Source organism: Salvia hispanica, chromosome 6 (genome assembly GCF_029641045.1).
Source record: "Salvia hispanica isolate PSC_SH4W2 chromosome 6, Shi_PSC_v1, whole genome shotgun sequence".
Lineage (NCBI taxonomy): Eukaryota > Viridiplantae > Streptophyta > Magnoliopsida > Lamiales > Lamiaceae > Salvia > Salvia hispanica.
In genome coordinates, this window is record NC_142697.1 from 18,605,544 (window position 1) to 18,675,261 (window position 69,718).

Below are 69,718 nucleotides of genomic sequence, written 5' to 3' on the forward strand. Positions count from 1 at the left end.
GATACTACGCCATAATATAATATTGATTAATAAGAATCCGTAAGAAGTATGGGTCATTTTCGGTGAGGCGGATGAGTACTTGATAGTATTAATGTGTATAACAAACTACTCCCTCCGTCGTCCCTCTCTAAATATAGCATTATAATTTGACACGAGATTTTATGTAGTGTTGTTTGTGAGTAAACTAGAGAGAATGAAAATATAGAGAAGTGATGAAGGGCGTATATGTAGTACTATAAATTTATAATTAAATATACTAAGTAACCGGAGTGATCAATTGTTAACTCATAATTTAATTGTTAACTACAACTAATTTAAGACCATATGATTTTATAAAACTTCTGGTCTACAATTTGCCACGTGCAATTTTCGTTTTTGTTAATTAAATCGAAAAATATAAAAAAAACTACCAAATTAGAGTTTTGAATGAAAATGTCAGTATAGTGTTTCAAAAATATCAACACAATGCTTTGAGAATGTCAACACTATACTTTGAGAATGTTAACACATTGCTTATATTGACATTCCACATGTATTATATTGACATATTTTACATAATATGTTGACATTTGTGTTGTACGAAAAAATTAAAAAATTTTGAATTTTTTTTCAAATTTTGACGTCGGAACAAATGCAAGTGAGATCTCGTTAGAATCCTTATGAAATTATCTTTAATTTGATATATGTGCGAAAAAATAATTTTAATCGAGAAAGATATATGCGTTTTAAAGTTATGAGATATTTTTCAAAAGTTAGTTACAACTAATTTGTTGTAAATTGACCTTAATACCCTTATTGACGTTTTTTGTTAATCGTATTGACATTTCGAAGTTGATGATCTAGGCCCTTAATTTGAATATCTAATGGCTATTATTTAGTTGTAGTTAACAATTAAGTATTGATTTAGCAATATAACACTCCCCTACTAAGTAATTACATAATACTACATGATATCAAACTATAGCCGTTGTTAATATGAACTCGTGATGCTATATAACAGTCCATAATTTTGATAATCATAACACTAAATGATGTTAGAAATTTATATTACTCATATGATTTAGTATACTTATTTATTTACTATTTATTATTAATATTATTTTTTAGAATCACAATTAGTTTATAATATAACTATAATTATACAGTTAGACTAGATCTATTTTGGAGTGTTACGGTAAATGTTATCATAGCTGAGAGTCTGAGACACTTTTTTTTTGGCACAAAGCTTAAGAAATGGATGTATAATGTGTTAAGGATAGATAATAAAGTAAAAAAAATAGAAAAATAAATCAAATAAAGATTAAAGTAAGAAAAAATTAAATTAAAAATGAAAAATTATTAATTATAATAATATAAAAATTATTTGAGTATAGTGAAACCTTTCTAAATAAAAAGATGACCTAAGAGAAAAAATTTGATATATGTAATAAACTTACATACTTCATTAGTTGAGGGTTAAATTGGTCATTGCTTTTATGGATCCGATAATAATTATGTTTGGGAAATGGAGTTGTAATTAGTATAAAGAGAGACTGATTTTTAATTTTAATTTGAAATTAAATGTGTATTCTCTCTTCAAAATTGGAAGGATAAGGGTGATTATGTAAAAATACTTGAGCACTATCTAACACTATTATTTCATAATATTATTTGTTTCAACTATTTATAAAACTGCCACCGTTTGGCTAGTCACATTGTGGCCGCATAGCATTATTGAAGAGTAGGAGTCCTACTTATCTTGCAAATAAAGCTCAACAAAGAGAAACCATCGCATCAAATTTAGAAATAAGGTCTACCAAGTCACGATGAGAAAATCCGACCATCGGAATTTATACTCCCATAAGAAAAGTACCATTCACAAAACAAAACAAAATAAAATAAAAAATTGACATTTACTAAGTATACAGATGATGAACTATTTTCACAAATTTGCTATGATGATATTAGAAATTGCTATGTCACGTCAGATTTCTTTCCTTCAATAAATTGTTATTGGATCCATAAATTGTTAAGTTAATTTAGATATAAAAGATTGGGTGACATTTATGATAAATACTTGGACTCAAAATCAAATTACTGTGGGCCGTCTTCAAAATTTATCAACAAATGGGCCTATTCGATTAAATTATGACCCATATTCAATCCCAAATAAATACTGGACAGTTGCTTCTTTCAAACCCTAGTTTTCGGCCTCCTCATTTCCAGCCGGTGTTGCAGAACTAGTTCCAGCCATGGTGCGCCGTCGATCTCCGTTTTGAGCTTCATTCCGTGATTCCGCCTTACCAGTTTTCGCTAACTGTTTGATTGTGTTATGTCTAGGGTATTGATTTGGAAGCCGGAGGCAAGAACAAGAAGACCAAGCGCACCGCGCCTAAATCCAATGACATTTACCTTAAACTTCTCGTCAAGGTTTCTCTCTCTTCTTCTCACCAGATGTTTTATGGTGTGATGGATCTGATTGGTGAATTTTGGATGTGATAGTTGTACCGGTTTCTTGTGAGGAGGACCGCCAGCCGTTTCAATGCGGTGATTTTGAAGCGTTTGATCATGAGCAGGGTCAACAAAGCTCCGCTCTCGCTCTCTCGGCTCGCACAGCTCATGAAGACCAAGGTAATCGCCTTTTTACTATGTTCATGTCACAGATTAGCGTTTTAAGTTTTGATGAAGTATTTTATTATTTGTGTTGGTGTCAATTAGTACAACAATTAGGAAACAAAGAATCTTTGGCAATCAATGGAAAATTTGTATTTTTATGCTGTAGTGAAACATGTATCACGGCATTGCCAAATATTTATACTATTGTCGATTGGCTGCTTAATCTTACCTAATGAGTTAATTATGTTTGTATTATTCCAATGAAACGTTATGCACATTATAAGTTCAAAATGATCGTTGCCCAATACTGGGAAATTGTGTTAATATTTGAATTTCAATTAATTTATATGTTGGCACTTGGTTGTATTATTCTATTTGTATGAGATGTATTCTGTTGGATGATGGACGCACTGGTACTACTCATGTATATTTAGTACTCGTAGTGTGATCATATTAACGATTTCAATCACATTTGTTGTCCTTGCTAGTTATATCACAAATGCTAATTATTTTTTTTCATACCTTTGTCAATGGCAGGAAGACAAGATTGCTGTTCTTGTAGGACCTGTGACAGATGATATTCGGGTGCATGACATCCCTGCCATCAAGGTTGCAGCCCTGAGGTTTACAGAAAGAGCCAGAGCTAGGATTGAGAAGGCTGGAGGAGAATGCTTGACCTTTGACCAGCTCGCTCTCAGAGCTCCTCTTGGGCAAAATACGGTAATTTATTCTCCTCTTTTGACTCTTATGAATTGATGACATACCAATGCAACATGTTGAAAACAGTGTACCATGTCAACTCATGTCCTGTTTTTCATTAAGTTGTGAAACTGTTGAATCAAAACTTTGATGTTACTATCTTGTTGTCTTCTTTTTCAACTAATTTTGTATGCCTAATTGAAAGAAAAATTTATAAATGCTTGAAAGCTGTAGTGTAGCAAGTTAACTCATGTGGTTTTTTTCATTAAGTTGAGAAACTGATGAATGAAAATGTTGATGTTACTATCTTGTTGTTTTCTTTTTAAACTAGTTTTGCATGCCTAATTGAAACAAAAACTTATAAATGTTTAAAAGCTATAGTGAGTTCTGCATGCATTTTGGAATGATGGCTTTTGACATCACATATTTTACCTTTGAAATGGAAAGAAATGTCATTAACTTGTCAGTAGTTCTACACAAACTACTTTCTAGAAATATCGTTCCATTGTATCTTTAACATCAAAATGAAAAGAATGTCTGTTATAGAAAGAGACATTATTTTTGGAGATGAAAACCTAGTAGCAAAAGAAAATATCAATGACAATGATGAAACAAATCCTAGATTGTAGCATATATATCTAGAGTTTTCTTGCAGGGAAAGGCAGGTCTTGTGTTCTTTATAGATTCATCCCTATTTGTAACTTTGAAATGTATTTGATCTTTATATCAACTCTGGAATATCAGCTAAACCATGCTTCTGTAATACAGGTACTCCTTAGAGGTTCTCCTAAAGCTCGTGAAGCTGTGAAGCACTTTGGTCCGGCTCCTGGTGTTCCACACAGCCACACTAAGCCTTATGTGCGAGCTAAGGGAAGAAAGTTTGAAAGGGCTAGAGGAAAAAGAAACAGCAGAGGTTTCAGAGTTTGAGTTAATTATTTATGTTGGCAAGACCAAAAAGGGGATTTTGGCCTTCTCTCTTGAGTTCTGTTTTTTTTCAATGTATTATGGATTCAATTATCATCGATTTTTCTCTATTTTCTGGGAACATTTTATTGCTCTAAAATAGAACAAGAAACTCTGCCTCAAAACTTTGACCCTGCCCTAAGCAGAGTACAAAAGCTCAGTTTCACCCAGGAGCATCCGGGGGGTGCCAAACAAGTAGAGAATGAATATGTCAGCCCAGTGATAAAAATAACTGAAACTTGCATTAGCCTATTTGATTGAAAATAATTACATCTTTAAATAAGTATTAGACATATATCCACATCTCTCAAAACACAATATTTGACTTGATCCCTGATACAATGACTTCATATACTTTTGCACAGCTACCTTTTGTCATCCACTAAAAATTGTATGGTTGAAAATCTTTTAACAAATTAAAGAAATGAGCTATTGAAGTTTAGAGAAAAAAAACATATACTTAGGGCGCGATCGGTAGAAATCTTGGGCTTATGCTCAAATCTCAGTTAACTTATATTCCCACAATTGCGGATAGTTTTTGTGGGCTTTGATGGTGTTTGGTAGCACCATTGTTGGGCCTAATCCACCATTTGGTAGACCGCTGCCTGTTTACTGGATCCTAATAGTACAAATTGTGAAGCCCGATTTGCCCATCCTTTTAGAAGACAAACGACCTCCTTCCCTCTGTCGTCCTTCCCTGTCTGCATATTTAGCGCGCAGGTTTTCCCACTTGGAGCCATCTTCTCCGCATGATCTCCTTATAAGGACGTGCATCCTCCCTTTCTCTTTCAAATTCCGTTTCCTTCAATCCCATTCCCACTCGCGATTTCACAGAACCACCTCTTTTAACCTCCAAGTTTCAATCTTTTTTAATGATTTTGTGTTCATAATTTGGAGAGAAAGAGAGAAATTGACAAAAATGAGCGGCTGTTTTAACAAGAAGGAGCACCACAGCCGAGATTTGAAGAGCTACACACCAGAAAAAGCGACCAATTACCAAAAACCACCTACCGATTTCCCAGCCCAATTCGAAAACCGCCCCATCCCTGAGAGGCGGCGCCACCACCCGCCGCCGCCGCCAATTCCAGTTCCCCACACTCCGAATCAGAGATTGGAGCCGAATAACATACTTGGGAAGCCGTTTGAGGACGTGAAGTCGAAGTACTCGATCGGGAAGGAATTGGGGAGGGGCCAATTCGGGGTGACCTACGTACCTGAGGGTTTTCGGATTGGTCGATAATTCGCCGTCTAACACTTGCAAGGCCCGCCTCTGTTGTTCAGATCTTCAACTGTAAAAGAGGGTAATTTGGGGATAAATTGCATAAACCACAAATCGATAAGCGAGGAAACGTAATACCTCAAAATTTCTGGGATAGTGAATTGCAAGGAACGCTGATTTTAGTTTGGATATCCCTGAGATCCGACTGTGTTGTGCCGGGTCGCCTGATTTCGACCGCCTCTACCAAGCAGTCGACAAAGTGATACAGCTCCGCATAGTTTGGGCTTTTATGTGTGTGTATGGGCTTTTACTAGCTACCATTCATGCCCTTAAATGTAATGTTTGAACAGAGTATAACAATTCTATAACAATTCTGAATAAGTAAGAAGTAGCAATAAATGAAATGATAAACAATAAACTGGGAGAATACTCTTAAAAAAAAGAATTCAAAAGTAAATATGTTGGATTTTGTAAATAATAACTCTTGCAGTCAGAAATGAGTTAAAATAACTCCAAAACCGGTTCCAGTTCCGGTTCCGAATCGGAATCGACCTACTACACTTGGCATCACTCTTATCCATATATGAATATTATTGTATTGTTGGTTTGTATGTTTTGTGTATTTATTTGAATTTTTAGGTATTGTTTGTTATATTTCTAGATGTTGGATAATTATTTTTTCGGAACCGATCGGTTCCGGTTCAGAACCAGAACCGATGTGTAATTTTAATCCGAATTTATTTATTGTTTTAAATAGTTCAATACTAAAAAAATAATTATCCAACATCTAGAAATATAATAAACAATACCTAAAAATTCAAATAAATACACAAAAAATACAAACCAACAATACAATAATATTCATATATGGATAAGAGTGATGCCAAGTGTAGTAGGTCGGACTAGTTTATGTTAGCAATTTTTTAATACAAAAATAGGAGTTCTAAACTTTAGCAATTTTTTTTTTAAAAAAATGAGTTTTAAAATTAAATTCCATTTCCCTTTTTTGGCTAAAAAAATATTCATTGAAATTTCCAATACTAATTGATCTTGTTATTACTCTTGGTTTATAACGGAACAGTTAATAAATTATTCACAAATAGGTTAAAATCGCATGTTAAATGAATTGTTACATAAATATAAAGTTAAATTTCTATCATATGAAATGATATTGTATTTGTATAAGTTCTTTTGGAAATTAAAAACAAATTTATGATGTCATGCTCATTGTAGTTGTAAAATGGATTGGGGGAAATAATTGTAGAGTCAAAGTATTACGGTTTAAACATTTTAAATGCTTCAGAAAACAAAGCTCGCAAATCTAATAGTGTTTAAATCTAAAAATCACTCAATGTTTCAAATTATTTTACTTTAATTCAAAATTAATTTAATGATATTAGATTTATTAGTATATTAAATTTAAAAAAATAAAATTGAATTATAATCCGATTCCCGGTTAGGACTCGGTCGATTCCGGTTCGGAACCGGAACTGGAACCGGTTTTATTTCAAAAGTTGGAACCGATACTGGAATCGGAACCGAATTTTTCGGGTCCGGTTACTCAATTAACCGACCGGTTCTGGTTCCGATTCTGGTTAACCGAGAACCGGAGAACCGTTTAAGCACCCCTACGCCAAGGGGTTGATGACCTTCGCGGATCTGCAGACTTGGGCGACCGCCGAGATATAAACTTTGTCTCGACGGTGGGGGAGTTCAACAGCAGTACGATCAGCGCAATAGGGTGTAATCCCGTGGGCAATCCGGAGAGGGATCTGGTGGTGGCAACACTTGGTTTTTGGGTGAATGTTTTTTCCCCATCGGTCGAATTCCTCAATTTAATGAAAAGGAAGAAGGGGAGTGCGGTTGGGGTGGATTTTATGTTTGGTGTAATTTTTCAAGAATATAGTCTTGGAAGATGAAACTAGAAGAGATGTAGTGAATCATAATAATTTCTCTTCTTCTGATTAACTTAGACACTAAAATTTGTTGCATCAGTGTAGCAAAAAACAAGAACATATGCACTTGTCAAATTTTTTGTGACTTTTTGAATATTGAGATACTCATATTTTATTTGAACTTTTGAATAATTGATTTTAAATTTTTTTTTGGCACAATTATCATGATCGTCCCCAATATGATGAAAGTTTGATTGATCAGAATAAGATTTGGGTTTTGTTATAGACTAATATGTCACTGGCTCATGTTTTAGTGTTTGATGTTTTGATTTTATACCTTTCTTCCAAATATGCAGAATTATTAGGTGATATGAATAGTTCATACTATTATAACTGATATTGAAGATTAGGCATGGAATGGATGCTCAGCTTCCAAAAGCAGACTACCTATATCGGCTGGTTGATTACTCCTGATATAAGTGACTAATAATAACTGAATTATTGTTGATGCATAATCATTAAAGAAATCTAATTTTCGTTATAAGTTTCTGATCAAATAAAATAGATCTCAATTTAGTACTCCATTCATTAGCTTTGAAGTTGTTGAAAAATACTGCTAATTATTCAACTGTCTATTCTTTATTATGTGTGTTTTGTTCACAAGTACCTATTTCAGTTCAATTATTGTACATGTTTTGTCCATAAAAATAACACTAAATAAATGACCAATCTCATAAAACCAAATTTAATGCATAAAGAAGATGAAAAATAAATGATTACTCTTATAAAAAATGTAGATGTACTTATTTCGAAAGTTTCGATATACCGAATTTCGGTATACCAAAATTTTGGTATGGAAAAAAACTATACCGTTACCGTTTCAAAATTTCGGTATATCGTACCAAACTTCGGTATACCGTTCTGAACAGTATATCGATATTTCGTACGATATACCAAAATTTTATACCATTTCGAATACTTGTATACCAAAAAATATAATTTCAAAACTGAAAAATAAAACCAAAATTAATATAATTTTAACATAATAAAATAAATATTGTCCACATCTTCATAATCAAAAAATATATAATTAAGTTATATGGATATATTTATGGTTTAAACTTTAAATCTTAAAAAAATAAATTATATTATTATTATTATTATTATTACCATCATCATCATCGGTATAAATGATATGTATCGAATTATCGATACATATTGATTTTCGATATATTTCGGCATACAGATAATATCGATATATATTGTATATTCGAAACAAAACGATATATCGCGGTATAAGAAAATTCATATCGTTATCATACCGAAAACTTTCGATACGGTATTGTATCGTACCGAAAGTTTCGGTATACCGAAAATTCAATATTTTTCGATATTTTTCAATACGATACGATCGATATACCATTTTTTCGATATATTTACCCAGCCCTAGATGTACTCTCATATTATCTTAGCAGCAATACAAAAACAACATAAAAAATAATTTCACTAACTATGGAGATCAGTCATTTTCGTTTGCAAAATCATCGCCACTGTAACTATCGTGTGCCATTAATCTGAAATTTGAAGATAAGAGGAAAATAGTAAAGTTAAATTGATTGAATACTAAAACAACCATAAAATATAAATGATAAAATTCAATAGTTATTCACGTACCAGTCATGCAGTTTTTGGCAATTACGTTTGTCATGTGATACTCCACTTAGCCCACATCCATGACAAGCTCTAGCCTTTAAAGTTGACTTCTCTTTTGACGATAACATTCTCTTACCGCATCCTTTTGTTCTTATATTAGAAGGATCGCCAATATTTATATCTGAGCTCTTCCTTGTTTGACTACTGGGAACAGTTGTTGAACTAGCACCAATGCACCACCCATCTCTTTGATTTTTCCATGCAAGGAATCATGTTGTTCATCCAAAAACTTTATCCCCTCATCAGTCAAGGATGCATAATCAATCTTTGCTTCTTGCCTCCATCTTTTGAGTATATACTTCTCGGGTAGTTCAAATATTTGGCTAATCCGGAAGAAAGCTAGCATGTGTCTGCACGGAATGCCATCAAACTCGAATTTTCCACAACTACAAGATATATGATCTCTTTGTCTATCATGCATGAGTAGCCTTGGTTTTGAGGAAGAACAACGTTGAAAACTTATGATAAGGCTAATTTCATGCATTGGTTATATGGTTAAATTCTGTAATTTCTTGGGTCTAACAAGGTTTTGTAAGCCAAGTGTATAGAGAAAAATGCCAGATCCAGGAAGAAAGAAGAAGATTGCCTGGAGAAGGAATCTGGCAGAGAAAGTGAGCAGAAAGAAGGAAATTCACCAGACGGAGGAGCATCTTAGACAAAGGGCAGAATGGAGAATTCAAGGAAGGATCTAGAAGCTCAACTCCATCCTTATAAATAAGAGCACGCGAAACGCGCTCCATATAGATCTTTTAGCTTTTAGCTCATTCTCTCACACTCTACACACACACATCACGGGGTACCAAATTTGGGGTTCGGTTCATGGTTTGATAATCGGTTTGTGCAACATCGTCTCTAAGCGAGGCGAAGATACAATTTAAAGCTTTCTGTCTTTAATTTCTGTTTCTGAATTTCCCGAGTCTTCGCTGTTCGAAGCTCGGCCTTATTTTGTTGAAAATTTGTTGAAATCGCACTTGTTTAGCTATGGAAATCTCTGTTATGTTTTCGTTTCATGTTTACGTTGCTTCTTGTTTCACTTTGGATGCTTTCCACACTTGATCTGAGTTGTTTGAGTTGAATGGTGTTGAATTGTGGTTGATCGGGTGAAACTTGGTTGGATTGTTGTAATCGGAGATGAGAATGGTTGTTGTCTGTTGTGGATGGCTTGGATCCAGAGCGGATGAAGCGTCCGATGCTTAGATCTGTTATATTTCTGCATGGTTTTGGATGTTTAGTTTTGTTCTCTCTTTTACTTCGTCGATTAGTAGTAGAATTGTTCAATTTCCTTAGTTAATCGTAATCTGATGGTTTAATTCAGCTTGCTCTGTTTCAATTCGTTGTTTGCTCTGTTTTCTGTAATTTGTGATCGAGGATTGTTGGAGAAGATGAAGCTAGTTGTTAGTTGAACCCTTACTTAGTTATTTTGCAGTTTTTCATTCGTACCTTGCTGTTTTGGAAAAATGGTCCCCACGATCTGTTATTCATCTGTCTAGGCGCTTTAGGAAAAGTTACTCACTAGTTCTGGTAAAATTTCATCGCTGGAGTATTATCCTGTTTACGTCTTGTTTTCGTCATGCATGTTTCCGTTATATTTGCCTAGGTTTAGCTGTTAGAATAGATCATTTGCATTTCCCGAGTCTAGTAGTTAAGTCTCAACCCAAAAAAAATGTGTGGCAGCAGCCAAACCCAGTGTCCAAATCTCTTGCATGTTCTCTTACGCGTCCATCTTTGTGGGATTCGATCCCTACTTCCTTATACTAGTTGTTAGTACTTTGGGTTGGGGGTTTTGAAAAGCAGGGGAAGATTGTGTGCCCAACGATTGATGGTTTCAACAGTTCTCTGAGTTCCTAGACCCCGTGATCTATTGGATTCTCTGGATCTGAGAAGTCTGACTATTATTACATACATACATACAGTCACACTCCCTTTAGCTCTTTCAACTTACCACATTGTAAATCGTGATATCATCTCTTGTAGAGGCATGCTCCACAAAGCAACCATGACTTTAACTCATTTCATCTTGAAACTCCGTCCATTTTTTCTTCGTGTACACTTTAACCATTTGTGTTTCCATCGGCCAATGTGTTTTGATTTTGGGATGCTCATTCATGTCAATATGATCAACAACTAACTCATTGTGTCTTTGGTGTCTTAGTGCCCGATTGAATCGAGTGATAAAATCCATCAATGAGTTCTTGTGAGAGACATACTTTTTGAAAAATGAATGCGAACTCTCAGATCTTTGACTACTTGACATCCCAGCAAAAAATGCATGACTAAAGTATGCTAGAACCCACTTATGCCGCAATTCATATATCAACAATATCCAACTATTTTGCTTTAAGTCAGCACATTTAATAACATCCCAGCAAATAACACCATGCTTTCCCCGGCAACGGCGCCATTTTGACAGGTCCTAGAAGTGCAGTGCAGGTTTGTGCTATATGTGATATCACTCGATTTAACCGGTCCAGAGGATTCGACTAGACTTCAGAGGCTAGAAGATCATGAAACTATCAGAAAGGGGTCGTTGGGTGCACTCTATTCCTTCAAAAACCTCAACCCACTATACTACAACTTAGCACAGGGAAGTAAAGGATCGATCCCACGAGGAAGAAGGTGTTACGAAACTGCATTTGAGGATGTTTTGGAAAAAGGGGGGTTGGCTGCTGCCACGCAATTTTTGTGGGTCGAGAACATAAAACTACTTGGTCTAAGAGATAGAAAATTTTAACTTGACCTACTGGGTCTAAGAACTGGGGACGTACGGAACATACATGACTGAGATATTTTAGGACTCTAAAACAGCTGGAGTGAACTTACCTAGACAGACTTTCCTAATTTGGACAGACAATCATAAAGCGAAAAGCAAGACAAGTTTCCTTAAACTACCAGGGTCTGGAAAAGCATGCAGAAAAGTAAAAGAGACAAAACAGATTGTACTGACAAGGTCTGGAGGATATGCAGAAAAAGTAAAGTACATGCAGAAAAGTATTGACATAAAGCAGATCTGGTTCTAACTACCAACAACTTCATCTTCTTCGGGAATCAGACGAGAATAGCAGATAAAACAGAGTATTAAACACCATGAAAACAGAGCAAACTTTAGATCTAAACTTAAAACAAGAAATTAAAGCGTAAACTAACAGATCTACGCTACTGGACCTAAAGGATGCAGAAACAGAAATTAAATAGCCATACTCATGCACAACGTAAACATCAAGTACCAAATATGCGAAACTTCAACTCCAAAACACTAAGATTCAACAAATCCAAACATCTCCATATGCAAATCCCCAACCTCCAACAACAAACCAACAGATCTCAGCTCCAAACATCCAACAACAAACAAAGAACAAAAGTAAATGCAAGAAATAAGATTAACTCAGCGAGATCCAACAAAAGCAAACATAAACTTCCATAATAACTAGAAATGGGTCTGAATCCAGTAGATCAAAGTCAGAAACTAGAGTTACGAACTTAAAAACCACAAAGTACTAAACAAAAGCAAGTAACATTGTTTCTTCGCCTTCACAAGGCGGTGTTACACAGCAAAATAACGATAATAACGATGAGAACCACGGTGGCCAGAATCCTCCATGTCCAAGTGCGCAGCAGAGGAAATAAATTTTTTTAGTGTGGAACTAGAGCTAGAGCTAGGAAAGTGTAGAAGTGGCTGTTCACCGATCTTTTTTTGTTCTTCAAGGTTGAGCTCCTTATATATGTGAGGCTCTGATCTCTAGGGTATCCCTCTGGTGATTTTACCCTCTTGCCCTTGAGTAAGACTCTTTAAAATAATCTACTCTCGCTCCATTCTGCTCCTGTCGCCAACTTTTGATTCTCCCACGTCCGAACGACGACGTCTGATTTTTACTTCAATTCCATCACTTTTGCATCTGCCAGGTCAGGTAACAGCAACTCCTGGGTCCGGCAGATTTACTACGCACCTGAACTCATAAACGCACATTAGCGCCCCAAATGCACAGAATTTTAACCTTAAACCGATGCATGAAACGAGCCTTATCACTTATTAAGCAGCCACAAATATGATTTGTCTTCTCATCACTTAGAAATCCACGACCAAAAACAATTGTTTGATGATGATGATTTACTCCTACGAATGGTGTAAAAATAATTCCGTACTTATTAGTGTTATAGGTTGAATCAAACACAACAACATCACCGAATACACTATAAGCACTCCTTGATTTATGATCAGTCCAAAAACATCTTCTGAACCTATTATCTGAATTTGTCTCGTAATTAAAGAAAAATGATGAATTTTTCTCCTTTTCAGATGTGAAGAATTCTACCAAAGTTTCGGCATCGATCCCCTTTTGTTCATCCCTCATATCTCTCTCGAGATTCATGATATATCTTCCAGTGCAACCTACACTTTCAAGCCCCCATGTTGTATCTCCAGTAGTTGCATTTGCTGACAAGTCGGTATATTAGCTTCTGAAAATTGTTGTGTCAGCACTCTCTTCGCAACAGAGATACTACGGTGCGATCGGAGTAAATGCACCTTTGAGCGAGTAGAAAGTCCATGATTATGGCCTTCAGTGAATATTGTAGTTGATTCACAATTTGTTGATTCACAATGGAAATCTTTGCCTTACAATCAGTTCTAACTTTACCACGAGCTCTTTTCTTGATTGGGCCACCACTCGACTCTCGATTTTTTGAGCGCACTTCATCAGTTTGGCCAACTCTAAAGCATACAAATTGTAGTTATGATTAAATTTTTTAAGTCTAAAATTTAAAATTGTAGTTGGATTAAATCCTGACCCATATTCAATCTCACATAAATATGGACTATAAACCCTAGTTTTGTGCCTCTTCCACAATTTATCCCCATTTCCAACCGGTGTTGCGGAACTAGCTCCAGCCATGGTGTGCCGTCGATCTCCGTTTCAAGCTTCATTTATTACGTGATTCCGCCTTACCAGTTTTCTCTAACTGTTTGTTTATGTTATGTCTAGGGTATTGATTTGGAAGCCGGGGGCAAGAACAAGAAGACCAAGCGCACCGCGCCTAAATCCAATGACATTTACCTCAAACTTCTCGTCAAGGTTTCTCTCTCTCCTTCTCACCAGAGATTTTATTGTATGATGGATCTGATTGGGGAATTTTGGATGTGATAGTTGTACCGGTTTCTTGTGAGGAGGACCGCGAGCCGATTCAATGCGGTGGTATTGAAGCGTTTGATCATGAGCAGGGTCAACAAAGCTCCGCTTTCACTCTCTCGGCTCGCACAGCTCATGAAGACCAAGGTAGTCGCTTTTTTATTATGTTTATGTATTAGCCTTTTAAGTTTTGTTATTTTATTACTTGTGTTGGTGTTTTTAATTTGGTTTGATATTCAGTTAGGAAAAAAGTAATCTTTGAGAATCAGTGGGAAATCTGTACTGTTGGAAAAATCTAATACTACAAAGGACTCTGTAAAATATTACTACTCCGCATTATAAGCTGAAAATGAATTGTTGCCCAATAGTGTGAAATAGTGTTATGGTGACAAAACCAATATGTGGTATTTGAGAGTCAATTTAGTTATCTATTGGCACTAGGTTTCATTATTCTATGTGTATGAGGTGTGGGATGATGTACTAGTACTATTCGTTATGTATATTTGGTTATTGTAGTGTGATCATATTAAAGATTTCGAATGTTTATTTGATTGATTATTCACACTTGTTTTCCCTAATAGTTTTTATATGACAAGTGTTAATTGGTTTTTATGTTTTTGTCTTTGGTAGGAAGGGAAGATTGTTGTTGTTGTAGGGCCTGTGACAGATGATATTCGGGTGCATGACATCCCTGCCATCAAGGTTACTGCACTGAGGTTTACCGAAAGAGCCAGAGCTAGGATTGAGAAGGCTGGAGGTGAATGATTGACCTTTGACCAGCTCGCTCTTAGGGCTCCTCTTGGGCAAAATACGGTAATTTGTTTTCCTCTTTTGACTCTTATGAATTTGATGACGTACCAATGCAACATGTTGAAAACAGTGTACCAAGTTAAATCATGTGCTAGTTTTGTATGCCTAATTGAATTGATAATTTAGAAATGTTTGAAAGCTAAAGAGAGTATTGCATGCATTTTTGGAGTAATGGTTTTTGACATCACATAGTTTATCTCTGAAATGCCAAATAAAAGTACCTACTCCGTATTTAACTTCTCAGTAGTTACAGTAGACAAACTACTTTCTAGAAATTTTGTTCCATTGTATCTTTAACAACCAGATGAGAAGAATCTCTGTTATAGGAGAGCGATATGATTTTGAGATGAACACCTATTAGAAAAAGATAGTTTTAATGCCAATGATTGAATAGAACCCTAGATCGTTCCATAGATGTCTAGGGTTTTGTTTTTCCATGAAAAGCCATGTTTTTTGTTATTTGTTGATTCATCCCTATTTATAAATTTGATATACATGATCTTCATTTCAACTCTGTAATACCAGCTAAATGATGTTTTTGCATTACAGGTACTCCTGAGAGGTTCTCCTAACACTCGTGAAGCTGTGAAGCACTTTGGTCCGGCTCCTGGTGTTCCCCACAGCCACACTAAGCCTTATGTGCGAGCTAAGGGAAGAAAGTTTGAAAGAGCAAGAGGAAAAAGAAACAGCAGGGTTCAGAGTTTGAGTTAATTATTTTTGTTGGCAACCTTCTCTCTTGCATTCTGTTCTTTGTTTCAACGTACTATGGATTCAATTATCATCCATTATCTTGTAACACCTAAAATTGTTTGCTTAGGATCTATACATTTTTCCCTGGATTCTTATGTTTCCATGCCCTACATATACTGTATGTGCAAGTCTTGGTGTTTTTCCCCTAAACCCTTTTAATAGTGTCTTAGCTTCGTAATTATCTATTGTCAGTTCTCTCTAAGGGCCTGTTATGAGTTTGTGCCTTCAAGACTCGAATCAATCTGTTGTTTGTCGCATGTTTTTCCAACGAATTTCAGTTCTTGAACACTGAATTGCCATCGCTATTTTTCTTGTTTGACTCTGCAGCAATTTGCTCTCAGTCTGTGGTTTGCCATCCCCGCTGCTGGTAAGCCGTTGACACCTTCTGCGGTGCCTTCAACGTACCATTCTCATCAAATATCCATCAATCAAACACAACACCTGCTCTTAACCTACTATTATGTGTCACCAATCTATCTGTTAAACTAGAATCTGACTATAGTATTTGAATTTAAATGCTACTAGTACTCTCAGCTCTATTTTTATACTGCCTGAACATTGGAAAACTGTCTAGTTATATCTACAACCATTACAAAATCGTGGCAACCCTTATCCTTTGACAAAATATGACATGAAACGACGATCAACTATTGCCTAATGCAATATACATCAAAGGAAATCTCCATCGGCAGCTATCACGTCGTCATAGAAAGTTGACACTATTGACTAACTTTCAAGTTTCAAGTGTGATTTCGACCATCAATGGTTAAGTGACCTGACCTCTGGTTTCATGAAGATTGAATGTCGTTTCATATACTATAAATTTGACAAAGATCAATGATAGTCACATTTTGCAACGTGATTATGGCAATAATTAAACAAATTTCTCAAAGTTCGAACTATATGAAACATAAGAGAAAATTAGGGCTATAAACTAAATTTATTGAAAATTAGGCTAGAAACTATTTTTTTAGTATGAGTTCTAAACTATAATTAATTAACCCTTAACCAAATAAAATGGAATCAATTAAGTTTTTAGTTGGTGATAGTGAATCACCTCAAAATAGACATGTGGTAGCCAAACATAACTTTGGCGTCAAGCTGCAAACTCAATCATACTAACATATTCAAGTTAATAAATTTGGTATGAAGTAGTATATAAGTAAATAATAATCATCAAATCAGTTTATTTGTTCATGATACAAGCTTGTTACTCTCATGTTTAATATAATCAGTACATGTATCCGAATACAAAAATACATGAATTTAATTGATGGATAGTTATTTAGCGCATAAAAACTACTCCGTACTAAACCAGAAACCTACGCCAACTCTAAGTTCAACAACCCAAAGTTTGTCCCACATCGTTTCTTGCTAGAAAAAGAAGAGAAGACAAGGAATATTAGTATAAAAAATCAAGGCCTAACATGAGATGGTTCATACCTTTCTCGGCCTTATGGGTGTAAGATTAAGTGTAGTATATCGGTTTAATACTTCTCCGTCCCATTTTAGCTTGGCCTTCGTGTGGCCGCCCTTTCCGTTGCACTACTGCATGGGCTTTAACACACCCTATCAATTTTAGTTTAAGAATTTTTCATTGATATTACTCTACTTAAAATTTTATTTTGTTCGTTGATAAAATCTAAAATTTTCCATAATATTGATAGCGATCTCAAAACAACATTATTCTCACTTTTTATTCTGATTTGAAGTACTGTACCAATTAAGAATGTAAATAGGATAAATATAACTTAGTTAGTTATCTCTCAATTTTTGTAGTATTTATTAGTTAGGCCGCAATTTTTCAGGGCGAAAAACTTGAAATAAAATTATTCATTTTAGAAAAAAAAAACACTAAACAATAAATATTACTCCTTCTGTCCCACAATAGAAATCACATTTGGTGTGTGCACGAGTTTTAATAAATATAAAGAATAGTGGGTTAAAAAAGTTAGTGGAATATGAGGTTCACTTTTTTATGTTAATTTTATAATAGAATGACAGTGAAGTGAGTTAGTAGATGTGCGACCTACTTACAATTTATGACAAACCACAATAACAAAACATGACTCTTATTGTGGGACTGAGAGAGAGTACTATCAATTTGGTTCACCTATTTAATTTTTAGGTGTTATTTAGATCTTGCCCCAATTGTCTTTACTTCTAAATAAAGATCACATTTATTTCTAGCTTCTCTTCCATTAAATAAATATGAAAAAGTCTAAGAGAATATGACAACTAGAAAAAGATAAATTCCAATAAGAGCTTCTTGGATAAAAGCTTCAATTATTAGTTTGTTATGCACTGTACACATGAATCCACGATCAATTGTCAGTGAAGTGTACACATCCATCTCTCCTTATATACAATATACTACTAGTAGTATTATTTAGTATTTAATTACAAATACTAAATTAATTAGTTGAAAACTCTGGTATTTCCCATAAGCTATAAAGTTGGTATGGAAAATCATGAACTTTGCTTGTGTTTTTCTTCCATGACTGGTGCCTGGTTGGAAGCGAATCTGACTGGGTAACGTGGCATATTTAATCCTAGTTGTCATAGCTTGTCTTACTTGGCATCTAATATGTATATATGTGAGGTTTTACAAAATTATTCCACAATTTGAGATTTTCTAAAATACTTATTTACATTTCACATATCTTGTGTCTCATAATAATGGTGCATGCAGATTGATGAATTAAAATAGGAATTGTAACTTGATACTAGTATAAGTTAAAGTATAATGAATACTCCTACTTTAGAATAATAGAATGTTGGAATCACCCTTTCTTTCTTATCTTTATACATGTGTCAATCAATTATAGTAGATGTGATCTTTTTTCTGAGAAGAAGACTTCAAAAATTGGTTGCAGTGTTGTCAGCCAATGAAGTCAAGAAAAAACACAACAATAATAATAATAGTATTAATAATGGAATGCTTTATTGCATGTGAAAATAAATCAGAAGAGCACATGGAAAAGGCAGCCAACAAAACATGCTTCTTCTAGCTCGCATTCATTCTATGGTCTTTGCCCAATCCAATCACACACACACACATCAAAAAACAGAGTGACTTTTCGTATTATTTCACATTCTTCAATCTCACACTTTTCAAGGCACATGTTCTCCAAACTCGTTTCATACTACTACTATAAAATTGTGTATAGCTGAATTTTGTATGTGTGATGGATGCAAGCCTGCAATGGCAGTTGCAAGGATAGTGTTAGAGATTTACACAATATGTAATGCACTATGACAGCACATGCCCATGCTGAATATATGATTTAAATATAAAAAATACTTCTCTTTTTTTACGGTTAATTCAGTTGTTATGGAGTACGGAATGTAGTAATAATTTTTTTTGTATAATACCACAATCTATCTTGTGCATTTTCAGTGTGGAATGAAAATTAACAATTTAACATTTAACATATACTCCTAGTAGTAGTATGTAGGAGCAAAATGTGGTATGCCTTAAATGTAGGAAAATAAGGTTTATATATACTTTCCGGTATCAAAAATAAATTTCACCAAAACTTCCGCATTACCTTATTTCTGAGTATTTGATACTACAGCATTTGATTACCGAACGAGAATAGCTTCACTTACACTAAGATTGATTATGATTATGATTATGATTTATGATAAAGTAGAAGTACATAAATCACCGGTTGCTGCAATATGTACTCTTTTTTCAAGCATAAAAACAGAATGGAAACATCAGATTAAAACAACCCTTTGAAGAAGCCTAAAGTTTGAATTATGTCTTCAATTTTAGAATATGTTCTGAAATGTAGTGCTACTTTACCTCTTTTGTAAAATTATCAAATTTTAATTATCGTGCACTTGCATTCGTTTATACTAGTACGTGATACTAGTACTCCATATAATAGACTAATAGAGATACCACATGAAGCTAGTCATGTAGCCTGTGAATCTATTTTATTTGTGATTTTGTTATGAAGGGGAGATGAATGTAAGAGAAAAAAAAAATTGGTGAAGTAGTAATTGATTGGAGAATGGGGGTTCTGATCCAAAATCCAAATAATCCACAAGTTTATTGATTAGAGTGAGAGTGCATATAGATGCACATGGAAATGGGCTTCTTTTGATACTTTTTGACTAACTCACTGAACTCAAAGAATGAAACCACATGCATACAACCCCATACTCTCTCTCTCTTGGGTTTATTGGTCAATTCTCCTGAGAAATGGGATGGTATTTTTCTTAATTACTACTCCCTCCGTCCGACTAAACATGGTCACGTTCTTGAGTGACATGAGATTTTAGCAAGAGTTGTTAGGTGGAACAAAGTAGATAAAAAAAGATAGTTGAATATTTTAATGAGAAGAGAAGAGAGAGGATGTTATTTTCAAAATTGAAAAATGATCATCTTGATTGGAATAAACAAAAAAGGAAAGATGTCATCTTGAATAGGATTAGGGAATGCTTCATTTTATAATATAAAACATGAAATATTATAAGTAGGTTTGTCAGTGACTTGCCCATGTTGATTACCAATAAGAGATATTCGACATTATGATTTATTTCTGGGCTCAATAATGTTCATGCATCCAACATTTTTCCGCAATTCACAAACTATCACTTGTAAATGAATTATATTCGAAAATTCGAAATGTATCATCACATATATAGCAACTACTCTATAATTGTTTTTTTTTAAATAATGCTCAATCACTCAGTTACATGATAAATTACTCATCTTTTTAGTCGCGTCAAAGATTATTTTGTGTATGCGGTCGGCAAATTATCAACACACAATATAATAGTGTTCATTCAAAATTCTTTGTTTGGCAGGATTATGATAAGAAAAAATAATTTAACTCTTAATTTTTAAATTCCAAGATTTATTTGACTTTTTTTCTCAACAAGAAAAATAATACTAGTAAAAAAAAATTAACTAGAATCCTAGTACAACCTTTTGCTAGTAGTATTATTTTTCAAGTTTTAGGATTCTTTTAGATTTTAATACTATTATTTAATCGGAATACTAATAAAATTATAACCATAATAATAAAAGTTATTATAATAACAATAATAGCTAATGTTATTATCATAATAACAATAACAATAATACCTTTTACAGTTTATAACTTGTTATATATATTAATGTGGAGCAATTTTTAAAATTTATGAAATCATATATTATGTTGTAATATTTTGTTATTATTATTTAAACTAATAATTTAATCGCAAATTGTTTATCTAATTAATATGTCTGTTAATTAACTGTCATTCAAATGATAAATATTTATTCAGAATCTCAACAAGTTTCTTTGAAATTTCTAAACACAATTATACTCGGGAAAAATAAACAAACAAAAGTTTTTGTTACAAAGAGGGTGTGAATTATAATAAAAATAACTAGTTAAATCTTACTCCCTCCGCATCAAAATTGTGTTGTTCTTTTAGAGATGGTCTCATCTAATTAAATTGAATAATTGATTCATTTTCTTCTTAGCAAAAAAACAACATTCGTTCACATCCCTAATTTATTCTCTCTATATTTAATTAGCAAAATCATTACAAAATTCCAATTGAAAAAAAGGACAAAAGAATGATTTACGCAATAGTTGCAATCCAATACAATTAAAAGAGGTGATGCTTCTCGTGACCAGTCCTATTCATTCTTACCGTTGATAAAGTCAAATCTCCCGCCCTCCATCAATATTAATTTCGTCACCCCCCATCCAAGTTTTAGTTATTTTTATATGTTAATTAACTTTGTATCTATTATTTTTCATTATATTGCACCAAGTTAGTATATATAATTATGTTTAAAAAAGTATTATCACTTTTATAAGATAAAAATCGATTTAGGATTTGATAAATTTAAAAGGAAGGTACTCGATGTAGTAATATTTTTTCAAATAAATAGCACTCCATCATTTATGTCACGATACATTTTATTATTATAATATACATATTATAAAATTGGAACACTAAATCTCATTGGTTAGTATTCTATTAATAAATTACTTACGCGACACCGTCTTATGAATCGTATACGACAATATATTACGATAATTTATTTGGTATTTTTTGTTTTTGTATCCAAATTTCAAACCATAACTCATCTTATTGAATTTTAAGAAGTTACACCACCCTTTACTTTATGAATAGATGATGTTGAAGAGAAATGTTTCAAAAATTAGTTGATTCAGTGCATATGCTCGTAGTATGCTATTTTCTTATTTTTGATTTTTTTATGTTAGTTTTTTATTACTTCTGTTTAGAAGTTGCTTTTGATTTGTCGATGATCTTCCTTTGTGATTGAGTGAGTAAATTTTTTTCACTAACTTTTCTGACCTGCATGTCCAATTTGCAGTTGATTGTTTTGTAGTATGATGTATCCTTTGAAACTCTATTTTACATTTCGTCTATTTGATAATTTGATCTGGTTTGCAGAGATAGAAGTTAAAGGTTAGACTAGAATTAGAGATTACACTATTTAAAAAGTACTACTCCCTCCGTTCCGCAAATAGGAGTTATTGGTTAATGTGTTTAATTAAAGAGAAAAAAAACAGGTGTAAGTACTAAAATAGAGGGGGAAAAAAGATGAATATTTTAATAGGAGGGAGAAAAAGTGGTTTGGTGTATTATTTGGAGAGAAGAAGTTTCCAACAAATAAGTGTCATCCTAGCTGAAACAAAATAAAAAGGAAAATATGTCATCTTAAATATCTTAAGTGAGATGGATAGAGTACAATTCAAAATTATCATTCTATTATGTTTCAATTTGAGTAAGGAACATGATTATCAATCATATACATTAACATATACATTAACATTTAAGCTTACATTATACATTTAAAATATTTCATCAAAATCTTAAATTGGTATAACATATTTTAAATTTATACAAAATATTTCATTAGTATTTCAAGTTAATACCTTATCATACATTGAGTTAATACAATAAACAAGAAGAAAATGTATTAACTTGAAAGACTATTGAAACTTTATGCATGATTAATATAAACTGAAAATTTTTCGTTCTAGTTTGAAATATTCTAAGAAATTTTTTGTATGTATAATGTAATTACCCTTAAAAGTTATCCTTGTTAACTAGAGAAAGGGGAAAAAATAAGTGTTAGTATACCTTGAATCCGTTATAGTTTGCCACTAGCCGAACGGTTGGGCCTAGCCCATCGTCTGTGTGCCTATTTATATAGAAGTAGGGCGCATAACTCTGTAATCTGAAAACACTCTGAATAATATATGTTCTCCGTTTCCGCCCGTGGACGTAGCCAACGCAACGTTGGTGAACCACGTAAATCTGTGTCTTCCTTACGTTTCTGTTTATCTCGATTACACAATAGCTCTATTCTGACACAACAACAAAAAATAATTTGGCCTAGTTTGAAACATCAGTGAATTCACATCTTATGAACTCACATTAGTATTGGCTGCTTCTTTAATCAGATACTGACAAAATAAAACCAAAGGCAAGACGTGGGCTTTGATTCCCGCAAACCAAAAACCAGTGTGCTTTGTTACAATTAAGAAACACAAAGCATTAAACAAAATCAGAAAGTAGGAAGAAAAAAAAAGATGCAGGCTTTGCCCCTTTAGCTTTTTCTGTCTATAAATACCACAGAGAGAAAGAGAGTGAAGAGTGTCTGTTCTGCTTCTTCCCTTCCCCTGCGGCTTTGCCGGTTAAGAGTGTCTTGTGCTTCCTTCCCAAAATGGCCTCTTTTCCCTCTCTTTTCCTTCTCCTCTCCCTAGCCCTTCTCCTCTCCTCTCACTGCAATGCCAAACGCGGCACCTCCTCCCACCACCGCCACCCCCGCTCCGCCTCCCACAACTACAGAGACGCCCTCACCAAATCCCTCATCTTTTTCGAGGGCCAGAGATCGGGAAAGCTCCCTCCCAATCAGAGAATCACTTGGAGGAAAGATTCTGGCCTCTCAGATGGCGCTGCAATGCACGTATGTTTTTCTTTCTTGCCTCTCTCTCTGTTTTTTTTATCTAAAAATGCAATCTTTGAGCTAGATTTTGCTTGTTTTTGGCTCTGCTATGGTGGGTGGAATGCGCCAAGTTTACATTTTTTTCTTGCATTATGTCTTAAATTGAGAGATTTGAAGTTTGATTTGAAAAGCAACATCTAGAAATTTGTTGCTTCACTTGCCTGATTTTTAAGTAACATACCGTGAGAGTGATTACATCGAAGGTTAAGAGTCTAAATGGGGCAATGTAGGTGAAATTTTTTGCAATAACATATTTGGAATCTTGCACTTTTTCCTTAATTTTGAGGTTTCTAGTAAGTAGTTAGGCTTTGGTTCCCTAGTTGAAGGCTTTAAATGACAATGCAGGTTGATTTGGTGGGAGGATACTACGATGCAGGGGACAATGTTAAGTTCGGATTTCCCATGGCTTTCACTACGACGATGCTCTCGTGGAGTGTGATCGAGTTCGGAGGCCTAATGAAGGGGGAGCTGCAGCACGCCAAGGAGGCCATCAAGTGGGCAACTGACTATCTCCTCAAAGCCACAGTTCATCCTGACACCATCTATGTGCAGGTCCAACATTGTTGCCATCAGTGCTTGATTGTGTGAAATGGGATTCTGATTTCTTGATTTTTTTTCGCAGGTAGGAGATGCTGGCAAGGATCACGCTTGTTGGGAGAGGCCTGAGGATATGGACACACCAAGGAGTGTGGTCAAGATTGACAAGAACACCCCGGGCACTGAGGTTGCTGCTGAGACAGCTGCTGCTCTTGCTGCTGCTTCCTTGGTTTTCCGGAGGAGTGATCCTAATTACTCCAAGGTTCTTGCACGAAGGGCTATTCGGGTATATGTTAAAACCTTGTAGTAATATGCTAAGAGGATTGAGTTTGATCATGAGGATCCTGCTAATGCTGATGCATTTGTGGTTTGTGTCTAGGTTTTCGAGTTTGCTGATAAGCACCGGGGCGCATATAGTAATGGTCTGAGGCGTTACGTGTGCCCTTATTACTGTGATTTCTCCGGCTTTCAGGTAGAAAGAAACACTGGTTCTTGAAAGCTCCCTAGTTCTTGGAATCTGTATTTAGGTTGTGTTTGTTGATTTGTTGAAGGATGAGCTGCTGTGGGGTGCTGCTTGGCTGCACAGAGCCACGAGAAACCCGACTTATCTCAGCTACATTAAGGCGAACGGACAGACGCTTGGAGCCGATGAAACCGACAACACATTTGGTTGGGACAACAAGCATGTTGGAGCTAGAATCCTTATCTCCAAGGTTGTTTTTTGAGGTTTAAATTTTAACTTTTTCTGAGAATACAGAGTCTGATTGTTGTTTTTTCGCAGGCTTATCTCGTCCAAAATGTCCAGCCTCTCCATGACTACAAAAGCCATGCCGATAACTTCATTTGCTCTCTGCTCCCAGGAACACCCTACTCTTCTGCTCAATACACCCGTGGTTCGTTCCAAATCCAGCAAAAACACATTGTGCTCGAATTTGCTAGGCTTATTAACCTTGGCTTTGAAACAGGTGGTCTGTTGTTCAAGATGAATGATAGCAATATGCAGTATGTGACATCCACTTCCTTCCTTCTCGTGACGTACGCCAAGTACTTGACCACGTCGCATAGGGTTGTGAACTGTGGTGGCGCCACCATCACTCCGAAGAGGCTCCGTGCATTCGCCAAGAAACAGGCATGAAATTAAATGATCTTTCCATCAGTTCCTCATATTTAGTCTATGCATATGTTGTTCTAGTGTCTAAAGATGTTGCAATTTTTAAAATTGGGCAGGTGGACTACTTGCTAGGAGACAATCCAATGAAAATGTCGTTCATGGTGGGGTACGGTTCGAGATATCCTATGCGCATCCACCATAGGGGTTCGTCCCTCCCTTCCGTTAATGTTCATCCATCGAAGATCCAATGCTCCTCCGGCTTCTCGGTCATGAGCTCACAATCTCCGAACCCTAACATCCTAACTGGGGCAGTCGTTGGAGGGCCGGATCAGAATGATCGCTTCCCGGATCAACGCGACGATTACGAGCAATCGGAACCCGCTACCTACATCAATGCACCCCTAGTTGGAGCATTGGCTTATCTTGCTCACTCATTTGGCCAACTATAGACAATGCCAAATTCACTAGTCTAAGGCTTCTTTTCAATTTTAAGGTTTCATCTCAAATTAGTAGTACTAACTAGTAGTAGTATCTGTGTAAGTTAAGGTTTTAGTGGGCTGCAAGAAATGTACTACTGTGTGTTCTATTTGTGCACGGTGGGGCCCATGTCTGAAGTTATTAAGATTTTAATTACGAGTGTGAATTGAATAGAAGCATGGAATGAAGGTTTTGATTAAGAGTGTGAATTAAATGCAAGCATGGAATGAATGTGAGTTTCGTGTCCTAGACGGCGAACGACTGTGATTGGTCAAGAAATGGAGTGATGGCATTGGTCATTGAGCCCTGCATTTTCTTTGGGTATGTTATGCCTCATATTAATTTTTTCATTCCTTGGGACTTTAAATTCGTCCACTAGTAATTTAACTAAATTATCCATTATTTTACACAATAATTATCACAAATTGTTTAAAGACATTACATATCCGTACAATTCGTTGTGTAGCAAATAAATTGTGTAAAATAAGATACTGATTTCTTGAGTTGAGTAAAATTCTCTTGAGAATTATCGTTTTGTAAAATTCTCTTAGCTCATAAAACGCTTCTTCTTCACATCAATAAGCATAAGATTCAAATTATCGTGAGATTAATGAGAAACTATGATAACTTTTTTTCAATTGAAAAGGATTACAGAAATAGTTCATAGTCAAACAAATACTAGCTAGAAGTATAATCTTAAACTTCACAGCTACTATTATATTGTGGAGTATGCATATTATGTGTAGTGCGTATTTTATGCGTACAGAATATTGAAAAAAGACTTATAATTATTGATAATGGGAAATCTTGTACAAATATTTTTTGGTGAATTATGAAAAATCCATCCCCATAATTACTACAGATCAAAGAATGGAAATTAGGCAACGATTTTGATTGTATCAAAATCATGAAATACTAGTACTATATCAGAAGTAATGATATGGAGTGTATATATAAACTATTCAACTGACCCTTTACATGCTACCACATTAACTAACTAAACTTGGAAATAAAATTACTACTATATATAGGTTTTAGCAGTTTTGCATCTCTTGAAAAAGAATACCCATTTCATCACAAATTCTCAATAGCAGCGGTTTGCATTCGTAATAGTAGTATTTTTTAAAATTATATAGGATTATAAAAATGATAATGCGACGATGAAGTTATTAATTTGACCACAATTTTGTGGCCCCACCTAAATTTGGAATATAATTGTATTATTACGAAAAAGAAAATAGTGGCGTAACTATATTTAATCCTACCGTTAGGTTTTTCGGGGCCCAATAATTTGACCGTTGAATAGCAAAAGCGGGAAGAAAATATTTGGCGGGTAAGTGTCACGTGATGTAGTGGGGTCCGCTTATTGATATGTCACATGGTCAAAAGCTGTAACCTTCTGCAATGTTGTCAGACACTGCCCACATTTGGTAAATTGGATACCAAGGTAACTGGGCATCCATTTTTGTTTAGTTAGTCGGGCTTTGGCCCAATATTTGGGCCCACGCCCGGTCTCCCAGCACTCCCCCAGACCCAACCCGGTGCACACATCTCTCCCATGTTACCGATGATCTTAGTTATATAATCTTAATTATTAGAACAAAATGATAAATTTGTGAGTAAATTATATTTTTTAGAAGAAATCAATTTTCTTGGGATAACAATATCAATATTTAAATCATAACTACATTTCAAATAAAAATCTTTAACATTTACTCATTTATGCTCAAGTCTGAATAAAAATTTGACCAAATTTTATGAATGTTTAGGCAATTTGCCATTACCAGAAACATATACCGAAATACTCTCTCCGGCCCACCGAAAATGACTCTCTTTCTTTTTAGTTTGTCCCAACTAAAATGACTCATTACTAAAAATGAAAACCTATTTATCTTTAATTGATTCCGTCTCTTTTATTCTCTTCACCTAACACACAAAATAAAACTGTATAAAATCATGTGTCTGATATTATATTAATTTGTACAGATAATTACGCTTTGTTTATATAGTTAGTTATATTATTTTATTCGACAGGTGGAGCCAAGTCCCTGACAATTTATATACTCCATACAATACAATGAGAAGTGTTATATTGCTAACTCAATACTTAATTGCTAACTACAATTAAATAATAGTCATTAGATATTTAAATTAAGGGCCTAGATCATTAGCCTCGGAATGTCAATACGATCAACAAAAAACGTCAATAAGGGTATTAAGGTCAATTAACAACAAATTAGTTGTAACTAACTTTTGAAAAATATCCCAAAACTTTAAAACGCATATAACTTTCTCGATTAAAATTATTTTTTCGCACAATATATATCAAATCAAAGATAATTTCATAAAGATTCTAACGAGATCTCACTTGCATATGTTTCGATGTCAAAATTTGAAAAAAAATTCAAAAATTTTCAATTTTTTCGTACAGCAACAAATGTCAACGTGATATATACAATATGTCAATATAATACATGAAGAATGTCAATATAAACAATGTGTTAACATTCTCAAAGCATTGGGTTGACATTCTCAAAGCATTTGTTGATATTTTCGAAACACTATATTCACATTTTCATCTAAACCCCTAATTTGGTAGTTTTTTTTTTATCTTTTCCGATTTAATTAATAAAAACGAAAACTACACGTGTCAAATTGTAGACCACAAGTTTTCTAAAATCCTATGGTTTTAAATTAGTTGTAGTTAGCAATTAAATGATGAGTTAACAATTGATCACTCCCCGTACAATTTATTTCGTATATCGTTTCTTGTTTACGTACATATGTATTTTTCAAATCCTAACTATGCTGAATGTCCAAATCTAACAAAAATATTATCAATTCACAATTTTATACGCGCGAGTTTTTTTGGGGGGAACTATATGACAAATTTAATTTGAATATATAAATCCAGTCATTTTGGCGAATTAAACCCATTACAAATTTAACACACAATTTACAAATTATTTCTGAAACTATGTAAACTTGGGGCAAGGGCTGTGCACGCACATAGTACACAGTGCTTGTTTTCTTCATTTACAAATAATCAGAATTAAACGAATATGAAATTAGTGTCGAGATAAAAGGTATGGAGATGGCATTCAAGTGCATCGGTTAGGCATGGATGGAATGATTTGGCCTTGAGTGATGATTTGTGCATTTGAACATGCAGAAGTTAATTGCTGAATAGTTGAATCAAATGGTTTTAAATTAATATCAGCTAATTCAACCTTTTCACATGGTACTAACGAACTGCAGTTCAAATTTATGGCTATTGGAGAAGTCGACGTGCCGCTTATTTCTCTGAAGTGAATATCGATCAGCCTAACGCTTGATTGCTACAACACATGAAAAGAAAAGAAAAGAAAAGAAAAGCATCACAAAAAATAGCTAGGGTTTTGGAACATATCACATATGATAATAATTTTGATTATTACCTGTGAATTATCCTTGGAGTTGTAATGCTGATCGATTAAAATAGGGTTTTGGACTCCCTCCATCACTAGATGTTCAAAAACTATGTTTGTAGCTTCGATCTTCGGAGAGTCGTGGTAGCTTCTGATTCGTGCTCCATTTTTCGTCTTAACCAGCGTGCAGTTTGTCACTGTGATTCCGTTCACGTTTGTTTCGTCTACGAGTTTCCCCAAGCTCCCAACGCTGCCATTAAATGTGGATCAAGTTTCAATAGATCAGAATCGATACAACAAAAATAAGGACATTTTCAGTCAATTAAGGACGTTCCTTTGTGTTTCCAAATACATCATCTAGCTACATTTCAAAAAATGTGTTCAATCTTGGTGTCCCAATTAAAATTAAAGTTGCAAACTAAATGACTTTGTTTTGCCCCCTCAATTTTGATCATTTTTTAAAATTTTCAACGCAAGTAATTGCATCTAGTTTGTGTTATAAGAAAAGTTTCATGTAGTGCAATTCTGCTAATAAAATACTACTAACAAGCTAGGGTTACCTGAGGCCGTGACCAGGGCCACATGTAACCCCGGCCACCAGAACGCTTTGCGTGCTGTAGCCAATGGAAACACAGTCGTCTCCAGTTCCGATGACGGAGTCGGTTATCTTAACATTTGTAGAATTGGTGAGGTGGATTCCGTGGGTGAAGGGGCTGTCACCAGGTGCAGTGATACCCACTTTGCTTATATCTATGTTTTTGCTATCTCTAACCTCTAAATGGAAACCCATGCTGTTTACGAATTTCAAATCACCAACCTTCGCATTTTCCACCGATTTTAACGAGAGAGCCTGTTATTAATGAATAACATTAGTAAAGAGGATAAAATGATACTCCATATGCCTTATTTTTATGAACAGACCAAAATGAAAAAAACATGACTATTGGCTTACGACGGGGAGAAGAGGGAGGTCGCTGTCGGCGCCGTATTTCCAAACGGATTTTCCACGGCCATCGATGGTTCCGGGGCCAGTGAGGAGGAGGCCGTCGACTCTCTCGATCGAGATCCAAGCACCTTGTGAATAGGAGCTGAGATCAGTATTGGCGAGGAGAGTGCCTTGGATTTCAACTATGATGGGCTTTGTAGCGGTGCAAGGACCCGCAAACACAACTTCCGACGCCATGAAATTGCCAGGAGGAATCAAAACCTTTGCCGCTGCACCTGACCGACATGCTGCTACCCATGCTCGTATCAAAGCCTATCAACCAAAGCCTTTGATTTTTCAAATTAATGCATGCTTATAAAATAGTATCAATGTCATAGAATGTTAGTATATTTTATAACTCTATTTTATAGGTAAAAAATGCAAGATTCATAGGTAGGACGATGATAAAATATTAAATACTCCCCTCAATTTTGGGGTAGTGAATTAATTAATTATTCAATCGAGTAATTAAGTGCTCGCCGAGTTATCTAATAATCATACAAACCAAACATCTGATTAGGCTAAAATCACCTAATTATCTATCACGGTCCCAATCATATAAACCAAACATTTGATTAAACTTGACCATCTTTAAACTAGGACTAACTATCACTCAAACATTTCATTTATTTGTCACGCTCCTAATCACACAAATCAAACATGTGATACCTGTAATTGTCAGTTAGATCAGAGTTTTAGTGTGTGTATACATGAATTGATAGAAAATTAATTTCCCGAGTATAGCCAACATATTTTTGTTTAAATATATAGGAGTTGACACATGTAAGCAAAATGCATAAATTAATTATAAGGATGGAAAAGTGACCATTGCATCATCTTCGGTTCCATCACCAACAGCATTAAAGTTTTTAACATCAAAAACTTTGTGGTCGGTAGGTTGGGGCTGGCATCCAACCTCATGCATCATAAGTAGAAGCACGATACATGCACTAATGAAAATCCTGCCTCTTCCATAAGGCATGTTTCGGTAGTTTTCTGTTTAATTATTAAAATTCTTTTAATGCTTGTTGCTACAAGAATGCCAATTATTTTTATTTTTTTTTGGACGAGTCGATGGGTATTTGTAGATCAACTCCATATTTCACGCCACATCTATCTCTACTTGTTTTAGTGGTCTTTTATTACATTTTTTGTGTTTGTGATAAGAATTTGCCTAATTATTAGGGTACTTGATCCACTTATTGAGGACTTATAATTCTCCCATTGTTTATAAAAATTATACTCCATTTTGCATGTTTTTCTATACATCTAATTATCCTGAGGTGTTAGTGCACTGTGGTCTGTGTACATATGTTGCAGTAAATCTATTTAGTGTAATTAAAAAGTATATTGGGGTGAGAGAGGCTCGAACTCTCGACCTCAGGATATCTCTATAGCTATGAGACCTACGCGCTAGCCAACTGCGCCACCACCCCAATGTTGATTTTCTTCTAAATACAATTTAAATATACTCTTAGTCTTAATACTCCACTTTACTTCAGAGATATAACATCACTAAGTGATAGCTTCGCGTGGAATATTTTTCAGAGCATGAATGATCTCTGAAAATTGTAATCTACATAGTACTTATAATTTATATGGACATGTGTTATGTGTAGTATGATGTCGACTCGTCGACTTAAAAAAAAAAACAAACTACTCCTAGTTATTATATTCAATTTCAGATTCGTGTTCAGCAATATATTTGTATTTTATTTGAAATGTATTACATGTACACTTTGACTTATAACTTTATAAGACATTTTACAAAGTGCAAAACAGACTTCTTATTACTTTGAAATTTTGTATGCACTTGCGATATTTTTATAAGTAGTATACGAATACAATACAATTTTACACTGTACACGCTTGTTTAGCACCAAAAAACGAGGTAATATAATATTGTTCGTTAATTTTTATTTAGTATACACTTAATAATAAACACATGCCTTGTTCAATTAGTATTTTGCCAATGTCATAATTTAAAATAAAAATAGAGATTTTGGATACGTAAACTAAATATAACACGTATGTGATGCATAAGTCTTAATTTGTTTTATATTAATCTGAATATATATAAAGCAATATCTACACCACACAAATAAAAATAATATACATACTGCTATGTATATTTATTATTACCCACCCCCTACTTTTAACAACTAAAATTAAATAAAATTATGCTTGCAAAAGTACTTCTGCAACATAATTCAGCCATAATGCGACCATGTGTCATATACCAGTATATGTATACCTGAATAATTTTTTCGATCCATATTTTTATGTGCATATATATGTATATATTCTTAAAACAGCGTATTAATTATATTTAAAGTATATCTTTTTTTCTGATAAATTGAAAAAAAGCTCGAGTTGACAAACAGCGAGCAAAGGTTCAAGATAAGCGGCTAAATGACAACATGCAAAAACCGGAAACAGAAGAGTATAAAGTATACCTAATCAATTAGAAAAGAAATAGTATGAAGACAATGCGAGATATAGAAAATTCTTCATGAGCATACAGAATGCATTTTCCTACTAGAGGAGGTATATCCTTTGGCGGACTGAAATTGGGAGAATATAATTCAACCTCACTTTGTATTATTCTTAGTAATGCTTTTCAACAAGATATGAAATAAGGAATATACCCTAGTGTTAAATGTTGAACGCACACTTTTTGTTTTTTCCTCTTCCACTTTTTAAACCATAATTAAATGTTAGTAGATAATTATATATAGTTCTGGGGTATTGTTTTTGTGCATAGAAAATCAGAAGTATAAGAATGAATTTATCGCATGTAAAAGTAATTTGTCACGCGTACATGACTACATTAATTTAGTACATTTAAATCTAATCACGGTGGTTGTGACTACTAGTATATATGCACAGTGGCGACGCAAGATTTTAATATTGGGAGTCAAAATTAACGTAAACAATTGTTGCGTATTTTGAGTATCAATAACGCCAGAAACAATCACGACATGAACAATACAAATAATTATGTGAGATAAATAAATTGAAAATGAGCAATATAAGATGACAGTGTCAACGTCGAAATAATTGAAGAATATATTTTTAAATAAAAAGCATAACCTTAAAATTAAATTTTCTAATATGATATATATGCATATTAATGTAACTAAATAATTATTTTTATTCTTAGATTATAAAAATAGTACTTATGTGATGTTACAATAACAAAGTTTGCACAAATAAAATAATAAACAAAAAGTATATAGAATTACTAGTGAAAAAATATAAATGAATTAACTATAATAGGTGGGACAAATAAATTAATTATTTGACAAATAAAAAACCATGAATTAATTTATTGATAAATAAATTTATTTAGTTGTTTTGCTTTCAAAAATTCGATTCAAGAACCTATGACGTCTAGGTTCCTTGGTCAATTGGTAGACCAACTGAGCTATAAATTAATGTGACAACTGTTGTAAGAATGTATATGGAGTATATAAAACACGAAAATCAACGGGGATTCCAAGGCCCCCCCATGCTCCTTAATTAGTGGGTCCGCCTTTGCATATGCATATAAGTATATTAACAGTTAAAAGTGAGTTTATACGTAGTTTAATTTTAAGGTTTTTTTATAGCAGCATTAGTTTTCATGACATTCAAGTCAAAACAGTAACTTTTTTACATGCTTTTTCATCACACTTCTCTTCAATTAATCTTTACTTAGCAAAACAAACAACACATTTGATTTGACCATAACATGATTTTATTATCAACCAGCAAAACCAACCAACCACTACAAATCAATCAACCTTTGAATATAAATATCATCCACAGTTTAATCAAAAGTCAAAATTAATCAAGCTCTCAATAACAAGAACTAAACTCAAAATTAATCAAGCTCTCAAGAACAAGAATTAAACTCAAAATTAATCAAGCTCTCAAGAACAAGAATCGCCTTTATCCATCTAAACATGTGAACCCGAATTTAAAGAAAACCAAACACAATTTTAGTTTTTATTTATTTATTTTTAAATATCATGAAAATGTGCGAATTCCACGAAGGTGATGGGCAGAAGATCCATACAAAAACCCAACAACCTATTTAAGTGCAGTAATAAAGAATGAATGTTAAATTAGGTATAGATGTTGGTTGGCCTTGTAAGACACCATATTGAAACACATATCATCAGAGAAGAAGAAAGAAGATGGTCACTTATCATTTCAGCAATATTTAATTTTGACTCTACATGTCCACTCTAACAAACACAGAAAGCACCAAATGTTGCTGCTTTCTTTAAGAGACACCTCCACTAAAGTCACCATAGTACTATATCATAACACTAGTACCACTATATCGAAATACAATCTTAAATTCAATAATTGACCCCAAATTTGAAGGCAAAAAATGAAAATACAAAAGTAAAAAAACATCATTGATTAGTCAATTATAAAAACCTGAAAAAAAATTAATAGAAGAAAATCTAAATTAAATATAATCTGAAGTGATAATAATATGAAGCATAAATATTACCCTCTTCTTTCTTGAAAAGTATTTAACATTAAATTCAACACGAATTTTAATGTATAACTGATAAAGTAGAGAAATCGAGATAGAGGGGTAGTGTAAGTAGTGTTAGTGAATAGTAGACTCCACGCTATTAATAATGTAGTGTAATAATATAAGCGGTTGATAAAATAACATTTATTTAACTATTTCAAAATTAAAAAGTCTATAGTAATTTTCAAAAATAAATTAATAAGAAAATAGTTTATATTTTTTAAAACAAAAGTTATAAACATTAGAGTCTTAGATGTACCTCATTAATGATTATTTGAATCTTAGCGGATCTTGCGCTCACATAGGGTTATTATTTGGTTTGCGGAATTTAATTTAGTTTGAAATTTAATTATAAAGTGAAATGATAAATAATGAGGAGAAAAATCCAACTGGAGAAAATAAATTGAAGACAAATATCTTTATGATACGGCATTTGTGTGGCCTCGACTAAATCTCCATTCTATCCCTCTCTCTCCCCTTCGCAATTTTTCTCGCTTGATTATCTCACTATTTGTTATACTACTACCTTATTTCCATCTAATTCCTCTCCAACTCTATCTTAAATTCGATAATTTGCTAGGTTTTTGGAAGGGAAATCATATTTGTGTTTTTGGTGTGCTGATGAAAACTCAGTTTATGTGTTCTATTAATTCAGCTTTCATGGTTTCTCTCAAGGAATTGTGGTCGGCTTTCTGTTTCAATGCCTAGTTTCATCGTCGATGCTTCGGATTAGATATGATGTCGCCTTCGTCAATGTCAGGTATTTTCTTGATTATTGGGTTATTTTTATGCTGGTTTTGGTGAAAGGTGGTGTTGTTTTACTGTAGGTGACTGAGTTATGGTTTGTTTAGTGGTGGATTATGTGTTTTCTGCTTTAATTGGATGTTTTGGTATCGTTTCTTTTGAGTGGGGAGGTGCGCTGTGTGGAAAGATTGTTCTTCACTTGAGTTGATTAGTTCAGGCAGTGGATTTTATTTGAAGTATGGATGATATGTTCGGAATTTAATTTGGTTGAATGAATTTATGTGATTATTCTGATTTTGGTGATTATTTTTTGGGCAGTTTCTATTGAATGTGTGAATATATGCAAGTTGTGGAAGGGGGACGTGGCTGGAAGATTTGATTGCAGCATGCTATCGTGTGCTTCTAAAGCTCCGAGGGTGCTGACTGGATTTCTTGCAAGCACTGCACATCCTCCTCAGGCGTGTGGAAGAATTGTGAGCAGAAGTAGTATCCGATGTGTGAGTAAATTTTGAGCTTGTTCTTTTAATGGGATTTTCTGTGATATTCATGATTACATGACACATTAAGTTAGCCGAGTGCTTTATGTTTACTCTTTAACTTTCTCGATTTTTGTCAGCTATAGCTGTTAGAACACGCATGCTGAAAATGCTAAGATTACATCAGGAAAGTGTAATGGGGATTTATAGTAGCTAACGGCTTTCACCACGTGTCCTTTTTGGGTAGATATAACTATCGGAATTAGGAATCAGCAATTGTGTGTTCCATGAATTAAATAAAATGTGATTATAATGTTCAATACTTGTGCGAAATACTTAATTTTTTACTACTTATATCAGTTACTAATGGAGATACATTCGTTATTATTTTTCCAGAGATGCGAAGTTCATAATTGGGGAGAATGTTGCTTATATGAGACCTCCAATCTTGCCAGTTTGCAGAAACTTGAGATAGCAAGTACTGGACATTCTGTTCGCAACAAATGGAAGTTATATTGTTCTCCATCTTCTTCTTCTTCTTCTTCTTCTTCAGAACGTTGCAACGTTTCTCCAGACAGCTTATGGGAGGTAACTGAAATAATTATTTCTTTTCTTTAAGTTGGTTAATTGTAATTTACAGAGTTCACTTAGTAGTAGAGCATATGAGGTCAACCTCATTGATCCATAAATCTATGACACAGAGATACGATAGACTGAAATATGACTTGCAGTTTAAACGATCTGCAAGTAGAACTTCTGAAAAATTAATGAGTAAAGGGTTGATTACATCTTTTAAAGTACAATCCATTCTCAGGCTACACTTCGGTGGGAGTACTTAAGGTGGGTTTTTGGGATTGATCTCTGGTATCTTAACCTTATAAAGGTGGAAACCAATATGCTACAATATTGTGGTTGGAGTGTAACAACATAACTGTACGATGAGCTAAATCGCCATAGATGATTACCAACATATGGAGCAGTTAGATAATTAGAAGTGATTGAGAACAAGTTAAGGCGAGGTGTGATTGTCTCCCATTATGGACCTTTCACAGATGTTTAGGCTTGAATGATTCATTTAATGTAGATGAAGTCACATAGCTAAGCATTCTAAGTTTACTCTCAAGACAGAGTTGTTGATTGTTTTTTACTCCCAGGATCTTAAACCTGGCATCTCATATCTATCCCCAAAGGAATTGGATTTGGTTCGCAAGGCCCTGAATGTAAGTTTTCATCAATCATTCTCAAGTTATTTTGTTCTCCTTAGGCCTACATGCAATTTGATTTTATTTCAATATACCATTTGACTTATCTCATGCCTTATAATTTCAGTAATATTCTTTTTTTGGATTTATCTTGTTTTCATAGTTGGCTTTTGAGGCACATGATGGTCAAAGAAGGCGCAGTGGGGAACCCTTTATTATACACCCGGTTGCAGTTGCTCAAATTCTCGGTGAACTAGTGAGTTGTGTTATATATTTCATTCTTTGTCTTGCTGACTTAATGATTTAATTTATCTTGTTGGGTTTATTTCAGATTTCAAGAGTTTCTCTGAATGGAATATATCTCTGACTTGCAATTGTTAATCCAGGAACTGGATTGGGAGTCTATTGCGGCTGGACTTTTGCATGATACAGTGGAAGACACAAATGTGGTTACTTTTGAAAGTATAGAGAAAGAATTTGGAGCAGCTGTTCGTCACATTGTGGAAGGGGAAACAAAGGCAGCTCTATGCAATCAATTTTATCATTCTTTACTTGCCATTAAGATGTGATCTTTGTCATTAAGCTGACAGCCACAGTCGGGCATTGATGTTCCAGGTATCTAAACTTGGGAAACTCAAGTCAAAGAATGAGAGTCATTCTGTTCAAGATGTGAAAGCAGACGACCTCCGTCAGATGTTTCTGGCCATGACTGAAGAGGTAAGTTATGGATGTATGAGAATGTATATGGTGATTATATATATGATGCCATTCATTGACTGAAGTAGTGGTGTATCAGGTCCGTGTTATAATTGTCAAATTGGCCGACAGATTGCACAACATGCGGACTCTTGCACATATGCCTCCACATAAGCAGGTTTGCATGGTTCAGTTAGGTTATGTTTTAGCTAAATTGCATTGGATCCAAATTTTTTATATCAAGTATTTTTGCAGTCCAGTATTGCTATGGAAACGCTGCAGGTTTTTGCTCCTCTGGCAAAACTGCTTGGAATTTACCAGATAAAGGTACACAGTTTACTCCTCTTTTGGCCATAATGTCGTCATACATGTTGTAACGTATTTATATGTATATATATTATTTTATGTTCAACGACAAATTAAAGTCAGCATTTGTATCTTCAGCCATAATTGAGTAGGTTGTGATCTAATTTTTTAATATTAAAGAGGGATCAGAGTAATTTATCGAGATTATATCTGAACTAACAGTTAGTGTTATGTGCGGAATCATCTTTGGCCTGTTAATTTAGTTCTCTTATCACTATTCCAATTCATTGTATGCTTTGGTGTTTAATGAGTTTTTCCTCTAGTTGTTTGCTAAGATGTTATGTCTGCTCCCGAAAGGTCAACTATTTATTTTGTGTTGAACCTATCAATTTGCTCTTTAATGTTTGAAGCCGAAAAATAGTAAAACTTGTTCACTGCACAAGTGCGTGCAAGCGAAGCACGTCATTGTCATATATCTTCTTTTAGTGACTTCCACATAACTCGTACCACTTGTAGTCTGTCCATTTTTAAGCATCCCATGTTTGCACCCGCCTTAAAATTTGTATAAGATGCACAAGTACTTGATTGTTGGTTAATAATTTATACGGAGTACCACTTTTTGTTTGAATGTTTTTGGTAGCATATGGAGTACATAATTTAGTGATTGGACAATAAGTCAGCTTTAAAGCAAAACTGAATGCAGTTTTATGCCTATACTCTATATTCATTATGACGGATTGTTCTTGCTACATTGCCAATCTTCTCCCTCTTTTTGGATTCCGTAATTACTTCTTCCATCCTTCATATACTATTCCTCAGTACTAAAATATTTCTGCCTTTTATGCATAACTTGTCATTTGTTTGGGAAAGTGTACTTATTTTTAATTTCCTTCTTGCAGACCGAACTTGAAAATCTGGCGTTTATGTACACAAACCCTGAAGATTATCCAAAGGTCAAGAGAAGAGTTGCAGAACTTTATCGAGAACACGAAAAAGATCTCAAAGAGGTACTTATTCAGTGGTCTGAACCGACTATGCTATGTACTCGTATAACTTTTTGATAATTAGTTAGTCACCTACTCATGCTTTGTCCTCATTCCATTAGGCAAACCAAATTTTGATGAAAAGGATTGACGCCGATCAATTCTTAGACCTTCTCACTGTGAAAACTGAGGTTCAGCCTGTGTGTAAGGAACCTTACAGGTAATATAGATTATTTCTGTTCATATTAGATTCAACCTTGGCCATACAGTTATTCTAGTTAGTATTTACTTCTCCTAGTTCTGTTATAATCACTGTTCAGAATAGTCAGTCCCATCTATTATGTGTATCCTGGGTAGAGTTACAAATTGCTTAGTGATCCTACTAATTTAAATTTAAAAAGAAACTAATGCGGTAGTTAGACTTGGTCGTCTTACTTTCTCCTAAATTACCTCTCTTTGATATGCAGCATTTATAAAGCCGTTCTTAAATCTAAAAGCTCAATAAATGAAGTTAATCAGATTGCTCAGGTATATGGTTGTTGAATTTGATCACCCTGTCAATTTGTCAATGCACTGCTGTTTCATACATGTAAGTTTCTTGAACTCCAGCTGCGAATTATTATAAAACCAAAGCCGTGCGCGGGAGTTGGACCCTTGTGTAATGCGCAACAGGTGTGGTCATCTATATTCTTATATTTATGTTGAACTACTAATATTCTTACTGACTTTAGTATATGCTACAGATATGCTACCATGTGCTTGGACTTGTCCATGGAATTTGGACACCTATCCCTCGAGCTGTATGTAATATGAGACCGCTATTAAAGAACTTATTTTATAATTTCAGATGTATATGTATTTAAGCTCTCCTTTTATAACAGATGAAGGATTATATTGCCACTCCGAAGCCTAATGGCTATCAGAGTCTTCATACTACAGTGATTCCCTTTCTTTATGAAAGCATGTTCAGGCTGGAAGTTCAGGTTTGACATCATAAGTTGATTGTATTTCTTTCATCACTTTACTTGTGTTCTATCTTGAAACATTAAGCTTTATGGAACATTGATATAGGTTATGGAATAGCAATGTATATGTATTTTCAGATTCTAGTTAATATCGATCTTACTTTTGGTTGGCAGATTAGGACAGAAGAGATGGATTTGATTGCTGAAAGAGGCATCGCTGCGCATTATAGTGGCAAAGTTTTTGTGAATGGGTTGGTTGGACACGCCATGCCAAGTGGCAGAACGTCCAGAGGGAAAACGGTTGGCCTTAACAATGCTAATATTGCTCTCAGGGTATATTACTTTACTTGTACTTTCATACATGTAAATCCATATATGAATTCCTTGGTTATCAATTTAAAGTAACTAATTATATCAACAATTTGTTTTCCATTCTTCACTTAGATAAGCTGGCTAAATGCAATCCGGGAGTGGCAGGAGGAATTTGTTGGAAATATGAGCTCTAGGGAGTTTGTTGACACAGTCACCAGGGATCTTCTTGGTAGTCGTGTCTTTGTATTTACACCTAGGGGAGAGGCAAGAATATTCAAATTAGCTTCTTTTGTAATATACTCATGTTATCAGTGTGTTTATATAGTTTTACTGTCAACAGATTAAGAATCTGCCTAAAGGGGCGACAGTAATTGATTATGCGTATATGATCCACACTGAAATTGGAAACAAAATGGTTGCTGCAAAGGTATTTTTAAATTGCTGATTATGTGCTGTATGGATTCTCCATTTGAGACTCCTCTTTAATCTTGTCTCATTGTCAGAAGTTCTCTATTTCCAGGTTAACGGCAATCTTGTCTCCCCAACACATATGCTTGTGAACGCTGAAGTAGTCGAGATTATAACATATAATGTCAGTTCATTTGTTCTTACCCCTATCCATATCTGGCTATTCTTCCCATATTAAATGTCACTGCATGATATCATGCACATAATTAATGAGGAGCTATGATATTAGTATCAGTTAAGAGAAGTGTGATTGTCGAGTATGATGCTTCCCCTAAAATTCCTGTGCATATTTTGGTATCCTTAAGTTGTGTGTTGTGCCTCCCTCAGATGCTTTTCATTTCCATTTCCATTCTGGAACCACCTTCTATGTTATTGCATAATCCACAACAGGAATATAGACTATAGTACAAGCTCTATTTTGCATATTGATGCAAGTTTCGTTTCAGGGGCTCTCAAATAAATCTGCCTTTCAGCGACACAAGCAGTGGCTCCAATACGCAAAAACACGAAGTGCTCGACACAAGATTATGAAAGTAGGTTACTTTTCGGAGCTTCTCTTATTTTTAATTATAATTGTTCTACCCCCTCTGTCTCTCGTTGACACACAGTCACACACACACACATGATTAGACCCCCTCAAATTTATTAACTCTATTACATATACACTGTAGCAGTTTCTGAGAGAGCAGGCTGCACTATCAGCATCTGAAATAACTGCTGATTCTGTGGAGGAATTTGTTGCTGAATCTGAAGAGGAAAGCAAAGAGGAACCAGCTGTAAATTACTCTGAGGGGCCTAAGCATACGTGGCAGAAATTATTGAGGAATGTCATGCAAATTGCATCCTCAAAAGCAAATAGTGAAGATATATTCCAATTTGACAAGGGGAACATTCAGATTCCAACTGTTAACGGGAAGCACAACAAGAATATGCAGCACGTGAGTTTGAAGGCAAAGGGAGAAGTGCTATCTCAAGGAAATGGTGTTGCAAAGATGATTCGTGCCAATATTCCTCTGTACAGAGAAGTGTTACCAGGACTTGAGGTGTGGCAAGCCAGCAAGATTATGTCTTGGCACAACCTCGAGGGTAACTCTATCCAGTGGCTGTCCATAGTCTGCATAGACCGTAAAGGTAATTTTCAATGGTTGGTTATACAATTCGTCTTTCTTGTGAACAATGTACTTGTGTTGGAATGTAATGGTTTTTGAATTGCTTTCCTGAACTCGCCATCGAACATATTAAGTGACTGTTCTTCTTAGTGTTGCTTGAATTCTGACGTGTATTAAAACTCAGGGATGATGGCAGATGTCACATCAGCACTTGCAGCTGTAGGAATTACCATATGTTCTTGTGCTGTGAGTTTAGATTTAAGAATAACTTGTCACATTCTTTATCCTCTATATTACAAAATCCTTCTCTTCTGACATGTTATATATGATGTCATACGACATCATTGGCAGGCTGAAATTGATCGAAGGAAGGGAATGGGTGTCATGTTGTTTCAGGTCGAAGCAAGCTTGGACGATTTGGTACATATTCCTAAATCCAAATATGCATGTGTTGTTTCCACACTTGGTCCTAAAATTAACATTCTGCCTACTTTTTCTCGTCCCAGTCCAATGCTTGCTCGAAGGTGGATCTGATCCTCGGTGTTTTGGGGTGGTCAACCGGTTGCAGCTGGCTGAGCTCATCAGAGACTCGCCAGTTTCTAGAGTGTTAAATGTCTGGTATGGTTCACTCAGCTGCTAATGGTTGGGGATTAAGTTTTGTATCAAGAGAAATGGTTCACCTTTTGGATATGGGATTATTCAGCTTCTAGTTGTCAAATTCTTTTGAACCCTACAGTCAAATAAGACCAGTATAAATGCTAGCGAAATCTGTATATAGAAAGAAGAGAGTTAGTATAGTGGTGAAAGTATACCTGTAAAGGGAATGGTAGATGAGCACAGTTTCCTTTCACATATTTGACAATATCATGACTTTTTTTTTTGTGCTTTTAATATTTCAGTAACGTATTTTCTTTGAAGGCACTGATTCCACCAACGTCACGGTTGAGGTGGTCGAGATCATGATGATAATTTAACTTAAAAAGGATTATTGTTCTCTAAAATCATAAACTTTCGTCTAGAGATGTCCAAGCTTTATGGTTCGGGTGGTTAACCACAAATCTGTAATTGGCGGTTATAGTTCCGAATTGGAATCGTGAGATTTTTATTGAACCGAAATGATCACTTTTAGAATCGTGGGCTGGTTCAAGTTCCAAAATTTCAGAACCGTAACCATACTGGAAATGCCGTTCCGGGTGGTTCCAAACTGAAACTGCAAAATCACTGGAAAACTGCAAAACTGATCCAGAACTGCAAAAAACCTTCGGAAGTCGGTGGTTCGGAATTGAATGGAACCGTAAAAAATTGCCAGTTCTGAAATTGAACCGGCAGTTTTCGAACCGAAATCATAACCGCAAAATACGGACAAGGTTCAGTTCTAGTTTGAGATTTTCTAGAACTGGAACCGGCAATTCCGGAATCTGGGGGAAAATTTAAACCAATTAATTCATAAAACGATGTTGTTGTATACACTCAGTAAAAGCATGGTTGTGCACTTATATTATCCAATGTACCACGTTGAATTCAATTTAGGGAAAAAATCAAACATATGGGAAATTCGCTACAATGCATAAGTTCGACGTTTTATTAGAGCATCTCCAATGCCGGCTAGCCGATTCGCGTCGCTAGCCGGTCGGCTAGCCGAACCATTGCAGTAGGCCAGCCGAGAATCGGTGAGAAAAGCGGCGTGGGCTAGCCGATTCGGGTGCGCTGGCCGCCATTGTGGCGTGCCGATCGGCCAGCGATCGGCCAACGCTATTTTTTAATTTTTTTTTAATTTTTGAAAATCTATATAATGTATTTTTTTAATGTTTTTTTATGAATTTTTTTAATTATGTAATTTTTAAATAGGCACACAGACGACGGGCTAGACCCAATACAAAATTATGACCTAAAACAGAAACATGTCATAGCGTCGGGTCGTGTGTGGCTCGTGAGGAGTAGCGGCAAACTATAACGGATTCAAAGCATACTAACATTTTTTAATGTATTTTTTTAATAAATTAGTGAGGAGTGGAGTGGGGCGGTGGCTCGTGTGTGGAAGTCTGGATTTTTTTTTATTATGTAATTTTTTTTTATTTTTAGTTAATGTACTTTTTTTATTTAAATAAAATTAACGAATTTTTCCCGTATATGTGTCGTAAATTTAATCGTAATTTTAATTCCGTAAATGTAGTATTTTTTGAATTATTTTTATTGCGGCTGGCCTATGGCTGGCCTAAATCTGATGTGGCAGGTGGATTTTTAGTGCTGCTGACGTGGCAGGGAGAGAGAGTGACTGGCCTATGGCTAGCCTATTTGCATTGGAGATGCTCTTATAAAGAGCCTTCCTTTTCAAGTTGTGGCTGTGAGTGTTGATAAGAGGGGAAAGCATGTGTATATAGGGATGAGAAAAAAATAGGAAACCGAATATCCGAACCAAATCAAACCAAAATTTTGAAATTCGGTTCGGTTTTTTTGGTTTTTCGGTTCGGTTCGATTCGATTTTAGAAATATAAAAATTTTAGTTTTTTGGTTCGGGCGGAAAAAAACCAAAAAACCAAATTATATATATATATATATATATATATATATATATATATATATATATATATATTGTTAAGAATCGGAGTTCCGGTTCAATCTAATAACCCAAAATAGTGATAACAAAGACAAAAGACAGAAAGATAAATTGGACAATGGACACAAGAATTTACGTGGTTCGGTCAATGCGACCTACGTCCACGGCCGGAGGAGAAATTTCACTAGTAATGTGGGGATGATTACAAAAAAGGCTAACACCAATATTTTAGGATAATGGAATTAGAAAGCCTAAGCTACAAAAGAGAAAAAGAAGGCAGAAGCTTTGAAGCTTTGTTCTGAAGTAGTAGTGGTTGCCCCAAAGGCATTCTCCCATGCTCCTTTTATAGGCAAAATGGATGGAGAGAAAGTCCACAATGTGTGCTCCCAAATATCACGTACACACTCACAAATCTCCACATATATGACTTGCATTTCAGCAAGAAATAAGGAGCCATAATCTTCAGAAGACAAAGTTGCTATGCCTAAGTCAAAAAGGTAAGGCTAAGCATTTAAGGCATAGCCACCCTACAAATCTCCACCTTGACTTAAATGCAAAATACTAGCGAATTTTTATCACCTCCGGCAAAGCCCCAACGGGCTAATTCATCACTTCTGAAAGACCGATCAAGTCCAAGCATTGCTTGAACTTGTACACCGGAAGGGCCTTCGTAAACATATCAGCAGGATTGTCCTTGGTGTTGATCTTTTGAACAAGGACTTTCTTATCTGCAATGACATCACGAATAAAGTGATACTTAACGTCAATATGCTTAGTCCTCTCATGATACATCTGATCTTTAGTCAAATGAATTGCACTTTGACTATCACAAAAAATGGTAGTAACGCCTTGTTGTTGAGTTAATTCACCGAATAAACCTCTCAACCATAATGTTTCTTTGATTGCCTCAGTAACCGCCATATATTCTGCTTCGGTGGTAGACAATGCCACCACATGTTGTAAAGTAGCTTTCCAGCTAATTGCACAACCTCCAATACAAAATACATAACCTGTAAGAGACCTGCGTTTATCGAGATCACCGGCGTAGTCTGAATCTACAAAACCAACCAATGTATTATCATTTCTACCAAACTCTAAACAAGTGTTAAGAGTACCCTTCAAGTATCTGAGAATCCACTTCACCGCTTGCCAATGTTCTTTTCCTGAGTTAGCCATATACCTGCTTACAACACTAACAGCTTGTGAAATATCAGGACGAGTACAAACCATTGCATACATAATACTGCCAACAGCCCTAGAGTAGGGAACTCGTGCCATATAATTCTCTTCTTCTTTCGATGTTGGTGACTGAGCAGCAGATAGCCTGAAATGGCTAGAAAGAGGAGTACTTACTGATTTGGCATCGTGCATGCCAAATCTCTCCAAAACTTTCTTAAGGTAATTCTCCTGGGTCAGGAATAACTTACCAACTCCTCTGTCACGTCTAATCTCCATACCAAGAATCTTTTTAGCTGCTCCCAAATCTTTCATCTCAAATTCACCACTTAACAAGGCCTTCAATTGATGAATTTCTGCAAGATTCTTAGCTGCAATGAGCATGTCATCAACATATAACAATAAATAAGTGAATGAGCCATCATTCAACTTCCGGAAGTAAACACAACTATCATACTTGCTCCTGGAGAAACCATGACCCAACATAAAAGAATCGAACCTTTTATACCATTGTCTTGGAGATTGCTTTAATCCATATAAGGATTTCTTTAGCAAACATACCTGATCTTCCTTTCCTTCAACTTCAAAACCTTCGGGTTGCTTCATATAGATTTTCTCATCTAATTCACCATGTAAGAACGCCGTCTTGACGTCAAGCTGTTCTGGCTCTAAATCATACATGGTCACCAATGCAAGTAGTACACGAATAGAGCTATGTTTAACAACAGGTGAGAAAACATCATTAAAATCTACACCTTGTACCTGACTGAAGCCCTTTGCAACCAATCGTGCTTTATACCTTGCATCCTCAACACCTGAAGCAACTTCCTTCTTCTTGAAGACCCATTTGCATCCAACTATTTTCTTACCCTTCGGCGGCTGCACAAGAGTCCATGTACCATTTTTGTGCAGAGATTCCATTTCTTCATTCATAGCTACCACCCATTTGTCTGAGTGTGCACTTTGGATCGCTTCCAGATAAGTGGAAGGTTCACCATCTCCACATGTTTCTTGTGCCACTGTTAAAGCGTATGAAGCTACATCAACGTACCTTTGTGGTAGTCGAATCTCTCTTCTTGGTCGGTCTCTAGCTATGGAATATTCTTGTTCCTCACGTTCATCTTCAAAGAGAGCTGGATCTATTTCATTTTCTCGACCCGTCCCTCTAGTAGAAGAATTTTGAGAAGAATCTGAAGTATCTATCTCTAACTCCACATTACTTTGTTCACTACCCCCCTTTTCTAAATTATAAGGATTACAAGACTCATTTCTAGAATACAACATGGAGGTTTCGTCAAATGTTACATCTCTACTAATTACAAATTTGGGTGAATTGGGATCAGGACAATATAATCTATATCCTTTCACCCCTGAAGCATAACCAAGGAAAATACATTTCTTAGCTCTAGGCTCTAACTTTCCCTCGTTTACATGCATATAAGCAGGACACCCAAAAATTCTCAAATTAGAGTAATCAGCAGGATTACCTGACCAAATTTCCTCTGGAGTCTTGAAATCAAGAGGAGCACAAGGAGCGCGGTTGACAATGTAGCATGCAGTAGCGATGGCTTCTGCCCAAAAATCTAAAGTCAACCCGGCATTAGAGATCATACATCTAGCTCTCTCTAGAAGAGTCCGATTCATGCGCTCGGCCACACCATTTTGTTGAGGTGTCATCCTGACCGTGCGGTGTCAAGCGATTCCTTCATTCTTGCAAAAATCGTTGAACTCGCTTCCACAAAATTCCAAGCCATTATCAGTCCGTAACCGCTTGATGTGTTTTCCTGTTTGCTTTTCAATCAATATTTTCCACTGTTTAAATGTTAGGAAAACATCACTTTTCTGTTTAAGAAAATAGACCCAAACTTTCCTCGAATAATCATCAATGAAAGTTAACATATATCGGGCACCACCTTTAGAGGGTATGCAAGAAGGACCCCACAAATCAGAATGAATGTAATCCAAAGTACCTTTTGTTTTATGAACAGCTGGTGTTTGGAAGCTAACTCTCTTTTGTTTCCCAAACACACAGTGCTCACAAAATTCCATCTTACCTGTACTTTGACCACAAAGGAGGCCTCGCTTACTTAACAAGGTTAAGCCTTTCTCGCCCATGTGCCCAAGCCGCATGTGCCACAATCTTGTGGTATCAGCTTTTGGAGTAGAAGAGACTGCAACAACACCTGTAACAGTAGATCCCTGCAAAACATACAAGTTTCCAGACCTGCAAGCTTTCATCACAACAAGAACACCTTTGGTTATCTTTAAAACTCCACCTTCAGCCGAGAACCTGCACCCTTGTGCATCAAGGGTACCTAAAGAGACAAGATTTCTCTTCAAGTCCGGAACATGTCTAACATTAGTGAGTGTTTGGATAATACCGTCAAACATCTTGATTTGAACTGCACCTTTACCAACAACCTTACAGGGGGCGTTATTTCCCATCAAAACATATCCACCATCATAAGATTCATAAGTAGAAAAACAATCTCGGTTAGGACAAATGTGGTAAGAACAGCCCGAATCTAAGATCCACTCATCACTAGACCTCACAACATTTGCCGAGGCAATAAAGACAGTTCCATCACTTTCATCTGCAGCTACACTAGCTTCGGCAGTGTTATTGTTCTGGCTATTGTTATTTTTCTCCTTATTTTTTAATTTAAAACAGTCAGCCTTGATGTGCCCTCTCTTCTTGCAGTAATTACATTTTTTATTTGCATGCTTCGATTTTGACTTTCCTTTAGATCTATTTTCAAAATCTTTACTCTCTGATCTACCCCGCACAAATAAACCCTCTGCCTGTCCACTACTAGATTCCCCTGTGATGTCCCTATCTATCTGCTCTTTTGACTTTAAAGCAGATTTGACACTACTATATGAGATGGTATCTTTCCCATAAATCATAGTATCCCGAAAATGTTTTAAAGATGGGGGAAGGGAACACAATAATAGTATGGCCTGATCTTCTTCACTAACCTTAACATCTACATTCTCCAAATCAATAATGACTGAGTCAAATCTATCTAGATGAGAGATTATAGATGTACCTTCTGTCATTCTCAAGCTATATAGCTTCTGTTTCAGATAAAGTCGATTTTCCATGGTCTTCTTCATGTAAATCGCTTTCAATGAATCCCACATTCCTTTTGCTGTCGTCTCTGCAGCAACTTCCGCCAAAACCTCATATGCGAGATTTAATATGATTCCTGATCTGGCCCGCTTGTCCAACTCTGCAAACTCCTGCAGCGTCATCTCTGATGGCTTCTCCTCCACTCCCTGGAGTGCCAGCTCACAACCATCCTGAATGAGGATGGCCTCCATCTTGAGTCGCCACATTGAAAAGTTAACATTTCTGTCAAACTTTTCAATTGACGTCTTTGTTATCGTCATGGCTAAAGATTATTTCAGAACCGGAAAACCGGCTCTGATACCAGTTTGTTAAGAATCGGAGTTCCAGTTCAATCTAATAACCCAAAATAGTGATAACAAAGACAAAAGACAGAAAGATAAATTGGACAATGGACACAAGAATTTACGTAGTTCGGTCAATGCGACCTACGTCCACGGCCGGAGGAGAAATTTCACTAGTAATGTGGGGATGATTACAAAAAAGGCTAACACCAATATTTTAGGATAATGGAATTAGAAAGCCTAAGCTACAAAAGAGAAAAAGAAGGCAGAAGCTTTGAAGCTTTGTTCTGAAGTAGTAGTGGTTGCCCCAAAGGCATTCTCCCATGCTCCTTTTATAGGCAAAATGGATGGAGAGAAAGTCCACAATGTGTGCTCCCAAATATCACGTACACACTCACAAATCTCCACATATATGACTTGCATTTCAGCAAGAAATAAGGAGCCATAATCTTCAGAAGACAAAGTTGCTATGCCTAAGTCAAAAAAGGTAAGGCTAAGCATTTAAGGCATAGCCACCCTACATATATATATATATATATATATATATATATAGAGAGAGAGAGAGAGAGAGAGAGTTGTGATCAATGTCGAACCCTTCTTAAAGACCGAACTAGAGACCAAATCTCATCCACCCATTAATCACATCTAATGGTTATTAATAATTTCTGATTTTTTTATTCAATTGAATTGGTAAAGGGTAGTTTAGGAATGTGCGGTTCTTCCTCCCTTCCCAATTCCAACCCACTTCTCTTTCTCTCTCATCGTCACTCTCTGTCAATTTAGATAAAGACTACCCCTACCAATCCCTCAATTTCGTTGAATTGATAGAAATAGAGCTGAAGAAAATGTTAGACATAGTCCAATCGATCCACGACGAGATGTAAGAGATGTAGTTGCTGAATAAAGCTACTAACAGCAATATGTTCTGGTTTAATTTTCTATCGATTCTTGTTTGCCTATCAGTATCTAGAATCCAGCTATGGCATTTGAAATCTTTCTTCGAGAAGAAGAAGCTATGGCATTTCTGCGTACTGTAAATTTACTTAGAGAAGGGATGAATTACAGTTTTGATTCGATTTGGCAACAGAACAGTAATAAATTTCATTTCGTGTTGTTAAAAAAAAAATTCCCTCATTCTGCTCGCCTCCGAGCGCTTTGCTGGAAAATCGGTCAGTTACGAAATTGGGATTACACTGTCGAGGAATTGATGGAGAACAGCTCCGAAGACATTGACATTGCCTGGTTTAGTGCGGGATGGAGCATAAGCACGAAGTTTAGCGTGATTGCGCCAGAGCTGCTCTATGTTCTCCACCTGCCACAACTCAATTGATTTAATATATAGAGTATCGAGTTATAATGTTTTATCGAATAGTTCAAACTAGTTTGTATATGCTACAAACCTGATGTTTCTGATGCTATCCCCGGATTCAAAATAGCGGGTTGTTTTGAAGTAACATTACCACCAGATAAATTCTTCATATTCGTCATTTCTGGAAAAAAAGAGAGGATTATTTTAGTCAATGATTTAAATGACATGTTGTATTAAATCAAAATATGATGAGAGTTTATGAATTAAACCCATTAGTTTCTCTGTGGGGGGTAATATTCTTCACTATAGCCTACAATTTCTTATCATCTGCATATAGCACAGTTTTTATGTTCATTCATGTGTGCATTAACATGAATGAAGTAATAAAGTGTATGAATGAAGTATGTTCATTCATGTTCATTGATGTGTACATTCATGTATGTTCATTCATGTTCTCTGTGGAGGTAATATTCTTCACTATAGCCTTCAATTTCTTATCCTCTGCATATAGCACAGTTTGTATGTTCATTCATGTGTGCATTAACATGAATGGGGTAATAAAGTGTACATGGAACATGAATGGAGTAAAAAGGTGTATGAATGAAGTACTTGCCTAAGTAATTTGATAGTATTTCCAAAGAAATACTCGTGTTCTTCTTCTTAGAGGAATTTAAACATATACATAAGAATACAGAATAAAGCTACAACATATCATATACAATTATAGATAGTTCACTTAGAATACTATGTTACTTCATTTAATGTGATTTTCACTTTATATTACTTTATTAAAGACACAACTAACTTCATTATATCAATTTACTACTTCATCAAAAAGAATATGTAAAGTTTATTTTAATGTGCAAACAACACATCAGTTAAAGATGTTACTTCATTATAATGTTTTATTACTTCATTTTTAGAGTCATTTACTTCATTATAATGATTTATTATTTCATTTTAGTAATAAAACCTACTGTATAAACATATCATTTATATTACTTCATTATCATAACTTATTACTTCATTATATGAATTCAATACTTCAGAACAACTAGATTATAGTTAATAGGAAAACAGATCATTTATATTACTTCATTATCACAATTTATTACTTCATTGTATCAATTTACTACTTCATTAAAAAGAATATGCAGTTCATTTTAATGTGCAAACAAGTCAGCATTAAATCCTAAAACCTTAAACCCTTGCAACACAGTAAATATATAGTTTATATTTAGTGTCTATTACTTCATTACAATGCTTTATTACCTCATTTTACGAATTTACTACTTCATCAAAAAGAATATGTAGTTTATTTTAATGTGCAAACAACACATCAGTTAAAGATGTTACTTCATTATAATGTTTTATTACTTCATTTTTAGAGTCATTTACTTCATTATAATGATTTATTATTTCATTTTAGTAATAAAACATACTGTATAAACAGATCATTTATATTACTTCATTATCATAACTTATTACTTCATTATGAATTCAACACTTCAAAACAATTAGATTATAGTTAATAGGAAAACAGATCATTTATATTACTTCATTATCACAATTAATTATTTCATCTTATCAATTTACTACTTTATTAAAAAAATATTTAGTTCATTTTAATGTGGAAACAAGTCAGCTGAGTTAAATGTCAAAACCCTAAACACATGCAACACAATAAATAGATAGTTCATACTTAGTGTCTATTACTTCATTACAATACTTTATTACCTCATTTTATGAATTTAATACATAGATAATTTCATTATATTAATTTAATTCACAAGAAGCCAAACACAATTTATATCACAGATCCTTAATAACTCAGTTATGAATTTCAAAATCCAATATGTTGAACTTGGGCAAGTGAAATGATCTCAGACTCTTTGGCTTTAAATATTAGTGAATGCTTGAGCAAGGTTTGAGGATATTTTGAACACCTGCATCAGCAATAACCAAAGATGACTCACAGAGTCTGATTCAGATTCACTCAAGAGTCAAATACGAACTCAGAGAAGAAGTTAATGTAAATCCATGCCAATACTAAGAAATTAACAAAATTCAACATATTTATTTTAGACCTTAACAAAGGGATGGTCTAAAGATCGTATCAAAGCAATGAGAGGACACAGAGCTTTGATCCATTCTTTAGACCCTCCTACATCTCAGCTCCATGCCCTCAGCTTTTTCGTGCAGGTACATCTCCGCAACAAGAGGTCACGCAGCTTGAAAAGCACAATGTGCAGTTTCTCCTCCTATTTGCTTCTTCTTTTCCGAGTATATTCATGCAAGATAAGAATCCATATCAGATTCATCATCAGTAATTGCATCAACTCCAGACCACTGCATCAGACTCATCTGTCTCTGCTGATCGCTTTCACCTGTCTTCAAGACCAAAAAGATCATCTGAAAAATTGTACTTCGAAGATAAAACCAAGTACTCCTATTTAGCTTGGAGGAGGACGATAGATAAATGCACCAAAGTAATAAAGGACTGATAAAGTAAAAGCATAATGTTATCAGAAAAAAAAAAACCAGAGTATCACTTTCTTGTAGGGGTGGCAAATCGTGCGTGTCGGGTCGTTATCGTGTCGACACGATAACGACACGAACACGATAACAACAAACACGAACACGACCCATTAATAAAACCTCAAACACGAACACGAACACGACCCGCTACCCTCAGACACGAACACGACACGGGCACGACACGAACCCATTAACGACACGAACCGTTTCGGGTCAACACGACACGAACACGACACGAACCCATTAATGACACGAAAATAAGTATTGAAAAATGAAATAATAAGAATAATAATATTAAAATATTATGTGTTAATAAGAATAATAATATTAAAATATTATGTGTTAACGGATAACACGAACACGACACGAACACGACACGAACACGCATTGTTAGCGGATAACACGAACCCGACACGAACACGACACGAACACGACACGAAATTTTCGTGTCCTTAATGGGTCGACCCGATAAGGACACGAACACGATAAGCTCTGACCCAAACCCATTAATTTCGTGCCGGTTCGTGTCGTGTTATTGTGTCGTGTCAAAAATTGCCAGCCCTACTTTCTTGGCAAGTAAGCCTCACAATTTTTATTAATGTAGAGGATAGATCAGGGGCGGATCTAGTAGGGAGGATAGACCCGAGTATCAACCATTTTGAATATATGGATTCGATCTAGATGCTTAATCTACCGATTAAATGCTGAACTGATAGACAGAAGTTCTGAATCGTAGATGAAAGTGGTCGATTTCAGTGGTATTTTGCCGGCGATGATCGATGGAAGATGAAGATATGAAGATGAACTAGGTTTTGTGAGAGAAGTTTTGACAGAGAAGAAGTTTTTCCGGCGAAAACACGTGAGTGGAATGAGTAAATTTTTTGAATTTTTACCCTAATTTATGAAATTACATAAATACCCTCGCATTGAAGTAAATTGAGTATATAATGAAGTGCGAAAAATAACCTTTGATTATCTAATCTAATCCATCAAATTCAAGATCCTGTGGTCTAGATCCGGTCTCTAGTTCGGTGTTTAAGAGTGGATTTGTGGTTTAATGGACTATATATATATATATAGGTCCATGATCAATTGAGATTTTTTAGGGTAATTGAGAAATGAGATGCAATATCAACCACTCATTTTTATTAAATGAGTGGTCTAGATTTTGCCACACAAAAAATATTTTTAGATTAATTTATTATGAAAGGGTAAAATGGTAATTTCATAGTAATTAAACTTGAACAGCAACTCCCATCTCTTACTCTCTGCTTCTCGATCTCTCTCTCCATCTCTCATCTCTCTCCAGCCGCTGCGCCTCTCTCTCGTTCCTGGCACCACAGTGCCATTGCTGCTCGCCGAAGTCAGCCCCTCGTATATCTCTCTCTCGTTTCTTTTCTTTTTCGGCGTTTCACAACGCCATCGCTGTTTCCTGCTGGCGTACCCTCTCAAATCGATGAGGAAGGTTTTGGGGAAGGAGAAGAAGCTAAGGGGGAAAATCGACGAGGTTCGTGAATTCGCGAAGAAAATCATGAGAGAGAAGGAATCGGAGCTGTGGCGGCAATCGACGCTTGAATCGGAGGATTTACTCTCTAGCTCTCTCAGATCTGGTCAATCCGACGAGGAATTCATCGTCGACGTCGTGATCTGCTTCATCCTCGCCGGAAGAGACACCACGTCAGCGGCGCTGATGTCGTTGCTAAATTGATTGCGCTGCCGTATTCGGTGGTTAGTTGTTTTCTCTTTTCCCCTAATTTGATTAGGTTTTGTTGATTCACCTCCAATTGTTTATATTATTGGTTACAGTAAAATGCAGTGATGCAATCTAGCAAATTTGGTTGTGCATTCTTCTTCATGATTAGGTTGGATTGATTTGGAATTATTTGAATTCATGAAGAATGCTAATTCCTTCGTACTCCTTTAACTTTGGTAGTTATTAGTAGTATTTAAGTTTTTGAGGTTTAATTTGATGAAATTTTGTATCACTGAATTGAAATGCTAGTGTGTGTTTGTGTGTGTGCGTTTCTCCCCAATTTTAATCATTTTGTTGTGATGAACTTGATTAAATTGAAAATATTTTCCAACACAGAGATTGTGATTGGGGATTTGATGTGGCAGGCTGATTTTGAGGATGCGTTGACAATTGATATTCCCGGTATCCAAATGTGAATCATAAGTATTATTTTTTAGTTGTTGACATGTTAATACGAGTTGTTGACATTTGATATTCTGGGTATTGATATGTGAATTATAAGTCTTATTTTTTAATTGTTGACATTTTAATTCGAGTTGTTGACATTTGATATTCTCGGTATTCAAATGTGAATTATAGTAAGTGTTATTTTTTAGTTATTGACATTTTAATACGAGTTGTTGACATTTGATATTCTCGGTATTGATATGTGAATTATAAGTGTTATTTGTTAGTTCTTGACATTTTAATACGAGTTGTTCACATTCGATATTCACGATATTGATATGTGAATAATAAGTGTTATTTGTTAGTTGTTGATATTTTAATACGAGTTGTTGACATTCGATATTCTCGGTATTGATATGTGAATTTTAAGTGTTATTTTTTAGTTGTTGACATTTTAATACGAGTTGTTGACATTCGATATTCTCGCTATTGATATGTGAATTATAAGGGTTATTTGTTAGTTGTTGACATTTTAATAGGAGTTGTTGACATTCGATATTCTGGCTATTGAATGTGAATTGAATAGGTTGTTTTTATTTAGTAAAGTTTCTTGTTGATTTCTTGTCTTTTATTGCTCCTTCCATTCTATATAATCATTAAATTCTTTGTCTCTCAACAAAACTCGTAAAGGTTGTGTTCTTGTGCAACATTTCATTCGATACATACAAATTCAAAATTCTGGAGTATGGGAGAGATGGCTTCTCTTCGAAGTTACGCAGATGTATGTAATCTCTTAATTTTTATCACACAACAAAAAGTAAATGTATGATGATTCATTCAGTTTAATTAATCAATCAATTGTCCAGTGTAAATTAATGATGTTTGAATGAATGACAGCATGGAGAAATGGATGAATTGGGGCAGAAGCTGCTGTATACGAGCCTGGAACTGGAGAAGTTGAAATTAGAAGCGATGAAAGAAATGCAGAAAAACAAAGAATACGTGAACCAACTGATCCAGCTCTAGAAATGCGCCATCGAAGAGCGAGACGAAACAGAATCAATTATTGATTCGTTTATGGAATTGGAAGTTTTAGGGTTTGGATTATCAATTGTGTTGGATGTGAGCTGGATTGGGAATCAAGTTTTTTTTTATGACAAATAAATGACAAACCATTTGCAGAAACCGTCATTGAAGATGTTGAAATCAACTATATAATTCATGTCAACTATACGCATATAATGTCAGCTAGTGTACAATCCATGTCAATTATATATATAATCCATGTCAACTACATACATATAATGTCAACTACAATCCATGTCAACCGCATACGTGTCAACTACATATATCTACATACATAGAGCAATTGAAAAGGCAAATAAACCTCATAGGCATTGTGGAAAATGTCATAAAGTGAACGATCATAATGCCAGAAGTTGTGGCAAAGAGAAGACATAGTTGTTCTTTTTTAATAATCAGAGTTTTTTTTTAGTTTTTGACATATACGACAAGTTTTTGACATTTTCTTATTAGTTGTTGATATTTGATTTTGCTCTCTATTGATGTGTATTGTATGATCATCATACCAGAACTTGTGGTAAAAAGGAAAAAAAAAGAAAAAAAAAATACTTGTTCATTTTTAATTATAAGATTTGTTTTTTGAGTTGTTCACACTATAAAAGTAGTTGGCAAGCTGTTGACATTTTGCCAGAAGTTGTTGACATTTGATATGCATTGACATGTATTGTATGACCACGATGTCAGAACTTGTGTCAAATAAAAAAATTAAGATAAAATAGTTGTTATTTTTTAATTACTAGAATTATTTTTGAGTTGTTAACACTTCATACAAATTGTTGACAAGCTGTTGACATTTTGCTATAAGTTGTTGACATTTGATATGCAAGCTATTGACATGTGTTGTATGATCATGATGTCAGAACTTGTGTCAAATAAAAAATATTAAGATAAAATAGTTGTTATTTTTTAATTACAAGAATTGTTTTTGAGTTGTTGACATTATATACAAGTTGTTGACATTTGATATACAAGTTGTTGACATTTTTATATAAGTTGTTGACATTTGACATGGAAGTTGTTGACATAATACCAAAACTTGTTTCAAATAAAAAAATTAAGAGAAAATAGTTGTTCTTTTTTTAAATTATAAGAATTGTATTTGCGTTGTTGACATTTCAATATAAGTTGTTGAACTGATTGACATTTGATATATATTACTTACTACTAAGTTCAAAAGTCAGAATCCACAATAGTAGTCCATGGTTTGTGTTGGAAGTGCAGGTTTTGGGAAGAAGCCTTCAACAACCCAAAATTTGATGAGTTTAAAGGCACATATCTCACAATCTTCCGAGAATGCACCCAGGTAAAGGAAACAACCTTGAAGTCTAGCGGGCAAGTAAATGTAGCTGAGAACCAAGATCTCCATGTAGGAACCCTCCCTCATTGCAGCATCAACAGTATCTTCTTCAATCCTTTTCTAGAAATCAATCTTTTCTGTCTCCTAATGAGAAGACCACCAACCACAACCAGTGACAGAGGAAAACCTTTCTATTTCTCGACGATCTATCTTCCAATTTCCTTCAAATGAGGAGGGCAATGCAATGTAACATCATCATTATCATTTTTCAGCATATCACCGAAGGTAAGATAATAGAGCAACTGCCAATTGTGCTCCAGCCCGAGCAGCTGCATCTCATGAAGTAAACTAGATTTTTCAAAATTTTTATCAGCGACCTCCCGAGGCCTAGTGGTGAGAAGAATCCGGCTGCCATTCCCCTTATCCGGCAAGGTGTGCGCGATCCGATCCCAAGCATTAGTGTCCCAGACATCATCCACGACGATTAGAAACTTGAGATTGTAAAGCTCCTAATGCAGGCACTGGAACAACGTCTGCTCGTCGCCCTAGGTGGCATAGTGGTCTGATTGGTAGTTTTTACTCTCCATGATTACTAGCAGTTCATGACCTCAACTATAATTCATTTACTACTGTTGAATATCAAATGAACTTAGTAAATTTGTTAAATTTAGTCATGCATCAAAAACATTATTCCGATATTTCATACTGAGAAACATGTTTTTACAGCGGGACGAAATTAATTGATATCAAAATCATAAAAATAAAAAAATAAAAACACTTTGACAAACTTTCAGTAGCCAACTTCATTGAGAACTTTCATCAAACAGTTGGCAGAAAGATGCCACTTACATATGTCAACAGTATACAATATCATGTCAATAGCTATTGTATAAAATGTTAATAATCTTAAAAATTTAAACAAATCCTAAACTGGAAGGAGATGTTTGTTTTCTTCCTTTTTTACCAGCAGCAATATTCAATTCCATCTCTTCCGGTTTTACCATAACTAATCAACAAAAAAAAATCAGCAGAAATCGAATTCATAAGTAAACAAATCCAGATGTGTTTTAACACACTAAAATCGAAGCAATATACTTAAAATTTGAATAAATTTCTTAACCTGTAGAAGTCACTTCAACGATCGCCGATTTGGATGCCTTTTTCCGGCAACAATCGGCGCTTCAGCTCCATCCGATTCGCTTACATTTAGTTCTTCGATCCTCATTTTTGGAAATTATTGATGTAGGAAATTGACTTCGTAGATCTAGGATTAGGAGATGAATAACATTAGTTGATTGATTTTTGAAGATTTGCAGAATTGTATAAGTGATTTTTGAAGATTTACAGAATTGTTTGAGAGAGAAACTTGGGAGAGAAACGTTCGAGAGTTTTAGAGGGGTTTTGAATATAATTTAAACATTTAGAACTGAAATGACAATAATACCCCCTTATTGACATAAACTACATGTTGTTGACATTTCATAAATATTATGGATGAGTGGCTGAGATTGCATCTCAATTCTCAATTAGGCCCAAAAATCTCAACCTAATAGGACCCTATATATATATATATATATATATATATATGCATGTTAGGGTGCCACCACCCCTTAAATTAACACTATACCACCATTCCTAGCCAATCATTTGTACACGTGGACGAATAATAAACTGTCACGTGGCAAAAAATATTAAAAAAAAATCTGAAAAAGACGGCCAACAATTTGTTGGTCTTTATCCATCAATTTTTCTTGTCTAGCAATATCCGACACACTATACAACAATCTATAGATTGTTGTGTATTGTAATATTGCTGTGTATCGTTTATAATATTGCTGTATAAGTGGTGTCACAGTGTCATTTTAAGAGGGGTTGTCATATCCACCACCCCTTAAAATAACACAATACCACCATTCCTAGCCAATCATTTGTACATGTGGAAGAATAATAAGCTGCCACGTGGCAAAAATTTTAAAAAATCTGAAAAAGACGGCCAACAATTTGCTGGTCTTTATACATCAATTTTTCTTGTCCAGCAATATCTGACACACTATACAACAATCTATAGATTGTTGTGTAGTGTTTGTAATATTGTTGTGTAGCGTTTATAATATTGTTGTATAAGTGGTGTCACTGTGTCACTTTAAGAGGGGTTCTCATTTTAACACAAACATATATATATATATATATTCTATTATTTTAATACTATATTTTATATATTCTTTTAATAGGGCAGTGATCAATTGCTAACTAATTAGCAATCCCAAATTAAGACCATATCTTAGCCATTAGATTAGGAGATCTATTGGTTGAAATAATGCCACATGGATTATATTTTTAATTAATAAAATTATTAAATAAAATTAAAGGGTATTAATGTCAATTCCATCTCATTAAAATCATCTTAAAACTTTAAATTTACGTAACTCTCTCGATTTAAATTATTTTTTCGCAAAAAATATATCAATTAAAGATAATTTTATAAGGATTCCAACGATATCTCAATTGCATATGTTCCGACGACGTTCGGATGATGAAATTTGATATTTTTTATTTTAGTTTTCGTAAATGTTGATAACCAGATTTTTATCAACAAATACATCATAAAATATCAATATAATGCATATAAAATCTCAATAAAACCATGTAAAAATCTCAATAAATATGTGTTGATGTTTTCTTGTACTAGTGTTGATATTCTTATGGCATATTGTTGATATTTGTAATACATTATGTTGATATAAAAAACACTCACGAAAATTATCATATGATAATATAATGACGATATTACCCTTTTGTTGATATTTTGTCTACTATTTATTAAAATTCGTAAGGTTCAATCTCATCCACTTATTTTAAAATCTAAGGATGTAGATTTGGTTTTAATTTTGGATTGTGATGCTATAAGTAAGGGAAGATGACCCTCTTTTAATATATTTTATATAATATGTATTAAATATATCTTTTATTAATTTTATATTTTTTACATATATTTTTTTATTAGTAGTATATATAAAATAAAATATATTACATACATGTATTGATATATTTATTTATTTTTTTTCGATTTTTCGGTTTTTTAAAATTAATTTTGGTTTTCCGGTTTAGTTCGGTTTTTGAAGTTCGGTTTGGATTTTGAACTAAATTCGGTTTTTCGATTTTGGTTCGGTTGGACAAAAAACCGAATCGAAACTCGAATGCTCACCCCCTATGTGTATGTGAGGAAAAATTACATCCTTTGGAAATATGGTGTGATAATTACCCATATAATATAATTAAGGCAAAACACATATGGAGAGATCCTTATACTACATTTTATTTTATTAGGTCCTAAAAGAAAAATCACTTAAAGTAAAATGCATTAGTACAGAGACTTATTAAACAAAAATTTGTAAAAGAATTTAATGAAACAAAATGCATTAGTACAAAGATCTGATAAACCAAAAAAAATTTAAAAGGGTATAATAATAGCACACTGATCTCTAGATGTGTTTTGTAATCTCAACTAAATGTCGTTCCCCAGTATAAAATAATACTCCCTCCGTTCCAATAAAGTTGATATAAAATTTTTGGGCACAGAGATTAAGAAATTATGGTCGAATAGATTAAAAGTAAAATAAAATAGGAGTAATAAAGAGAAAGTAAAGTAGATGATGAAATAAAGTAAGAGTGATGGAACAAAGGAGTACTCCGTATTACCTACCTTTGTTGGGGTGTCAATGATTACGGGCAATTTCGTGATCTCAACTAATTGTCGTTGTTGCTCAGTACAAAAGGTGTATGACGCCCTTTAAGATTTTGACTCAGTTGTGATTCGATATGCACATAAAGGAGGTAACTTGGAGCAGATTTTTGTCACGTTTTGCTTATAGCTATTCTAGAAGAGTCCATATTTAGAGTGCTTTGCTTCTTGGAGTAAGTAGTTAATTGATCCACGATAGCATAAAGATTATTATGGATAATTGTGCTAATTTCAGGCTTGGCCTATTTTCCATTAACAAAAAAAAATTAACCAAAGTTTTGTATATATGCGTCTACGATTATGCCCGCTCTTATAAAAATTAATAGTACTATTATTAGTTTATTACACATTTTCCACATTACTAATTAATTGATATCTACATAAGGAAAGCCCAATATGCGTTGCTATCCTGGAAGCCCATCTAGTTAAGCCCAACAAATGAAAGCTGCATCACAGATCATAAACCCTAGGTCAAAATCGAGTGGATTATAAAACATCATCTTCTGTTCTACATTCCTCCATTTGCTCATCTACTGAAAAAATGGTGACGCTGAAGCTACAGAAGCGGCTGTCCGCCAGCGTGCTCAAGTGCGGCAAGGGCAAGGTCTGGCTTGACCCAAATGAAGTTAACGAGATCTCCATGGCTAACTCTCGTACGCTCTCAAACCACTTTTTGCTTCTAATATGTGCCCCTGCTCTTTGTAGATTGTGTATTTCTTGCTATAGATCGATGCTATATGTTTCTGTTGGCGATTTTTGTAATTTAGATTTGATTTTCATAGCTGTAGGGGTTTCATTCGGTTAGGACTGTTTTGGATGGAAACGAGCTATTAATCTAAGAAGCTTTTATTGTTTATAGCAATGAAATTTCAAATTAAAAGAAATTATGTTGCTGCTGCAACAAATTTGGATTGATGATGATTAGTTTAAATTTATTAGTCTATAGGAGCAATATAATTATATTACCCTTTTGATGTCTTTTAATTGTACCCCGTATTTTAGTAGAGTCTTGTTTGTGGATGCGATTATGGAAATGCTATAGCATGTTCGAATTAGGAAAACAAATTAGGGAATGCTCTACTGCTGCCCCGCCACATGATATTTGTTGTCTATATTATATGACTAGATATCATCAGAAGCATATTTTATGAAAATAGCCGTTTTAAGTTATATCTACTGCTGTAATATACTTTCAAGTCATCTGTTTTTTTGCACATATTCCTAGCCTCAAAAATGAATTTCTATGTTGATGATATTAATGCTTTGTTTAACAGTTGATGTTCTCCCTTTCTTATTTAGGACAAAACATTAGAAAACTAGTCAAGGATGGTTTCATTATCAGGAAGCCTACCAAGATTCATTCACGATCCCGTGCTCGTAGAATGAAGGAGGCCAAGAGGAAGGGTCGTCACTCTGGATATGGTACTACAGTCAATGACTTTGTGTCTATTTTAGTGCTTGTGTTCAACTTTTTGATTCAGATTACCATGCGGTTGATTAAGGATCTGGTGCTTTGCTTGACTTATCTTTGTTAACTCGTCATATTAAAAATTTAAAAGTTTTCCTTTTTATTTCCAATGTTAATCTGTATTGGCTATAGTGTATGTGAGTTGATTCAATATCTAAGATGGATATCTTAGAATCTATTCGATTGGTTTAGCCCACTTAAACATTATTGTTTAGCTTTGCGTTTTATAATTATTTGTGAATGATAACAGGTAAAAGAAAGGGTACCAGGGAGGCAAGGCTGCCCACTAAAATTCTCTGGATGAGAAGAATGAGAGTTTTGAGACGTTTGCTGAGGAAATATAGGGAGGCTAAGAAGATTGACAAGCATATGTACCATGACATGTACATGAGAGTTAAGGGTAATGTTTTCAAGAACAAGCGTGTTCTCATGGAAAGCATCCACAAGTCTAAGGCTGAGAAGGCTAGAGAAAAGACCTTGTCTGATCAGTTTGAGGCTAAGAGAGCTAAGAACAAGGCTAGCAGGGAAAGAAAGTTTGCAAGAAGAGAGGAACGACTAGCCCAGGTATAACTTGAGTATATTTTTAAATGTATGTGTGTTGGTGATGTTTCTAACCCAATTTTCTTATTATTTCTTGTCTGAGTTCAGGGACCAGGGGAGAAAGTAGCACCCCCACCAGCTGCGGCTGCCCCTACACCGGCATCTCAGCCAGCTCAGTAAGTGACTTGTTCATGCTCTCCACTGCAATTGGTTTATTGGCTTCGTATTCTATTTTGACTATTTGCAATATTATCTGCTATGCAGGGTTACTAAGAAGGCTAAGAAGTGAGATCGCAGATGACTGCCTTTTTGGTGCGAGATGACCTTGTGTGCCATCTTGATGTTTTTGTTAGAGTATTCACAGACTAGTGTTTTTATGATATCCATTTCTCTTGTTATCATAAGTATGCTATTAAATGCAAGGATTATTGATACATAACTTTTATGTTGTTTGGATTATCGTCAGTGTAATTTTACATCTCTGAAAAAGTGTCGTCTTATTGTGCTTCGTGCTATTCACTTCAATTAAATTCAAGTACTGTGTGAAGTTACTAATTTTTCCTAATCTACACTGCATAAAAGTATTGCTCTTTTTTGGCTGAATTTCATTTAGTTTTGGATTGTCGTTCTAGGGGTCTGAATCAATTGTGCAAGTGCAACACGTTGAATCAAGAATCAATTTATTTTCTCAAGAAATAACATATCTATTCTGACTATTCACTGATTCACTCTATCAATAACCGACCTGATTTTTTTACAATAGATTGCACAATCTTTGGGTAGATTTGATTTTGTATATAACGTCATTTCACATTTTGTATACCCCTGTCTTTTAAAAAGCATTAACTTTTTTTTTTAGTATGTGTCCTCGAAGGTAAGAACTTTTTAATTTTGATAATTTTTTTCTCATTAATAAGAGGGATCCATTCTCTATAACAATACTTTAAAAATCTTTTTCTTTGTATATAATACTAGTCCGTGCTGAATCAAATGTTCATACTTTTCATGGATGATGAGGGTATTAACTAAAATCTAGCTAAACCAAGATTGCGTATGAATATTCTTCCCCCTCCTTCAATTAGTCAAGAGTGAAAATGACAATTTTTAAGAATAAACGAGCAATTTTTAAGTAATTTGTATAATCAATGATACTAATAATCGTTTCGTATTATAATTAAATTATGTACTCTTGTATAAAATAAAATTAATAATTCTAAACATGAATTGAAAACGATGGTAGAGTTCACAAATAATCTCAAAACTATTTGTATTTGTTGTCTCCAAACATGTAGTAAGTGATAAAATATTACAGAAGCGAATAAAAGAATTGTATTACTAGTAGGTAGATTTATAGCGATATGAAGTCTATATAAACTTCAATAATTCAAACTATTTGTTTCACTGTATTCTTCAGCTTTAGATAAAGTCTGAATCTTCCGGCTCGTTTTAGACAGCTTTTTACCTAAATGTAATTGTGTCATATGAAAAAGATATATTAGTGCTTATAAAAGAGTTAGAGGGACATATAATTCACAGGAAAAATAATGAAAAATTTAATAAATTTAAATCATACACATCATTGTTGAAAGCAAAATATCAACCAAACCAAAAAACCAAAAAAATCTTCCAATCCAAGCAACTAAAATTATTGCTGTGTTGGCCTATGTATGAGAAGGAAAAAAATGAAAAAAATGATAAAAAAAAAAAAAAACGGAAACTCTACACATTCTCCGCTCCAACTCAATGTAAAAAAACCCCAAAAACTCAAAAAAAACTTCTATTTTCTACTGCCTGTTTTCCGCTTCGTTTCAGTAGTAGCCTGCCTTCCCATCCGCAGGGGTGTCTGTCCATGTCCACCTTCATTAACAGATTTCCGCAATGGCGACTGCCCTAGTCTCGGAATCATGCTCCTGATGCACGTAAAAGTTATAAATTTATGAAAAGATTATTAAGTAGATAAAATAACATTAACTTGAAATTTAATGCATATCTAGTGAGGAAAGTGGACTATAAAATAAGGAGTATTTAGGCAATGCCTGCATGCTACTGTACCTGAATTCTTGGCTTTTGGTGTGTTTGTGATTAGGCTTATGCTCATTTGGACTCCCACCATTTCCAAAGCTCCCAAGCTTGGAATGGTTAATCTGCCACAACAAATCTGGCTCGGATGAGTCGCTGGTCCCGGCATCATGCTCGTCCACGTCGTCATTTGCACATGCATCAAACTGGCTGTTTGTTTGAAATAGGCCAAATGACTTGTCAGGGTAGAATTTTGATGAATCAGGCAGGTATTTCTGATAAATGGCATCGGATGCGTTGCCGTTGCTCGGATCCCAACTAGTCATGAGATTGTCTACTCCACAAAAAGGATCTTGCTTGTTCACCATGAGCTTGTCCACCCACTCACCAGAGCAGAACTCTCTGTCATCATCTACATTGCATAGGCCGGGGCTGCTTGAAGGCGGCCAGCTAGGCGAATTCCCAAGTAGCTCGTCTAGATCCAAGCTCTGTCGTTTTTGCCGCGATCCTCTGCGGTGAACCTGTGGATTTGGTGAAGATCAAACATACGCTTTAAGGTTTGCATCTGGATTTTGCATAGCAATGTTGCTTAGATGGTATTACTTCAAATACCTCTGTGTTGGCTACACCTTCCATTGATTTCCGGAGCCCTTGTGGCGACGGCAGGCTCAAATCTCTAGTGTTTAAAGTAGGTTGATAAGGAGATTGCTGCATGCCACCACCAGATGTCTTTTGCTGCAAGGCGGCCTTCAAACTGACAATCTATCACACAAACGAGAGCAAATTGAGCATGCATACAAATCAAAGGTCAAACTGTATTGATATATTGTTAGAAGTAAATAGATGAAAGACCTGTTCCTTGAGTTCCTTCACATCTGCTGGATCCTTGTTCACTCGTGCAGCGCCAAGTTCAACAGAAGCAACACGCTCAGCAAATTTAAGCGTGCTGATGGTCTCTCCAACGGCATCAGGCTCTGGACTTATGTGGACAAACATCAGTGTTTTGGCTTGCCCTCCTGAGAAAGAAGATATGTGGAATCAAATCATGCAGAGAATGGAGACAACAGGTTACTTCTGCAGCTGTGTTAGTCTTACCGAGTGAGTCTTGGAGCAGTTGAGTGAGTTTGCTATTTCTGTAGGGGACATGTGTGCTCTTTTGGGCAAGGGAGGAGATCACATCACCTAATGCAGAAAGTGATTTGTTAATATGCTGAGCCTCTTTGAGTCTGTCTCCGGTTACTTCTGATTTATCAACTCTCTCACTCCCAGCTAGATCGACTAGATGCATACAACCTCGGAGGAAGCTACCGGTAGTCAAGTCTCTTCCTTGGACGTGAACTGTTAAACAACTGCAGCGAAAGGATATAGTAGTTAGGTGACACAAGACTTTGTGAGAGTAACTCGAGCTCTGATTGCTTGCCTGTGTGAACGACTACTACGGTCATTGAGTGCTGTTGCACCCACGGCTCGGTTCCTGTGTCCAAGATTCATTAGATCGATAATGTCAGATGTTGAGGCGACGCGAACCAAACTTGCATCTGGTACGCTAAGTCCTGTCTGGGAACTGTTTCGGATTTCTAATGTACACTCTTAGTAAAGGAATCCAAACAGCGTAAATGCAACCATAAATTGATTATTCTGATTAAAAGTTAAGCAACATTGAAAAAGGATATCTTCTGTTTAAACCATCTGAATTAAGTAGATCTCTGACTTGTTCATTGTAAATCTCTATCATTTGAACGGAGACTTCATAGTAGAAAGTGTCCTTTCTTTTCTCGGCAAGCATGAACAGATCACGTAAAGCTCTGTAGTTCACTCCCTGACTATCCTCTGTGAGATCCCTCGGTCCAGTCTGGATAAAAGAAAGAAGTTAACATGAATGCTTGATTCATCTTCCAATAGAAACAGGTAAGTTCCAGTTGTATCCTACCATGGTGAAAGTCTTTCCTGAACCAGTTTGGCCATAAGCAAAAATGCAGACGTTGTAACCATCAAGGACCGATCTTATTAGTGGCTGGGTGTCTGAAAATACCTCCTCTACAAAAAGGTAAAAATAAAACCACAGAATTTTTTTTACAGTTATCAACTAGTAAGAAAATGAAGAAAACAAGTTACTGTATTGATTTGATGAAGGCTAACCTTGAGTTGCAGAAGGTCCAAATACTTTGTTAAAGTTGAAAGATTTGCGCCCTTTCCCATTCTTTGCTAGAGTGTTTATGCATATGGTTCCTTCTTCAATATGATCAATGGTATTCAAATGATCATATTGTCCGTGCAAGAATGGCCTGACTCGGCAATAAACCCTAATGCTTCCTGGTCAATATAAACTACCAAAAATTAATTTACCGCGAAGGAAGTAGGATGAAATGGAAACATATACAATGATCAAATTTTACCCTTTAGATCCTGCACTTGATTATAAAGCTTCCGGTTTTCCTCAAGAACTCTATGATAACTAGAAGCAGCATGAGCTAGTCCATGAATATGGAGGCCTGTTGAGAGTAGAGATATGTTAACATGGCACTAATAAGCAATAATATAGTCTACTTAAATACAAGCAAACAAAGAACTGAAAATTTTCAAATGCTTACCAAGATTGTGAAGTTCTTCATGGAATTTCATTTGCATGGACTGCATGCCTGCTTTTGTAGTTGAAAGAGTTTGCTTGAGCACCTAGACCAGGTTAGTCAAAGATGAGCATTTTTCAGCATACATAAAAATGGAGAGAGTGCATCGATTTTCATATTTCTTACGGTAATGTCCTTATGTTGCTGATTAACAATCAAGTGCTGGTTCATTAATCTACGTTCTGATTCTTCATCGACCTTGTTCTTCTGTAACATGTCGTTTTTCTTCAGTATTGCAGCTGGTTTCTTCTGTTCGGCCTTCTTTCATGAAAGAGGAAAAAAGTACAATTTTACCAATAACTGACGAATTATAAACACTCGGTCATTTTAACAGACTTACCTTCACATGGGACGAAGAGAGATTCACAGAGGATTTGTTGCCATGAGAAACGGTCGAGTCCCTAAAGCAAGCTTTCTTCTGTAAAATGATGAAACACAATGAATGAGAAAATCCAAACATATTTCTATAGCGTTTTGAAATAACAGTTCACAAATGATCAAAAGGTATGCATAAGCAACAAAGAAAACAAACTATACCGGTTCAATTTGGCTTCCAATGCGACTCTCAAATTCCTCCACAACCCTACATAATACAGACTCAACAAGCTGCAAAACACCAGAGGCTACCAGTTTAGGTATCAACAATATTATATTTCAAGCTTTCTAAGTTGAGAAATTTAAGCTGCACACATAGCAAGTGTCCCCGCGTAAACTCACAATGTCACATCTCAAGTATACATAGTCAACTTTCTACTACAATTTTAATTAGCGGAGAGTGGTTTAAAGGCTACATACTTTCCAAGTGTTTCTAGAGAAATTTACATCTAACACTTTTTACTTACATTTGGCACTTCCTCAGGCTTCTTGTCCAATAAAACTGACCGAACAAGCATACTCAAGGATGAACAAGACTGCCAAAACAGAGAATATAGATAACATGAATGTCAGACACATGTGCTAAAGTAGACACAGTGTCAACTTTGAACCAAGAGCTTCCTACTCACAGTTCTGTTAGAATCTTGCTCATTGCATGCGCCATTCAGAGATTTCTCATTCATAGACGAGCTCCTTGATATGGAACCTGTGAAAGGCTCAGAGTTTTTTCGTGCAAATTGCTTCCCTGATGTACTTGTTCTAAGATTTCCACCAAATTTCCAAACACCATTCCCTCCCGTCTGTTTCCATTCGCTGTAGGATTTAAGTGCCAGAACACAATTCACCACCCTCGAAGATTTTCCTCCCTAACGAACAGTTGATGATCATCTATCCACCATTTGTTTCAAGACTAGCAAATATAAAAAAAAAAAACAAAAAAATTTATTAATTTTTATTATGAATACCTGCTCCAAATCAGAAGCCTCAAAAGTAGGCATTCCCATCTCTTCCACGGCAACCAGAAAGTTCCTCACATTCTCAAAGTACTGAAATGCAGATAGCGCAGCGCCATCAGGGACAAGCACCGGATCAGATGGACTTTCGACTACCTGAAAATGCACCGATAAGCACATAGACCTGAAATCTCAAAATAATATGAACACAATTACTCAATTAACGAACCTTTTGCACAGCTCCAGCTTGAACTTTATTGAGTATATTGCAGAGAATTATTCCACTTCTTAATCCAAGCCTGAACTCTACCTCAGAAGGCTCGGCTGGCAGATCTTTTGCCGCCACTACTCCGATCAGTTTCCTCATCCACGCCGCAGCTTCATATCTTCTTATCGCTGCATTTACGG

The 69,718-nt window shown here is 35.0% G+C and overlaps 7 protein-coding genes, 1 non-coding gene and 1 pseudogene across 10 annotated transcripts in view; 5 read left to right on the forward strand and 4 right to left on the reverse strand.

Annotated features, from left to right (window-relative positions):
- The first annotated feature begins 2,089 nt into the window (after nt 1-2,089).
- Nucleotides 2,090-4,341, forward strand: LOC125207669 (large ribosomal subunit protein eL18y-like). The gene is made up of 5 exons (XM_048107106.2): nt 2,090-2,234; nt 2,320-2,409; nt 2,482-2,610; nt 3,133-3,315; nt 4,063-4,341. Exons 1-5 carry the CDS (start codon nt 2,232-2,234, stop codon nt 4,219-4,221), a joined length of 564 nt encoding a protein of 187 aa, XP_047963063.1. The 5' UTR covers nt 2,090-2,231; the 3' UTR covers nt 4,222-4,341.
- Nucleotides 4,342-9,026: 4,685 nt separating this feature from the next.
- LOC148923313 (protein FAR1-RELATED SEQUENCE 5-like) lies at nt 9,027-11,394 on the reverse strand (annotated as a pseudogene).
- A 2,516-nt stretch (nt 11,395-13,910) lies between these two features.
- Nucleotides 13,911-15,857, forward strand: LOC125206330 (large ribosomal subunit protein eL18y-like). Its single transcript, XM_089060631.1, has 5 exons — nt 13,911-13,974; nt 14,064-14,153; nt 14,226-14,354; nt 14,838-15,020; nt 15,567-15,857. Exons 1-4 carry the CDS (start codon nt 13,972-13,974, stop codon nt 14,970-14,972), a joined length of 357 nt encoding a protein of 118 aa, XP_088916757.1. The 5' UTR covers nt 13,911-13,971; the 3' UTR covers nt 14,973-15,020; nt 15,567-15,857.
- Nucleotides 15,858-23,403: 7,546 nt separating this feature from the next.
- On the forward strand, nt 23,404-26,134 carry LOC125203478 (endoglucanase 17-like). Its single transcript, XM_048101831.2, has 8 exons — nt 23,404-23,721; nt 24,106-24,312; nt 24,383-24,583; nt 24,677-24,769; nt 24,849-25,010; nt 25,079-25,190; nt 25,263-25,426; nt 25,525-26,134. The coding sequence occupies exons 1-8, from the start codon at nt 23,479-23,481 to the stop codon at nt 25,855-25,857; spliced, it is 1,515 nt and encodes a 504-aa protein (XP_047957788.2). The 5' UTR covers nt 23,404-23,478; the 3' UTR covers nt 25,858-26,134.
- A 2,678-nt stretch (nt 26,135-28,812) lies between these two features.
- On the reverse strand, nt 28,813-31,281 carry LOC125203633 (exopolygalacturonase-like). The gene is made up of 5 exons (XM_048102025.2): nt 31,104-31,281; nt 30,245-30,550; nt 29,853-30,142; nt 29,323-29,542; nt 28,813-29,223 (listed from the first exon to the last, which is right to left on the reverse strand). Exons 1-5 carry the CDS (start codon nt 31,257-31,259, stop codon nt 28,987-28,989), a joined length of 1,209 nt encoding a protein of 402 aa, XP_047957982.2. The 5' UTR covers nt 31,260-31,281; the 3' UTR covers nt 28,813-28,986.
- A 347-nt stretch (nt 31,282-31,628) lies between these two features.
- Nucleotides 31,629-31,713, reverse strand: TRNAM-CAU (transfer RNA methionine (anticodon CAU)). The gene is given in 2 exon segments: nt 31,629-31,664; nt 31,676-31,713. It is a non-coding gene; the product is annotated as a tRNA-Met (tRNA).
- A 3,525-nt stretch (nt 31,714-35,238) lies between these two features.
- Nucleotides 35,239-42,963, forward strand: RSH1 (RELA/SPOT homolog 1). 2 transcript variants are annotated; one of them, XM_048105246.2, is made up of 24 exons: nt 35,239-35,571; nt 35,874-36,052; nt 36,428-36,619; nt 37,186-37,251; nt 37,397-37,489; nt 37,620-37,751; nt 37,849-37,950; nt 38,030-38,107; nt 38,185-38,256; nt 39,135-39,242; nt 39,341-39,438; nt 39,686-39,746; nt 39,828-39,890; nt 39,962-40,018; nt 40,100-40,201; nt 40,358-40,516; nt 40,628-40,759; nt 40,836-40,922; nt 41,016-41,087; nt 41,410-41,496; nt 41,635-42,094; nt 42,257-42,318; nt 42,424-42,492; nt 42,579-42,963. In XM_048105246.2, exons 1-24 carry the CDS (start codon nt 35,547-35,549, stop codon nt 42,681-42,683), a joined length of 2,661 nt encoding a protein of 886 aa, XP_047961203.2. In that variant the 5' UTR covers nt 35,239-35,546; the 3' UTR covers nt 42,684-42,963. The 2 variants fall into 2 exon arrangements, with proteins under 2 accessions (XP_047961203.2, XP_047961204.2); XM_048105247.2 differs by having other exon boundaries at nt 41,638-42,094.
- Nucleotides 42,964-61,823: 18,860 nt separating this feature from the next.
- LOC125199469 (large ribosomal subunit protein eL19z-like) lies at nt 61,824-63,844 on the forward strand. The gene is made up of 5 exons (XM_048097467.2): nt 61,824-61,981; nt 62,628-62,750; nt 63,047-63,360; nt 63,445-63,512; nt 63,601-63,844. Exons 1-5 carry the CDS (start codon nt 61,870-61,872, stop codon nt 63,623-63,625), a joined length of 642 nt encoding a protein of 213 aa, XP_047953424.1. The 5' UTR covers nt 61,824-61,869; the 3' UTR covers nt 63,626-63,844.
- A 1,021-nt stretch (nt 63,845-64,865) lies between these two features.
- The window catches only part of LOC125207377 (kinesin-like protein KIN-14I), a 5,712-nt gene continuing 859 nt past the window's right edge, over nt 64,866-69,718 (reverse strand). The window contains exons 2-19 of one of the 2 annotated variants that reach the window (XM_089061193.1): nt 69,540-69,706; nt 69,323-69,466; nt 68,987-69,223; nt 68,825-68,893; nt 68,520-68,588; nt 68,323-68,400; nt 68,109-68,240; nt 67,947-68,028; nt 67,752-67,847; nt 67,495-67,668; nt 67,286-67,392; nt 67,027-67,207; nt 66,776-66,935; nt 66,451-66,704; nt 66,208-66,371; nt 65,968-66,117; nt 65,389-65,876; nt 64,866-65,246 (exon numbers count right to left, since the gene is read on the reverse strand). In XM_089061193.1, coding sequence (XP_088917319.1) covers nt 65,114-65,246; nt 65,389-65,876; nt 65,968-66,117; nt 66,208-66,371; nt 66,451-66,704; nt 66,776-66,935; nt 67,027-67,207; nt 67,286-67,392; nt 67,495-67,668; nt 67,752-67,847; nt 67,947-68,028; nt 68,109-68,240; nt 68,323-68,400; nt 68,520-68,588; nt 68,825-68,893; nt 68,987-69,223; nt 69,323-69,466; nt 69,540-69,706 — 2,885 coding nt within the window. In that variant the 3' untranslated portion in view covers nt 64,866-65,113. Of the gene's footprint in view, nt 65,247-65,388; nt 65,877-65,967; nt 66,118-66,207; nt 66,372-66,450; nt 66,705-66,775; nt 66,936-67,026; nt 67,208-67,285; nt 67,393-67,494; nt 67,669-67,751; nt 67,848-67,946; nt 68,029-68,108; nt 68,244-68,322; nt 68,401-68,519; nt 68,589-68,824; nt 68,894-68,986; nt 69,224-69,322; nt 69,467-69,539; nt 69,707-69,718 lie in introns of both variants that reach the window. The other variant, XM_089061192.1, reaches the window with a different exon arrangement.

What these genes read in the sequence shown, in the direction of transcription:
- LOC125207669 (XM_048107106.2), top strand. An exon ending in ACCTTAAACTTCTCGTCAAG is followed by an intron (nt 2,410 to 2,481) that starts GTTTCTCTCTCT and finishes TGGATGTGATAG; the next exon opens with TTGTACCGGTTTCTTGTGAG. An exon ending in CTCCTCTTGGGCAAAATACG is followed by an intron (nt 3,316 to 4,062) that starts GTAATTTATTCT and finishes TCTGTAATACAG; the next exon opens with GTACTCCTTAGAGGTTCTCC.
- LOC125206330 (XM_089060631.1), top strand. An exon ending in ACCTCAAACTTCTCGTCAAG is followed by an intron (nt 14,154 to 14,225) that starts GTTTCTCTCTCT and finishes TGGATGTGATAG; the next exon opens with TTGTACCGGTTTCTTGTGAG. An exon ending in CACAGCTCATGAAGACCAAG is followed by an intron (nt 14,355 to 14,837) that starts GTAGTCGCTTTT and finishes TGTCTTTGGTAG; the next exon opens with GAAGGGAAGATTGTTGTTGT.
- LOC125203478 (XM_048101831.2), top strand. Translation starts at nt 23,479, where the DNA reads ATGGCCTCTTTTCCCTCTCTTTTCCTTCTCCTCTCCCTAGCCCTTCTC. An exon ending in TTGCACGAAGGGCTATTCGG is followed by an intron (nt 24,584 to 24,676) that starts GTATATGTTAAA and finishes GTTTGTGTCTAG; the next exon opens with GTTTTCGAGTTTGCTGATAA. An exon ending in GTGCATTCGCCAAGAAACAG is followed by an intron (nt 25,427 to 25,524) that starts GCATGAAATTAA and finishes AAAATTGGGCAG; the next exon opens with GTGGACTACTTGCTAGGAGA.
- LOC125203633 (XM_048102025.2), bottom strand. Translation starts at nt 31,259, where the DNA reads ATGCCTTATGGAAGAGGCAGGATTTTCATTAGTGCATGTATCGTGCTT. An exon ending in GGCCCTGGTCACGGCCTCAG is followed by an intron (nt 29,543 to 29,852) that starts GTAACCCTAGCT and finishes ATTTAATGGCAG; the next exon opens with CGTTGGGAGCTTGGGGAAAC. An exon ending in ACTCCAAGGATAATTCACAG is followed by an intron (nt 29,224 to 29,322) that starts GTAATAATCAAA and finishes CATGTGTTGTAG; the next exon opens with CAATCAAGCGTTAGGCTGAT.
- RSH1 (XM_048105246.2), top strand. Translation starts at nt 35,547, where the DNA reads ATGATGTCGCCTTCGTCAATGTCAG. An exon ending in GTCGCCTTCGTCAATGTCAG is followed by an intron (nt 35,572 to 35,873) that starts GTATTTTCTTGA and finishes TTTTTTGGGCAG; the next exon opens with TTTCTATTGAATGTGTGAAT. An exon ending in TCGAGATTATAACATATAAT is followed by an intron (nt 41,088 to 41,409) that starts GTCAGTTCATTT and finishes GTTTCGTTTCAG; the next exon opens with GGGCTCTCAAATAAATCTGC.
- LOC125199469 (XM_048097467.2), top strand. Translation starts at nt 61,870, where the DNA reads ATGGTGACGCTGAAGCTACAGAAGCGGCTGTCCGCCAGCGTGCTCAAG. An exon ending in GATCTCCATGGCTAACTCTC is followed by an intron (nt 61,982 to 62,627) that starts GTACGCTCTCAA and finishes TTTCTTATTTAG; the next exon opens with GACAAAACATTAGAAAACTA. An exon ending in GGGTCGTCACTCTGGATATG is followed by an intron (nt 62,751 to 63,046) that starts GTACTACAGTCA and finishes GAATGATAACAG; the next exon opens with GTAAAAGAAAGGGTACCAGG.